A 51,582-nucleotide genomic window follows, 5' to 3' on the forward strand; every position below is an offset into this window, starting at 1 on the left:
GGAAAGTTATGTGAATAGTCAAGTGAATTACATAGCTTCCATCTACTTAGTGAATGTTCATGTCTAATTCTGTATCTAAGGATCATTGTGGTGCATGCGTATATTATAGACGAAGGACAGTTTTTATTTAAACATATTTAAGACTGGAAATTTAGGATAGAATGTTCTCTGCTTAATGGTCATTGCTTTTATTTTAAGACAGAAAGATTGAGCGGGTGGAGCTGTGCTGCATGCTGCCAGTTGGTGAACATGTTCCACATGCCCTGCTGCTCAGGCATTCCTGCTGCCTGGGACCTAGACGACGACCCAACCCTGATGCTGCTGCTTTTAATTATTGAGTGCAGTTCTGCCATAATGAGGTATGGTTTGCTGTGAGTGAGGCTCTTGCACTAAGATTCGTTTTTATTTACTACTTTGATGTGATGTGATGGTGTTTTGCATCATTGATTTTTTGTTGCGCTTGATTTCGTATTCTGAAATCAATTGTAACATATTCCTTTACCTCTATTGATGTGTTTATTTAAAATGTGGCATAGCATTGCCCAGTTCGTAAAATGATTATTTTTAAGAGGCATAAAGAAGCTATTTTTTCACCTGGTTCCTATCAATTTTATCTTCTGAATAATGTTTTGCATCTTAAAATATCAGTGGCCTTTGCTATTCTACACCAGCACATAGTCTGTATGTAATTGTAGTCCTTTGTATAGTTTTCAAGATAATTCAGTACAGTACCTGCTACTTATTTCTGAAGTTAACATTTTTCGTCTTTACTCCAAAGTGCAATTTGGTTCAAACTTGTGTACTTTTGGTGGTAACGCTGCCAGTGTATGTGTGGTTTTAATTGATTAGGCGACCCGTCTGCTGGGTAAGGGAAGTGCACTTCACCTAATCTCCACCCCCACTCACGGTAGTATGGATATATATCAAATCGGGATTGCTGCTTTACAACTCTGGTGTCAACTCATATTGTTTCTTTGCCTTTCTTAAGGAAATAGCTTCAGAATCAACAAGAAATGAAATGGGATCTGTAGTATTGATTTTTAACCCTGGTTTGTCTTGAAATAAATAATAGGTTTGGTCATCCAAGTTTGATTCCTCTCTAATTCTTTTGTTTTAGTGTACGCTTTGGTTGAAAACTAGAACGTGTAACCGCTCAACTAGTTTGTACGTGGATGCATAACTAATCCTCTGGAGAATCTACTGAGGTTAAGCCAATTCATGAACACTAATTCTTTTGGTTCAACAAGACCTTACTATAGTACTGTAAAAAGAAGGATAACCCTATAGCACACTTGCACAATGCGTTGTCAGGATTCCCGAGTCTTCTTATTTCTTCAGGCTGCATGTACGTCCTCATTTTTGTACCTTGTGGAGTGCTTGGACTTCAGATCATATGTTAGTTCGTAGTGACTATTCAGACCAGCACATTATGTTTTCGTACAGCCCTCTACTACCGAAGATCAATCTCCGCTTCTTCCTTGTGAACTCTGGCTGGCGTCTGACTGACACTGTCCACCCCGTGTTAAACAACTAGCAGATAAGTAGATAACTTTTGGTGAAAAGTTCAGATATTTTGGTGTCCATTTCCGTGTGAGCTAGCTGTACATTCAGATATGATTTTAGTTTAGGTTTGCCCTAAACATTAACTCGTGATGTGCAAGATTAACTAGTCCGAGCTGTTAAGATGCATGCATACACGGTGCTATTGTTGCCCATTTGCTCTTCATTGTAGATTAATAATTTTTTTTGAAATACAACATGTTTGCATGAATCTGCTGAATGAGATCAATCTCAGCTGATGGCTAATTCTTTTCTCGACTGAATTGTGTGCTGCAAATGTTTCTGGCATTTGTTATATTTCGGTGGACATGCTAGAATAGTTGGCAAGTGCGCGCACTACTAGGAAATGTACTACCGCCGGCGCACCAGAAACCCTTACCGCCGGCGTTTTCGTGTTCGCCGGCGACCTCCTCGCCGGTGGTAACCTCTTACCGCCAGCGTTTTTCAAATCGCCGGTGGTAAGTGACATTATCCCCGGCGCTTTTCTCAAATCGCTGGCGGTACTGGCTTAGCACCGGCGTCTTACCAACTCGCCGGCGGTAATAGGCTGCACCGCTGGCGATTCCAGTTTCGCCAGGGGTATAGTTTAGGAGCGCCGGTGGTATTGATCACAGGATTAAAAAAATAAAACTCGAAATGTAATGTATATACACCAGAATACAGACCAGAATACACAGTACATACACAAGAATACACACATCAAAGTATAACACAGATATTACTAGAAATACAGCCAGATACACAGATACACAGTTATATAGAAAGTCCCAAATGTTCACAACATGCATGCATTAATAAGACAAGTTTAGATAGTAGATAGTTGACCATATGGTTCAAACATCACGACTCGAAGTAGCACATGTTACACAAATACATATAAGTCCGGTGTCGATGACCTAGCTAAACAACAATGACATAAACTAGAGAGACGGTGGCGACAAGCATCATCACGATGAAAGGGGTCCTCCACATCTCCCTCCTCTGTCCCGCTCGAAAGTTGGCGTATCGAGTTTCCGCCTCCTCCAAAGTGGTGTACCCCTTGTAGCTGTTGCCGCTGAAACGGTGGACCTGCCTCCTACAGTCTTCCCAGTCCTCGTAGACTCCAGGAACCCTGCCGTGGTAGACGACATAGTACGTCATCTATGCAAACACAGAAAAAAGAAATGAAAGTTGTTAGTACATTAGTAGAGAGAGATATAACATAGAGTAGTGCAAAGAAAAAGCATGAAAATTACTTAAGTAATTTTATGACTAACATTTGCAAAGGACAAAAGTGTTTGAGTCAAGTCGGCTTCAAGTGGAAGGGACGGATGCCCTCAAGCGTGTTGAATGTTCTGTCGTCACATCCATCTTCTAATCGGCCTTCTATCTCGGCCTTAGAAAGTGCGGGACCATAGTGGAACAAGCCACCATTACCGCAGACATCCCTCCAGAGTATTGTGCAAATGGTTCGCTGGATGGCACGGAACTCGGCTCTCACGTTTTCATCGGTGGTGTCCGCCATGTTCACGAACATCCGCTGAAGACTGGATGGCAACAAGAGATCGTTCTGAGACCTTACAATCGACCTCATCTGTAGGATGGCAAACCAGGCCTCCATCCCATTGTCATGCGCCGATTGCTTGAGGCAGGGGAACTTGGTTATGTGGTTGCACACATAGCAACCTTTCACTTTCTTCTCATGCCTGATTTTGTCGATGCCAACCTCGGCTATGAAGCCGCTGAGGGCTTTATCAAGTGTAGACTTAAGGTCGGTGAAGTCCTTGTCCGGATCAAGCCCGGAGTCGAGGTAACTGACATGTGAATGATACGGGTGAAAGAGGAGGAGGGTGCAGTACTTGAATCTGCGCAAAATGGAAATAAACCATCATACTCGATCAACTATGAAGGAAATTCATGAAAGAATGTAATAGAGGGTACTCTAGTAACCAAATACTTACTCGCGGAAATATGGTATGGCAAAGCATTTCTTATCCTTGTTTAACACCAAGAAATCCTTGATGTACTTCGCCAGAAACGCTTGTTCGTTCTGGACGACAGTTGGAGTCATGTAGAAGGGGTCCATGATAGCGATGTCCGCTGTGTTCTCCATGGCGATATCGTGCGCCATGCTGAGCGATAGGAGGCGGACCAAGTTTCGGTCGAGTTGTTGCATGTTCAAGAGCCTGAAGATGTCTTCATATCGAATGAACATCAAGTCCGCAGGGTATGTGGTGACAAAGCCAAAGCCACTGGGCACCTTGGCCGTCAAAACCGGGTACGAGGGATTTCTATCTCGAAGAAGTAGGTCCTCCTTCATTAGAACAAGCATCATGCAAGCTCCTCATATCGGGCGTCACCTGCCGGACAATGTGTGCCGGCAGCATAGGCTGGCCTAGGTGATGCATCTTCCTCCACGGGGTCGGCAACTTGTCATTAACCACTTTCTTGCTTGCGGCAACATCTCCGGACTTCTTCCGCTTCCTGGCCTTCTTCTTACTGCAACTGGGAGTGGCGTTTTGTTTCATACCCTCCGTGGTCGCACCAAGGAGTGTCCTCGGGGTAAGCCCAACTCGGGGTGGAGCGGTGAAGGCGGTAGGGTCTTCCTGCTCGGGAGTTTCTTGTGAAAGGAACAACTTCTTCTTTAGCGTACGATCGGCGGGTGGCTTGTAAGGAGAAACCCCGTCGCCCTCCATCTCAGCGATGAACGTATCGATTGGAGCTTGATCGATGTCCAACGCGTTGCCGTGCTGACTCTCGGGCTGACTGTCGGGCTGGCTATCGGGCCCAAAAGGACCACCAGCCGGTGGAGGACTCGGGGCAGCCGTCGCATCCTGAGGAGTGACCATGCCATAGCTTGCCTCCGAACCTGAGGCGGCGGTGTTCAGCCGAATTAGGGCTTTCGGCCATAGAAGGATGTGATTCTTGAGGTCCCCGAGAGTGAGCGGGGTTTCCGTTTCCGGGGGTTGATAAGGAGGATGGAGGTCTTGGCATCCCGGTAACGACCGGTTCACGCGAACCCGGCTCACGCTATCATACATCCTGACGCAGTGGAAAATCCGCTGTGTTGGCAGGATGACACTGCCGCTCGCTACAGCCTTCAACTTGTTGTCCACATTCAGTAGCAAGGTGCAAGGAGTCGCGTTCTCCGTGAAAACATGTGTAGGTCGAGAGGGGCGACGACAAAGTAACTAATTTGTAGAGCTTGAGAGACTAAATTAATTACCGTGAGGGCGTCGAGCTCGGCTCGCGTTGAAGGACCGAGGCCAGGCGTGCAGTGACCGAGGGGCTAGTACCGTGGCCCCCAGGTCCGGCGAATCCTCTCTAGCGCCGACATTGCCGGCGGGTGGAGTCACCAAGTTGGGTGTGCATTGAGCGTGCCTAGTTGGAGGCCGGTTGTCCGAGTTGCTGGCGCCTAGGCTGATAACCGGCATCGGTCCCTTTTGGCCGCCGGCGAAGTAATTCTTCATCGACAACACAAGATCAGGGATGATTTCATTGACCCTGGTGGCCACCGCGTCATCGACCTTGCTAGCAACCTCGGCACTGACGCGTTGCTGAACCTCGGCACTGACTCGTTGCTAAACCTCGGCACTGACGCGTTGCTCCATGGTTGTTTCCAAGTCGGCCACCTTTTTCAGCAGAGCCTCGTGCTCCCGGTCCTTCTGCGCCTGCCGCGACTCCTTAGTGCTTGCGGGCACGTCCAAGCCATAGTCGGCAAGCTTGCGACCTCCTCCGGCGCCGGGGACACGGTGGGGCTTGTCCAAAAGCGGCCGCGCCTTCACGGTGTTCAGACCCCTGATAAAAGGCGTGTCCCACGGGTCTTTGCCCGTCAACGTCTGGGACGAGGAGCCAGCTGATTCGGCGGCTGCTTGTTCCGTCAACTGCCAGAAGTAACATGAACAATTTTAGAATGTAATGGACTTGGTGAGCAGTATCAAATTAATAAGCTGGTAAATTGCTTACCACTGCTTTCTCTAGTGCCATCACCTTCGCGTCGGCGACCAACTCAACTCCCACCACCACATCAGGTTTCGTGACACGTTTCCCACCCAATTCTCGATGGTATCGGGACCTGAGATATGCCCTAAGGAGTGGGTCTTTGTACTTGGCAAAAGGGGGCTCGAGGCCAGCATTTATGTAGGCCTGGTCCTCCTTGTCCCATACCGGCTGCTTGCCTTCGAAGCCACGGCAACCGAGATTGTGGTGACCGATGTTCTTATCCGCCAACTCCTTCCCCCAGGTCGATTGTCGTTTGGTGTACTCGAGCTCCTCGTTTTCCAAGAATTTATTATACTGCTCCAGCGTCATCCGCGGGAAGTGGCGCTGGATCTCTTCCCAAGTCTCATTGTCACCAAGCATCCCCCTCAGCATGGTTTTATAACCGCTGAGGTTCTTGGAGAACTTAGAGAGGGCTCGTCTGTTCACGATGTTATCCTTGGGATCCTCGTTCCTGTATTCCACAGGGAACTCATACCGTGCGTGCAGCCGCGCAAGGAGTTGGGCCTGCAGATGCTGCTTCTTCTTGGTTCGGAGTTTCGTCTCGTTGACATCGACGACGTCCCGAAGGATTGCTCCCAGTTGGAGGCCGTACCCCTTCGCCACGTGCTTGGGCTCAGTAGGAAGACCGGTCTTGGCGTCCACCGCGGTGATTATGTCGCGAGTGGTGCCGACCCTGTTTGGGCGCCGCTGCTTCCGTTTCCTCTTGGCCTCGGTAGTAGTATCCGAGCTACCCCCGGCAACGCCACTGTCGGTGGTCTCGTCGGCAGCGGCCCTCTCATCCTCACCATCGTTGTCCATCTCAGCATCCTCCTCCTCCGAGGACTCGTCATCGCTGCCTGGAAGTTCCTCCAGCTGATCCGAGACCATGAGCCTATAGTGCTCATCCAAATTCCGCTGAGAAGACCCGTCAACGTCTTCGTTGGGGTCTGCAGAAGACGACATCGCTAGCTAGAGAACAATAGCATCAAAAGTATAGTAAGTACTACTATAAGTGTTTGAGCCAGAGTAAGTACTATTTGTTCATATGCAATGAAACTGAATGAACCATAATGAATGAGCTTATGCAAGTACCATCACAACATATGTGTGTTATCTTTGTTATATACGGCATAATTCTGCTCAAATAAGTTCCTATTTCAGTTTCTAGGAGGTGTGCAGGATAGATTAACCTAGTCATGTGAAGGCTACTAAATAAGTTTCTACCAAATTTGACATATCAAAAGAGTAAACTGAGTCATACTGCGCGTAAATTTGAGCTATTTGACGTCTACCAAATCCCAAACTCCTCAATGTTTCAGCATGCACATCTCTCTAAGTGCTAGAAACAGAAGTGCAAATAACAAGACACATCTCATAGCAATAGTGACTCGGGAGGAGAGCTCACGTTCTTTTCAGAATTATTAGTGCCAGCCTCAAGTACAGCTCAAATACATATATTTGGGAGAAGGTTTATCGATACAGCAAAACATTAACACACCTTTGCATACTGATAAGGAAAGTGTAATGCTAAAGAATATCTAAAGAAAATCAGTTTATGCATCCAATAAATCCTCCGCTGCCAACACTCTAAATAACAAAATCTCATGTCCGGTGATTTGAAACCTAAGACTCCGCAGGACGAAACGTGTAATATATGTGGCACCAGATGTTCTAAAATCTAAATCTGCTAACCAAACCAAGAGACCTAGAGCACATGAGCACCAGATGTAATTGACCTATTTTTAATTTGACAAAACCAAACAACCTAGCTATACTAAATTCATTAGTGCACTGCCAATCTAGAAGCAAGACAATGCCATGCGAAAATTCGGCATGACCTTTGCTAAAAATGGTCATGCCGGAGTGCCCGAAATTCACCGGAACGGAAGTTAATCGACATTCCGGTGAAACATGGACACTCAATGTGTACCTGCAGAGAGATTTCACACAACTTTTCCAAACACATGCTCAGGTCTACCACCACCACATCAGGCTCAGGTCTACCACCATCAAAAGGAAATGATAGAGTTTGGACCATCCAAACACAAAATCTGCTTCATTTTCTGAACTTCTCCAACCAAATAGACAAACATAATAATATGGAAAGAAATTATCTAAGCAGCTCTGCAATTTTTTTCATGATTGAAAGCAATAGGTGCAATTTTTTTCATGATTGAAAGCAATTAGCTAAGCAGCTCTGCAGTTTCCTCCAATGTTGCTATTTATGCTTATAATGGTTTTTTTTGATCTGCAAGCCCAAGTAACAGAGTAGCATCAGGCATCATAACTTAACAGTTAGCAGAGCTAGGCATCGTACAAAAATGGTCAAGCATGGAGCCAGATGGAGCAGATGCAAAATCTGAATTCATCTTGAATAAATCCAGTATAGGCACAACCAGTACAGCACTGAATTGTTTGTTCATGGCTTAAACATTGATAAATTCCAACTTGAGTTCAGAACAGTATAGAGGCATTTGGTTAAGCAAATAAAAATCAAGGACAGTGAACACATGTTTTTGTTCACTCAAAATGCCAGGCACCGCCTATGTATGAGGAATCAATTCTACATCACAGTTTTTGAGCTATTTGGGCAAGAAATATCAACAGATGGAGATTATTCTCCATGATGAATGGACTAAATACTAGAAGAAGTAGCAAGCAGAAAACATGTGGCATACAAGGACATGCCATTTCCATGATTGCAACTACCAATAAAAATGACAGCAAGTGAATTATTTATCAAGCATTTGAATCAAAACAGGTTACTTTGTGCTAGCTACATCGCATAGGAAGAAAAAAAAACACATCAATTGAATTGGCTGTGTTAGCCTCGCATTCACACGCGTCAACGCAAGGACAAATGTGCTGCTGCACACAACAGTAAGATTATAAAGCTGATGATGTGGATGGTACGATTCATATCCAGCACATGCACACTACATACACACATCTAAGATATTGGCATCAGCAGAAAAACATGTCGCCAGGATTGCAAATTGCTGCATGCTTTCCTAGAGAAGTGACTTGAACGTGACCTGGCTACCCCATTTCATATCAAACCAATGGCACCTTGTTTCAATCTTCTGAATTTGAATTCAGTTCAAGACAAGGTATGCAGGCAGCAACAGCATTAAAAGTCACTTATTTGGCATAGCATTGTGTGCCTCAGTTTCGACTCAGTTCAAGCTAATTTATCGAAAACGAGGGCTTGCAAATGCCACTCCGGGAGGGTCGCATTTGATACCACCGGAAAGACCATGTACCTGAGAACTGCAAGCCCTGACCGGCCTCCACGGCGGACGCCCTCCTTCCTGCTCGAGTTAGAGGTGCACTGGCCGCAACTCCTCGTGCTGTGGCGCAGCAGGAATCGCCCAGCCGCGCGTCCGGGCAGAAGAGGAGGCCCCTTTGCTCTTCCTCGCCACTCCTGCTTTCCCGCTGGTGGGGGAGACGGCCGTCTGGCCACTCGTTGCAGCAGGCGAGGAGCGGCAGTGGGGGAGGCCGGCGGTGGCGGGTCGAGCTGCGGCAGGGGAGAGAGAGGGCGCTCGATCTGATGCGGGACAGCAGCTCCGACGTCGAGAAGAGGAGGGGAGGGGCCGGGGGCGAGCTCAACGGACGGCCGGCGCCGGCGGCTACGTGGGAGGTGGGCGGGCTGGAGCGCGCGTGGGAGCTCGGCGGCGGCGTGTGGGCGGCGGTACGGCGGTCGATTTGGGGGGAACGACGACAGACGCGCGGACCAAAACGACTAAGTCGTGGACACTTTACCCCCGGCGTTTTGTTGTAAACGCCGGCGGTAACGTTTGAGCCACTAACAGGTGGGCCCAAGTGCATTTACCACCGGCAAAATCGAGCAATTCGCCGGGGATAACAGGTGACACTGTATTAATTCCGTAAACCATTTTAGTTATACAGAATCGATTCGCTAGCGCAGTGGTTCCAGTCGCTTCTGCACAGCCGAAGCCCCCCGGGTTCGAATCCCTGTGGGTGCAAAAAAGGCACCCTTTTTTGCACTTTTCTTAAGACCTTTTTTTATTGTTTCTAGTTATTTAGATAAATTGTAAAGTCCTTTGGCAACTTTTTTTTCTTTTCTTAAGACCTTTTTTTATTGTTTCTAGTTATTTAGATAAATTGTAAAGTCCTTTGGCAACATCCGATAAAAAACCAAGACATAAAAAACCAAGACATAAATTTAGGATAAATTGCGAGACATAAATTGATGATTTTAATTCTTGAATGACTTCAAAGTCCTTTCGAGGATATCCGATAAAAAACCAAGGCATAAATTTAGGGTACACTTGAGAAGGACAAATGGTTGTTCGAGAGATAATTATTATAAATACACAAATGACTTCAAAGTCCCTTCCGCTTGGTCCTTGTGACCCCACCGGTATCGTCGCGACTCCTTGTGTACGGAGGAACACTTGACCTAGGTAGCGTCGTCCTTCTTCTTCTTAGTGTGTAGGTTCTATCGTCTTCATCGGGTTCTTCCATCATTGGGTCTCCGACGAGGCCGTCGAAGTCTTGCTCGTCGGCAACTCCATCCATTCCGACGAGGGCCCTTTTTCCTCTCCTTACGACAACACGGCTGGGCCTTGACGGGTCAGTTATGAAGAAGCATTGCTCGACGTGCTTAGCCAATACCCAAGGCTCATTTTGTGCGGTGGGGTTCTTGGTCTTGGATTTGGGGGGCAGCCGCATGGTGGTGACATACGCATCTTCTTTTGTGACGTCCGTAGCCCATCTGACACGAAACATCGGTAGCTTCTCCCCGACGTAGTCGAGCTCCCAGATTTCCTTGATCCTTCTGTAGTACCTTTTCTTCTCTTCACCCGTGTACGATTCCATCGTCACACCCGAGTTCTGATAGTCGCTTCTGTTGTCTCTCTCCTCTGTGGAGAATGTGTAACCATTGATGTCGTATTTCTGATAAGTCATGAGGTTGGGGGCGGGCCCACAAGACAAGGCCAATATCATTTTGTCTACGCCGCTTGCCATTGGTGGGGGATTGGCATCAATCTGGTCTTTGAACCAGCTCGCGAAAGAGGAGTTGTGCGCTCTAAATACCTCTTCTTCCGTCATTGGCTTGTCAGCCCTGCTCTTGATCATGTTTATGTGCTGATCCACCCAAGGCTCTACCTCGTTCATGTGCTGTAGTGCTACTAAGTGGGCCCTGTTAAAGTCTGTTCTCCTATCATCTTGATCCGCGTCGAGTTCCCTCCCCGCCGTTGTGGCCTACTCCCTCGAATCTGCCGAGGTGCTTGTTGGCGGGCAATCCAACCGGATGTGGGTCGTCCTCGTTTAAATAATTCTTGCAGAAAGAGATGCACTCCTCGGTGAGAAAGCCCTGGACGATGCTTCCATCCGGATGTGCCCTGTTACGAACGTATCCTTTGATGAAGCCGTTCATTCTTTCTAACGCCATCATGTTGTGAAGGAACGCGGGCCCAAGATCCTCGATATCGTCCACTATATGCACCAGCAGATGGACCATGATGTCAAAGAATGCGGGCGGGAAGTACATCTCCATCTCGCATAGGATGGTGACGATCTCTTCCTGCAACCTCCCGAGTTTCTTGACGGTTATCGACTTTCGAGTGATGACGTCGAAGACGTTACACAGGTCAGTCAACGTCGCACGAACGTGCGGTTCCATTATCCCTCGGATAGCAACCGGAAGTATCTGCGTCATCATGACATGACAGTCATGAGACTTCATCCCGCTGAAGATTTTTTTCGTCAGGTCCAGCCATCTGCGTATCAGCCCCGCGTAGCCTAGGGGAAATTTGACTTCTAGTAGGCACTTGAAGAATTGTTCGAGCTCATCAGGATTTAGAGTGAAGCAGGAGGGGCGAGGAGTTTCGCGCTGCTTGGCCACCCTTTTGCGTTTGCGACCATCTGTTTCCTCCTCCTCGGTTTCCTTGTCAACCTGGGCGAAATGAAGCTCTTTTCTGATATCAAGGGCCATCAGGTCGTGTCTTGCTTTCGACCCGTCTTTGGTCCTCTCCGGCATGTTGAGCACAGTGCCAAGCAAGCTCTCGCACACGTTCTTCGTGATATGCATGACATCAAGGCTATGAGGCGTACCGAGGATCTTCCAGTACGGCAAGTCCCAAAACACGGACCTCCTTTTCCATACCCCCAAGAGCGGCCCGGGTTCCTTTTTCTTTCGCTTGTCCCCTTTCTTCCGCTTCTGCATCTTTATCTTACCCGCCGGAGGGCAGTCTTTCCAGTTTTTCAACAGCTCATGTAGACGGTTTTTGAAGACCCGGGATCCTTACCCAGTTGTAAAAACGGCGTCTTTTCCATGCACCTCACACATGCCTTGTGTCCGTGGCACACCTGGCACGCGATATATCCGTATCCAAGATAGTCCTGCACCGTCGTCAACAGTGCGGCTTTCATACGGAAAGTTTCTTGTCCGTAGGCGTCCCAAGTTTTTATCCCTTCCTCCCACAGAGTGACTAGCTCCTCCTTCAATAGCTCCAGATACAGGTTGATATCGCTCCCTGGCTGCGTCGGCCCTTGGATTAGCATACTCATGTGTATGTACTTCTTCTTCAGGCATAGCCATGGAGGGAGGTTGTACATCCATACAAACACGGGCCAGGTGCTATGCTTGCTGCTTTGGTTCCCAAACGGATTGAGTCCGTCGGTGCTCGCACCCAACCTGATGTTCCTTGGTTCTTTCCCGAATTCTTCGTAATACTCATCGTCTAATGTTTTCCACTGGCTTGCATCCGAAGGGTGTGTTAGCACTGGGTTTTCAACCCGTTCCACATCACGCATCACCGCCTCCTTTCTTTCCGCGTGCCAGCGCATGAGCTTTGCTTCCTTGGGGTCCACGAAGTACCGCTGCAGACGGGGCGTGAGCGGGAAGTACCACACAACTTTTCGAGGAGATTTTCTTGTCCCTCTCTTGTATCGAGATTCGCCACACTGTGGGCATGTATCGAGATTGGCATGCTCGTTCCGATATATTACGCGATCACTGATGCATGCGTGGTATTTCTGGTGCGGTAAATCGAGAGGGCACACGATTTTCTTGGCCTCCTGTAGGCTACCGGCACACGTGTTATCTTTAGGAAAGTGGATCTTCAAGTATCCGAAGAGTTCGTCCACGCTTGTGTCCGTCCATTTGTGCTTTGCCTTCATCTCCATAATATCGAGAGCGTATCTCAGACGGCTCTCCTCCGTCCCACGAGCTGCATCGTACAACGGAGTTCTCGAGTCTACCTCGAGTTGATCCAGCTTAGCCTTCCGTCTACCAGCGATTTTGGGGTCGGTCGATGTGTTGCTGAGAAGAAGTTCTTGAACATGACGGTCCTGCACGGCCGCGGTTAGCGGGGTATTTCTACTCATGTCCTCGTCGGCCGCATGTTCTTCCCGGCCTTCTTGATCACCATCAACGTGTGCGCCATCCTCTTCAACCTCCTCTCCATTGTCGTGTGGGGCATCCTCTCCATCACCTTCGTTATCATCATCTCCACCATCATCACCTCCATCATCATCACCATCGATATCATCATCTCCATCATCACTCATCCACTGAGTATGCCCCTCCATGAAACTATACCTGAGCAGGTGTTGATTCACTATGCCTGAGAAGGGGTCAAACAACGATCCTAGCTTGCATCTTCGACAAGGACACATTATATCCTTTCGCTTTTTTCGATACATGTCGGCCGTCGCGCATTCCACGTATCTATCCACGACGCTTTCCCTCATCGCGATGACCATCGCCGCCTACAAGACAAGATAATTGATTACACCGCCGTCTCGGTTTTCACGGAAAAAATTCGGCATGACCTTTGCTAAATATTGTCATGCTGGAGTTCCAAAATTCGCCGGAACGGAAGTTAATCAACATTCCGGCAAAACATTGGCAACTCAATGTTCCTGCACGCGTAAACAAATGCAAAACAATGCATTTACATATATGGACCACCTTTTGCCACCACTAGTACTAGTGATATAACCGCGAATTTTCGCCAACACATGAACATTCCACTCATTAGTTATGTACCTATTAGTTGACGCGACGTCCAAAAGCACCGGAGAGACGCCACACGTTGACTTTAATGCTTGAGAGATCTAGAGATCTAAGAAATGGGGAGATCTAGCTAGATCTAGTGGAAAAGGTGGTGGGAGGAGATAGATCTAGATCTAGATTATGCAAATCATGCTAGAGGGGCTAGGTAGTGCATGATTTGCTCAAATACATTATATTTTATTGGTTGAAATAGCTAAAATGGGTGGGGGAATGAGCTAACTAGTGCTTGGGTTGATTTGCCATCACATATGAGTGTGTGTGGGTGGTGGTAGGTGGCTGGTCGTCCTAAATGGACATGCCCAGGTTACCGCCGGCGCCTATAACATAAAATGCCAGCGGTAGGGCACGTTACCGCCGGCATCTGCTGGCCGAAAACGCCGGCGGTAAGTTAAGGCCAGGTGGCCCACCCTGGCTCAGCAATACCGCCGGCATCTACTGCGCGCGTTCGCCGGCGGTAGAGCCCAGTATCCCTGGCGCTTCGGCCCCAATACGCCGGCGGTAAGGCTAGGCCCAAATGGGACCCCGGGGCCCATTGCACCCCCGGCGCCTCGATTTTATTTTCGCCGGCGGTAAAGGAGCTACCCCCGGTGCCGTCCTACCTGTTCACCGGCGGTACTGTTAGGCCCCCCTGGAAGGTATTACCGCCGGCATCTTCAGCTCGTATTTGCCGGCGGTAAGGAGTGCGGCTATAAGCCTTTCCCTAGTAGTGGCGGGATTTGTTCTGGTGTATTAGAAAACCTGACGATCTTGTTGCAGCCTGAAAACATGGAAGAGGAGGTTTCGGAAAGTTCTGTGCATTACCAAAACCTGATGCTCTCAAGTCTCAACTTAAATCTGAGTACATTGATATGAAAACTGCTGGTCTGAATTTTTATGATAAATGTATTTTTGCATGCATCAGGTTTGTGTGATATGCATCTCTGTTCATTATAAAGAGTTGGCTGGTTGTATGCATCAGGTTTTATGAACCATCTATTTGCAGAGTGCCAACAAAAAGATATATGTATGCATCCAGAAATTGTAAGAGAAATATCTTAATAAAATAAGTTAACTCACCCGTTCACTCATGTATAGAAAAGTTAGTGCTTAGGTACTGATAGTGATAGGTAATCTAGATCAATTGCATGGATAAGAAGATGGATCACAAGGAAAAACAACTTTTCCAGCTTTGCTGTAAACATTAACTCGTGATGTGGAGAATTAGCTAGTCTGAGCTAGGTGAGATGCATGAATACACCATGCTGCTATTGCTGCCCATTTGCTCTTGATTGCAGATTTATAAAATAAATTCAAAATACTATGCAGTATATGTTTATATGAATCTGCTGAATCATGTTTTGAGATCAATTTCGACTTATATCTATTTCATTCCAATTGTGAAAGTTTACCGCTATTTTAATGCATGAAGCGGTTAAGAATTGTTTGACAACAGCATTTTTTTGCCCAAGGATTATAAGTTCTGTTTATTTAATTCAATTTATGATATGAATTTCTCTGTTAGTTCTTTTTTTGTAGGATTTGAGTTGGTTTTGGTTCTGGACTTCTCTCTTGGATTCTGAAATTTTTAGGAACGCGATGTGAATAGTCAAGTGAATTATTTAGCTTCCATCTACTCAGTGAATGTTTGTGTCTAATTCTGAATTTTAGGATTGTTATGGTGCATTCTTATGTTATAGAGGAAGGAGAGTTTTAATTTAAATTGAATATTTAAGACTGGAAATTTAGGATATAATTTTCTCTGTTTAATGGTCATTGCTTTTATTTTAAGACAGAAAGATTGAGTAGCGGGAGGAGCTATGGTGCGTGATGACGGTTGGAGAACATGTTCCACATGCCTTGCTGCTCAGGCATTTCTGCTGCCTGGGACCAAGACGACGACCCAAGCCTGATGCTGCTGCATGTCTTTATTGAGTGCAGTTCTGCACTTTGATCTGCCATAGTGAGGTATGATTGCTGTGAATGAGGCTCCTGCACCAAGATTCGTTTTTTACTTACTACTTTGATGTGACGTGATGGTGTTCGGCATAATTGGTTATTTGTTGCGCTTGATTTCATATGCTGAAATCAATTGAAACATATGCTTTAACCTCTACTAGTCATTAACCCGTGCACCTGCACGGGCTAGTGATGTAGATAATCACATCTCAACATTCACAACATTTTGAACATAACATATATATTTTCGAGTTACTTATTAATTAGGCTCGTTATGTTGATGCACACTTGATTGTTTACAAATATATCATGATTTTTCTAAAAGAGAGGACACACAATTTAAAACAAATAAAGTTAAGAAATAAATTAAATCCATGTTCATAATTAAGTTTGTGATTACTTACCAGCTAGCTATCTCTAGCACATGGGAACTCTATATCTTGTCAAGATTGTGATGTAGATTGCGAAAGGATTAAAATGTTTAGAATAGTATATGCCAATCGAAGTATCCAATTATTTCATAGCCACATAGCTCTTATATCCTTAAGAGTTGTGTGATAAGCATAATCCTATTGTATGTGTATATATTTGATTTTGAGCCTATGTACATTTAAAGAGATCTTATTTCAAAACCATATAGTAAATTTCTATAGAATATATCAAAGATTGCACATAAGGTTCTCCTTACGTTCAAACAGAAAACAATATGGAGTACAACAAAAATGGATATTCACATCTTTATGAAATTGGTGAAGATACTAATAAGACAGTCTCAATGCATGTAATCTTCTTTTTTATGCGAACACAAATCCATAATAAATAGGTTTATTTACAACAAACTGTAAAAATGTGAACTCATAACTCGGTAAGTGTACAAAGAATGAAGTAATTAGGGCAGCATACCTGAACATGAACCCTGATCGGAAGAAAAAAAAGTTTGGTATATTCAAATCACATGATCGAATTTTACATTTCCAAGACAATGCTGATTGTAACTTTTACAAATAAAAAACATTGCAGGGAATCCTCTGCCAAGAACAAAACTGAGCGCTAGCAAGTCTACAAAATAACACAAAGAATCAATAATAATTCCAGGAATATAATTCCCATTATAACTGCATGTCCTAGATAGCATAACACGTACTTTTTTTTCCATCAAACATCATGTACATCTATGACCAATTCTAGCAAGTAGATGGACACTCGGCTGAATGTAACGGTTGGAAAATTTGAAGCCATATAACTTAATTTATTTTATGACAAAGGCTATAGGGCAAACTGTGTAAATTAAGAACTCCCTCGTTTTCAGGCAAAAACCATCAAGGAACATAGCTATAAGCATGAAACCCATTATTTAGTACTGCAAAAAATAGTAGCTTAATCTGCCATTTAGAGAGCAAAAAAATGTAATTTGACTTGTGCGTCAATGGTATCAGTTCCAGGGGATGTGTTGTGGTCAGCCTCGCCATGCATTGCATGTCGCTGGTATCAGGGCTGTTAAGAGTGACGGGAGGAGATCCACGAATGCAGATAATTGTTAAGTAACTATGCTCAGCTGCACAAACAGATCAACAAATACTTACAAAACAAATATATTATTGTCTCGGAATTCTTCTCAGAAAGAAGGAATGAAGCACCTTTCGCTCCTATTATTGCAAATATAGTTGTCGACATGCATCGAAGTCTCGCAACTGTTCCGTCCACTGGCTTCATGCTGACCACCACAACTTCACATTGGCACTTATTGTTTCGGACGTGGAGACACAGCTGGTAGGAGCCTCGCAGTCCATGCCTGCAACTCCATTCGCCACCGGACCTTGGCGGGGTGTGCTCATACCAGAAGAGATCCATAATGATGTTGGGAGCTGGTGGATACATGCTTGGTGTCGTGAAGAGGCAGCCTGGTACGTTCTGCCATGATGGCCGGCCACATGCAACCGACGATCGTCAAGAGGAACCCAGCGCTGCTCTTCATCATCTTCCTCCTTGCACCTCTCCATGCTGTCCTAAACTTTGTAGTTTCATCCATCCTTTAATTCATAAACACTATTCGATTTAGCTTCTCACTGATCCCATTTCTCTTCTACCTTTGAATATACTCGCCCTAAACTTAATCACACTCTAATCCATGTTGCTTGGTGCAAGCGTGCTACACAGGAGATCCTTTAAATCTCTGTAGCTTCCATGCCCAAGCTACACTGCAGTCCACGATGGTGAAGCAGCTGCATCGATGACATTTTGAATCAGATCAACACTTAGCCTAAAACACAATTCGATGTAAGTCAAGAAAACCTCACCAGCTTCATGTCGAGATCCAAAAAGAATTGTGATCGGGGAGGGATGGATAATTTCATACTACTATGCTAAAAGAAGTAAAGAACTCACAGTTTCCTCTTTAGGTTGCAAGCTGCCACCGTGAAGCCTCATACGCCGTGCCGGCCGGCGCTTGCGGCCGGCAATCACATAGCGCTACCTACGGTTATAAATCAGGTCTAGATCTGCTGAACATCCACGCCATATCATGCTTGATGTGCATGCGCCGCCAGGATTTAGGTTTCTATGGTGAAGGCTGTCGTGAGGGAGGAGGCAACGATTAGATGCGTTTTTTTCCGTGAAGAATCAGAAGTTATTTAGCTTTTTCAAAAATATAGGTGGCTTGTTAGATCCATAAAAACAAAGCGGATAGGCATTGGCAGGAAGAAAACTATCTTCAAACTACTCGCAGTACGATACCGGGACTTCCATAAAACTGCACGGTTCACGTGCCATCATGAGCGTATAATTTAGATTGGAAGATTAGATTTGTTAGAGGTGAGAGACGTGTCTATGTAACGGCCTATGCGACACTAAAATTTACAACTTTCTTAACAAATCTTAGCCATTAGTTTTAGATCTAATTGTCCTAATTATTCTAATGATGTGGATTAACGTGGAAGCTTTTACGGTGCCTCCAATTAGTAAATATAAGATTGTTGTATTCGTTTAAAATGCGGCATAGCATTGCCCAGTTTGTAAAATAATTATTTTTAAGAGGCATAAAGAAGCTGTTTTTTTTTTCACGCGGTTCCTACTGAATATGTTTTGCATCTTAAAATATCAGTGGCCTTTGCTATTATACACCAGTGCACCACCACATACTGACGGTTGGTTATGGTGTATGTGCTGCGTGTTGTGAAACATTCTAGTTTGATTGATTCAACATTTAATCCTGGCATTTCTCTTGTGTTTTGGTTATTTTCTTTTCTTCAAAGCCATGATGTTCACAATAACTCCACATAGGTGAACATGTAGATGTATGAGTGCTGCTGATTTGCATGGGTTAAGTCGGCCATTCTCTTTTTTACTTTGGCAATTTTACTGTATTAGCTGGTACTCCTTTTTTTAATATCATTAGTTGCCAAATGGGAAGCTTCAGCTGGCTTCTGAAAGCCGATTTGATCCTCTGAGACATGTTTATCTACATGAAATCGCTTGTTGGACGCTACCATATTAACTCTGGAAAATACGCTTACTAGATTATCTTAACTAGTGCCCCGTTTCTGCTTGTTAGTAGTGTCAGACCCTCTGGTATCTCGACCTTTTACTATTTCCAGAAAAGAAACATCGATATTTACAGTTATAATTTTATATATTTGACATGGTGCGAAATATTCGTAACATGTGGATGTCCAATTGCTGCCATGTTTACAGTAAAAGTTCTGTACGAGTTTCTTGCCCCTTGTCAAGTAGGTAGCTGAAACAGTTACATTGGAAAGTTCTACTCCGTCCATAAAAAGATGCCAAAGATTTGTCCAAATTTAAATGTATCTACACACTAAAGAGTGTCTAGATACATCCAAATTTAGTCAAATTTCCGATATCTATTTATGGTCGGAGGTAGTACATTTACATGCACTAATGATCATCTAGTCATGTATGCATGTATTTTTGCCAGTCATCTACGACAGATTCTTTATAGAAGTGTCCTGATAGTAGGATATATTTATCATAGTGCAGGGACTGAGCACACTCAGATAAAGCTGCCCTGTTTACATTTTTGAAATGATATGATTAGCACTATTGGAAAAGCATAAACTGGTTTCTCTTCATAAGCAAGATAATAATGTGTGGGCAGCTTTAGCGGCCAGAATTGCAGAAGGTTAAATTTATGACCTGCTCTATTTTTGCGATTCATTTGTACAGAAATTTATGACCATTAATATCTCTTTATTTGGTAACTGATTATGAGCTGCGAAATCTGAATTGTGGTATATAAAAGTAAATATAAAGTTGGATTCGACCAGTAGCACTCGCGACTGGGCAAAATATGAAGCCGGTCTATTGCCTAGTAGGTGTCAGCAGCAGTTATGTTTTAATTAATGATAATCTTCATTGTGTAGTGTAGTGTTTCTCACACAGTTATACTAGTATTGCGAAGCTGGCTTGAGAGCTTGAGAGGGTGTGCAGCAGGGGACAGTAAAGATACACGTAGATTTGTTTTTAAAGCTTGATGTTATTTCTATGTGAAATAAGAAAATCATATATATGTTTGAATCCAACATAATTTGTTTATTTTGCACAAGAAGCAGTACCATCTAAAACAAGGGACATCACGAGCCAATCAAGCTACCTACCATTTGTTAGAACAGTTTTTTTTTTGATGAGGACCGAATTTTTGGGAGTGATGGATTTGACCAGTTTGGGAGCCAATCAAGCTTCCCGTGTAGTCCAGGAGACCAATCAGCATAAGTCCAAGTACTACATGAGAGGATTGGGCGTCTGGTTTATTTCCAAAAGCATCAAAGTTTGTCTTTTTTTTTCTGTTTGACTTGTGTGCATCTGTAAATGGATTGTTTCTTAACACTATAAGTTATGTGAAAGATCCCAATTATGGTGCCAGGTCATCATTTATTTTTACCCAGCTTGCATCTAGTTTGTTGTTGTGATGCCATTAAGGTAACGCTCTGTTCGGATGTAATGAATTGGAGGGCTGGAATTGAATTGTTCCCAATACCAAATCAACCTTAGCTCGGCCTCAATGTTGCCTCCCACCGCTGTTCCGCCTCCGGCCGCCATTCGGCCTCCCGCTTCGGGATTTAGGATTAGGGGGTCTGGAAGAGGGGGGATGAGATAGGGAGAACGAGGGTGCAGACTTCCGCTGGAGTACCAAGTAAGTCCGTCGGAGAGCTGAGTTAGGGAGGGAGGGAGGGAGAGAGGCCTACCTGCGCCATGGCGCCTCCTCTGAGCTAGCAGTTGAGCTTGCTTCTATTTTCTAGGGACGAAGAGGTGTGTACCGTTTCAGGAGATGGCCAAATTCCGAGCGATACCGAGCAGGAGGCCTCCGTATTGCAGGAGGGCACAAACACACGCATTAGTTTCTAGCTTGGTATTTGCATCAGTTTCCGGCTCTCAATATCGAGCACATCCAAACGGTGGAATTGGGCCTCTGAAATCCAAAATGTCCAATTCCTGGCCCGGATGCATACATCAAAACAGGGTATAACTGAAATACTGAAATATTTATATTGTATCTGTATGAACAATGTTTAACCGTCCTTCAGGAGATCAATCCATTCATAATTCTAATGAAGAAACCAAAGATATGTGTGATAAATGATTGTGCCTTGACCATATCAGTATTTCAGTTTCTCTTACCTTTTCTTGTCACATGTTTTGTTTTTCGACACATGAAAAGAATCTTGATGTGTTTGACAAATGCTATTACAGCTTAGGGCGTCTTTGAAGGCAAGGATGGGGTGCATGAATAACGACTTGCTCCACCTGAACAACGCTACTGATGCTACTGGTGACCGGCCACCACTCCGAGCTGCTGCTGCTGGTGAGGTCTCTTCCCTTTTCATGTATTATTCGCTTCTTTTTTATCTCTGTTGAATATATAGGCAGTGCATCAAAGCATAAGCATATGTGGATGTAAGTTTGTTTCAATCAGTAAAAAAGTTGTGGTGTGCATATGCAGGGACAAAGACGGCGGGAGGAGCTGCACCTCTTGCTGGTAGGGTGCGCCCACAGCCATGCTCTTGCTCGCAGCGGTCCCGGACCAAGACCACCGCGGCCGACACGCTGTGAGGACCCTTGCCCTGGCCTAGCGGCAGGATGGCCCAAGACTGCTGCTCCTTTTCCTTGGCGTGTTGGTATAAGTCATTCATTCTTAGGTCTTTTTCTAATGTTGTTCTCTGTGATGATCAATCCAAAATTCAGGGGTCTTCCTGTTAGTGAGATGCATACCATTTTTTTTGCAAAGCATCAAGTGGATCAGATCTTGGTTTGTACTAGATGATCATGTCCTGATTCTACCTGGTCACTGTTTATTTGTGTTACCATGTGCAAACACTAGTACAACAGCCACAGCCAGAAGTTTTTGGTTCCTGATTTGGTATTGCACCTAATGGATCCAGTTCTGGGCCCAATTCCCTTAAATTTGTATTGGATATGAACAATATTTTTACTCTGAATTATTTTGAAAATTTTGGTTTTATCTCCCAATGCTTCCCTTTCATTACATTTGTAATTTAGGATCACTTGTCTTTTCTTATGTTTTCATGTGAGCTCACGTATTTTCTATCTCCTTTTCCTAAAAAATGTTGCTTGTCCTAATAGGTCCGATCTTCGGAGGATCCCGACGAAAGCGCATCATCAACAGTGGAACACTGACTTCTTCTTAGTAGTGCCGCCGATCAGCCTGGAGCAAGAACTCTTGTTAGTGGTGTCGAGGAGATCGACACGTCGCCAGAAGATCCGATAGTTCACCTCTCTCCCCGTACCTGGACGTGGAATCTCGGGGCGAGATTCCTTGTTAGTGGTTTAATAAAACCTTCTCCCTCCTTTCATTTAAACAAAACCCTAACCCCTATCCTACCCGGGCCTCCCTCCTCTCTCTCTCTCTCTCTCTCTCTCTCTCTCTCTTTTCTGGCCTGCTTCCTCTCACCTCGGCGGCCCACCATCTTCCTCCCAGCAGCCCACCAGTCTGGCCCATTTCTTGGCCTGTACCCCTTCGTTCCCTTCTTTTCATGGTTGTCGTCTAACTCCCAGAGAGAGAGCACGAGCCTCTCGTGCTTTTTCCCCGCGGTCGCTGTCGATGCCCACCACCGCGCCAACCACCCCACTCCGCCTTTTCCCCTCCTTTAATCCCCACCGAGGCTGCGCCCTAGAAACCCTAGCGCCCTCCTCTTCCTCCCTCGCGCTGCCGCCCCCATCTTCTCTCACTTCTCCTTCTTCTCTGTGGAGGAACCGAGGAACGAACAACACTGCCACCACCGTCCTCACCATGGCTCCGACGCTACAGACCTCCCCTTGTCTATCCGAGACCACCACCAGAACCGCCTTGCTCTCATCTTTCTCCACAACCAAGGAATCGGCCTGGGGCTCTGTAAATCGACGGTGAAATCGCCGATTCCGCCTCCAACTCCGGCGAGTAATTCGTCAATTCCGGCCGCCCTCGTCCTCCTCCGGCCAAACCGAGCACACCTCCGGCTTCCCCATGTTCAGGCTCACCCTCGACGCTCTCGCTCTCGTCCTCTTTCGCTCGCAGCCGTCAAGTCCTTCTCCAACCAGGGCCGTCCGCCATGGCCGCCATGCTCTAGCTCCGCCTCCATCTGCTTCTTCTTGTCGGGCGACCCAGAACCATCACCATCCGAACCAGCAGCCCAGTGGTAAGCAGGTTGAATCATAACCCATGAGATCCCTGGATCAAATCCCCACGCTGGCCAACTAAATCCTTCCTTTTTCTTCTTTTGTTCAGATCCCGTGGAGAGAGATACTTCTTTTTATACGGAGCCTTCTTAGAGCATGTCTAACAGGCCCCATATTTCGCTGCCCCGTATAAGTCTCTTATTTCGCCCCGTATCGAAAAACTGCTCCATTTCGAGCCATTCCGTCTAGCAGACCCCGTATTTCGCCCCGTATTTTCAAAAATAAAAACCCCGGGAAGTTCATCTTCATTGATCATACTACGGATCATACATACATTCCGATCATACTAGGGATCATACTACATCTAACTACGGATCAACCTACGTCTAGTCGTCAAGGATGACGTAGGGGATGAAGGCGATCCTCGCCGCCTCCTCCTGCGCCTGCCGCGCCTCCCGCGCCTGCCGCGCCTCGAACTCCTGGACGGCGGCGATGGCCGCCGCCTGCTCCTCTGCCTCCGCCCGAGCTTTCTCGGCAGCATCCGCCTCGGATTCGGCCACCGCACGGCGGAAGGCCGCCTCCTCCTCTGCCGCCTCCTCTTCCTCCTCGCCGCCTCCGCTTCCTCCGCGCCGTGCCGCCGATGGTGGCCCTCCATGCCGCCATCGCCGCGCGGTCGCGCCGCATCGCGCGCGCCACTTCTCGAACGCTTCGCCGCTCATCGGCTTGAGCGCGGCGGGTCATGCCGTACCACCGCACACCCGCGGCGTACTCCCGGAGCGGCTCCGGCACGTACAGCGCGCCGGCGTACTTGCAGGCCGCGCGACGGCTCCCGGCGGCGGAAAGCTTGCACTTGAGCCGCCACGCTTCCTCTACGGTGTCCGGCGAGCGGGATCGCTTCGATCCGCTCGCCGGCGAGGCGCTACTGCGGCGGCGGGAGTCCATCCTGGCTTGGGGGTGGAATGCGGCGCGGAGGAGCGGCTAATTGCTCGCCGGAGCAGGAGGAGGAGGCGGTGGCGCACGGCGGAGCTAGGGCTGCGAGTGAGGGGTTAACCCCTCACTCGCACCTGCGTCCACTATATGTACGGGGCGACGGGGCCGATTTCCTGGGCCCCGTATTCCGCCGAAACGGGGCGGCCCGAATACGGGGCCTGCTAGACGGCCCAAACCGCGCCTGCCCCGTATGTCGCCGGAATTTTACGGGGTGGGCGGGTTATACGGGGCCTGTTAGACATGCTCTTAGGGTGTGTTTGGTAGAGTGGGTGAACTCAGAGTTTCCCATCTCATCACAGCTTTTTTCAGTTTTTATTGTTTGTTAGACCGGCTCGGTCCAAGTGAGCACTGCCCACCTCATACCAAAGAGGCCTCTCAGCCCTGCCCAGTTGGGAAGCTCAAATCGAGCTTCTCAACTCGACCGAGCTGAGTCCATCCCGCAAAACGCCTCGCGCGACCCGCGATCGGCCCCGCGTGCGACGCAGCTGCCCACCCCGCCCGTGCAAGTCTGGCATTTCCCCCCTCAGCTCATCTCTCCAGCGCCCCCATCTCTGCGACGCGCGACCCGCGACGGCACGACCTCCGCCTCTCCATCGCCGCCGACAACCCCATCGAGCGCGCCTCCGCCTTCCTCGCCCTCCCCAGCCTTCCTCGCATGTCCGGCGGGCGCCCTGGCGCGCCTCCCGGGTCGGTGGCCGCCATGGCGTGACTCCTCTGCCGGCGGACGACCTGGAGCGATTTCTCTGCCACGGGGACGAGGCGCCATGGTCGCGCCCAAGCTCTGCCCGCGCCCGAGCTCTACTCCGCGCTCGCGTACCTCAACTTGACGCCGACCTCGCCTCGGCCCGCGCCCGAAGCTCCCCGCCTCGGTTGCCCCCGCCTCGACGCCGGCCGGCGGAGCTCCTCGCCACGCGCCACGGATCCCTCCCCAACTTTGACACATCCTCGCGCGGCGGCAGGAGCACGGCGGCGGCAGCCTCGCGCCGGCGCCGGCGAAGGCGAGATCCTCCTCAAAGATAGGCGGCATGTCGCGCCGGCGCGCCACCGCCGGTGCCCCGCAGCCCGCCGCCGGTGCCCCGCAGCCCGCCGCCGGCAACAAGCTGGGCGTGGTGGAGATGAGGGAGCCGATTGCTTTTTTTTGTTTTATTTAGGGTCCTTTGTGTAACAGTTAGGACCTATCTGTAATTTATTATTTTTTGGGCCAAGCTCAACCCATACATGCCAACCAAACAAAGTATCAGTTCAGCTCCCCTCAACACATACAGGCTACCAAACACATCACAAAATCTCAGGCAAGTTTGTATGAGGTCAGATATCTGAAGTGAGAAAGAGAATCTGAGGTGGCACAGGCTACCAAACACACCCTTAGTATCAACATCAGCAAGCAGCCTAGCTGGTTCGTTCCCTTGACAGCCCATGGAGATCCTGAGTTCAATTTCCACTGGTGGCAAATTAAGCCCAGCTCTTTCTTGCTCTGTTTTGCCAGATCTGCTAGATCTTGTGCTGAATGGGCCTCAGCCCAGATCCTCCGACGAAGCCCGCCTCCCCGTGCGCGAAGCTTCTATCCGCCGCCGCTTGCAGGCCATGTCCCGGCCCAGGTTTTCCCCGATGCAGAACCAGGCCAGATCGGCCCATCACCCCTCTCTGGTTATTCCTTGCCCTTTTCTTTTTACAGGAAATGTTCAAACTTGCAAAAATCATATCTTGCAAACCGTAACTCGAAATAAAATGTGTTCTATATGAAAATTGATCAGAAAAATGCAAGGATCATGAATATGTCATCCATTCATCTGTTAGCATCTCGCATCATGACGCGTCGTGATAGTTTTGCATGTTCACCTAACATATATGCGGAGTATTTTGGATTTCCAACTATGGTTTTCCCCGCTCCGTTTAATATTGAAATAGCGCACCCCTGCCATGTTATGCCATGTTAATCAACACTTAACTTTGTCGGTAGAAATGCAACTCCAACCTAATTTGATTGTCTGGGGTTCCGACTCCGATTAAATTGGATAAGTGCATCGCATCACCCTTGCCATGTCATGCATGCATACCATATCATGAGCATGCCGATTCTTCTGCCGTAGTAGTAAGATTTGCATCCGTTGTGTGTTCCAGCATTTGCTTCTTCCCGGATAGGATCACGAAGTGGTGCGGTGAGATACGCCAAGTTCTCCGGATGTTCTTCAACAAGCTTTAACAGGCAAGCATTTTCCCCTATACTCCTGTCCCTGCAGGAGTCGCTCACCTATTTTATTTTGCCTTCTCCCTCATGCTATCCTTAAGTTGCGTTCTTGTCACGTGTCCTTTCCACTTGTTACCTCAAGCAGCCCATATTGCCACCACCACCTCCTACAGCTATTGTTTTGTTATCGTGTCTGCCTTGCGAGTCGTAGTGCATGCTAGTGCTGTCTTATCTTGTTACTGTTGTTGTTATCTTATCGGGTTATATGTTGGGAATAATCATGGTTACTTTAGTTGTTGATAATTGTTTAGCGGAGGCATCGGTGGGTCAGCTGCTTGTTTTGTGATGGCTCACTTGTGTTTCCTAAATATCTTAGGACCCCGAGTTCTTGTTATCTGTTCCGAGACTGAGCGCTCTAACCACACGTGGGTATGCTTACCGGGTCTCCCCTCGACCACTGCCGGAATCTACAGCCTTGTCCAGTGGCCACAACTAGTTTGGATGTTTGTTTTGTTTCTCCCGGGCGTGCAAGCTTGTTTCTTTGTGGTCAGATGATATGATGTTACTCTTGGGGAAGCCATGTTGCCTTGTAACCCCATTGTCTCTTGCACGCTCGTAGGATGCGGTACGTATTGCTGAAGATGGATTCACCCTGCGGGCACTGTTTCCATCCGAAAGCCGTAGACGCAAACAGCTAAGTCCGCGTCGGAGTTTCGATCGGGCTCCGAAACGGGTTAACTTAGTTAGGTGGCTTCCTGGACATTGTTGTAGTGAAGGAGAGTGCGTGTCGTGATATCCACCTGTCGTAAGTGGGTTGAGCGTGCGTGCACTTTTGGGCACCCCTGCTGGGTTACAATCTTATCGATAAGCCGCGTCCGCGGTTATGGACGACTTGGAGCTGTATGACTCGATCATAGACAACTTACACCTGTTGTTTCACTACTAATAACTTGCATAGTAAGTTAGAACAACTTAAATAATAACTGGTTAAAACTTGTCAACAGTGTGAGTGCCTTTGCTAGTACTTCTTTGCGAAGGGAGAACACATCGGCTGTGTTACGTTTGCAGAGTATAGAACTGTTAGTTTATGCGCTCTCTCACCTTCTCTGATTAGACGAATGTTGTAGAGTGTCTCTATAGGTTTTTAGTGCTTGCGCGTTGCCGCTTAACCCCACCATATTGCCTATGACGTTCCTCTTGCGTCCTCTAAGTCCCCTGCGTGCCTCAAGTACAAAGGACGACTGGTTGACGAATGCTTATACGTCTTGAAGTCTTGTTAAGTACGAACCCGTACTTATTGCTGCTTCTACGGGATATAACCGGGCAGGTATGGAGATATGTTCGAAGAAGATGACGCTAGCAAGGTTACCCTTCCGGCTTGGCCTGGGCAGGATTATGGACGCCACTGGTTATCTTCAGGACTCTTAGTCCAATTTGTATCTTGTTCGTACTCGGACATATTCGATCTTCTGTATGATTCGGATCTTTGTATTGTATATTTGTATCTTGACTCGTTGGAGTCGTTGTTATAATATATGTATCTTGTGGGATCTATTGTAAACATGTTGTACTGTTACTACTCGTAGTAATTCCTCTGGCATCACGTGTGCTTTGTCGCGCACGTCGTGTCGGAGGGCGTGTCGGAATCGATATCGTGCGGATTTCGGTGGGTTCGCTGGGATCCTCAGGATACCGGTTCCGGGGCGTCACATGAGTGAGCAGCAGACTCCCCAAGGATGGATCAGTACGAGGTGTTCGCACAGATTGGGAAATGAGCATGGATAAGTACGAGGTGTTGGAACATATTGGTGATGGAGCATTTGACTCTGGTCTATTAATGAGGCACGAGGTGGGGAAGAAGTGAGTCTCAAACTCTGAATAGCACCGCCCCTTTCACTTACCTACTGAGATCAGTTTTATTTCAGTCTTTTTGGTGGTAAGGACCTCCGTGTCCCGTGCAGGTATTTGCTGAAGAAGATCCAGCTAGAGCCACAAACTGACCGCAGTCACCGGTCTTCCTTGAAGGAGGTAAATCCTCTTCCGCTTCATCTTGACATGCTACACTTAGACTTTGGGACCTAGTTATGGTTATAGCGGGAACCCTTTTGTTCATCGAAACCAGGTTATTTATGTCATTTTGCGTACAAAATATGGCATGCTGGTTGTAGCGCTGGTGGCTCCCCTTTGGTGAGCACTTGCCAATGAGTCATGGTGTTGATCTGTTGAGGTTTCTTTGTAGCTGTGATTTGGTCACCTAGCTACTTGGTTAGTGTTGTACAATGCTTTTGCTGGTTTTAGGCAATTTTATTTAGCTTATATAAACCCAAGTAATTTATCTATATTGATCCCTTTTTTAAGGATTAGTAATTGAGTGGTTGAATTTCAATTGTAAGTACATGAGGTATAGTTAGTTAAAGGGGTATTGGTTCAAATATGTTTAGTTTTGTTTGGCGCCTTAGTATTTTAGCTATAGGCTCAAAGCTGGGTTCATATTTTCTCCAAATTTGAAACTTGCTAAGGCTTTTATTTTTCTTTACAAACTATAAGTGGACATTTGTAATGTGCAATGGTATGAGTGAGTTACCTGGCAAAATAAATTTTCAAGTGTCCTAAAGCGCCTTCTTTTTGCTAATGTACTCATGTATTGTGTTTGTGGTTGCTCAGCAAGACTTATTCCATTTTTCTTCTGGATGCATTACTTTCTGAATCGATTCTTATACCATCCATACTTGCAGATAGTGTGCATATCAGGAGGCTGCCCTGTAAATTTGGAATAGCATATAATACCTTGATCCACTTTTAAAGGAAGAAGATGCAATTGGTTTCAGTTCTAAACGATTTGACATGTTCCTACCGTGAAAAACACCTTAGCATAGTCAAGTGAATACCCTACTCCGGCCGTCCCAAAAATGGATTCACTTATTTTGGGACAGAGGGAAAAGGTTGATATTCAGCAGGCTCGGTAATACTCACGGAGTGTTATATACTCAGAGTGTTTAAATAAATCACTTGGATCCGTTTGAGATTGAAGCAGCGGAGGGAAAAATCCCTCTTTGTTTTAAATGCACACTTTATTGCCGCCTTCAAGTTTAGATTCAGTTGATTTCTACTATTCACATTCCTGTAGCATTTAACCGGTAGAACATGATGCTCAGTTGCTTATTTACTTTTGATCAATTCGCCTGCCTGCTGCAATCTTATACTTCTGCAGTTTGTAGAAAAATCTGATTTTTTATTCCATGGTGTTTTGACATGTTGTTTATTTTGTGAATGTACTTCGATACAATGATATGCACATCTTATTCATGTTTTACAAGTCCAAGTCACAATAAAGCTCTAGGTTCCTACTATGTGAAATATAAATTTTCCAAGAACTAGCTTCGCTCTGTAGGATTTGATCAGCCCATGGCATCATGATTTTTTATGTTTGCTTGCAGTAAAAAAGTTGTGTAATCTCGTAATCTTGTAATTGCAGGCAGGAGGAGATGGTGGTGGTGTCCTTAATCGCCGCAAAGTTCCTGCACTGTCTGCTGCGTCCTCCGTGAGGTCGCTTTGCCGCGTGCCGGCGCAACATCTGGTCTCCATCCTTGCGGTCTTTGCCGACGTCCTCGCCGGAAATAAGGCCACGCCAGTCGCCACCGCACAGCTGGTAAGACTTCTCATCCTTCGTCTAAAACGTGTGTTACATGATGATGCTCCACGGGTGAAGAAAATAAGTTCTCGGCGCTGTTTTTACTACTTCATGATTGAATTCTGCTAGTTGTGGTCCGTAGATCATGCTGTTTGCATGGCTTGGTTCAGATCATTCTGAGTAGAGGCTTACACAAAATTTTGTGTTCAAGGTTGGATAGTAGTTCGGATGTAGATGCTTATCTGATGCTAGCGGCTAGGTAGTAGGCTGTGCTTCTTAACATGCCGTGTGAATATTCACAGTTGGTGCATTTGTTAGCCTTCTTAAATTGAGCGACTTTGTTAAAATAGATTCTCTTTTAATCATTCATGTAACTGTAGTCACCCCTTCTGTTGTTACAAATATAGCCACCAATTCATTCGATTAGAAGAACAGAAAGAAATCTTCGAAGAGCTCTAAGCTCCAAGAGGGTTCCGGCGGCCTGTCCTTGCTCCACCGTTTCGTGAATTTGTGGTCGTTGGATCAGGAATAGTTAAATCTTAGCCATCCATTTAGTCGGTTCAGCAGCCAGAGTTAACCCTATCCACACCGCATCAGGCTCCATGGCGTCCGTGGCCGGGAAAAATCCATTGCCCCAGCACTCTGCTCCTCTTCTCTGGCCACATCCGTGCCGTCCCTCTAGCAGCAGAGGTCTCTCCACCCCCTCCCCCCCTTCACTACCTCTTGCCACAACCATCCCGCCCCTCGAGCGCCAGGAGTCCGGCGAGATCCGCGGGGAGCTGCCGGCGGCGAACGAGGTTCTTGGGGATTCGCACACGTCCGGCGACGTCTGCGGGGAGCCGCAGGGAGGCAATGAGTTCCGGCGAAAGAAGAGCCTCAGGAAGGTACTGAGATCACTCTACATTTCTCCCGCTTTCTTAAATTCCACCGTTTATGGCTGAAAACTCAGGAAGCAACATCCTAGTGACAAATCGACATGAAGATGCACGATTGGAACTAGGTCCTTATGTGAGAATAATTGAAAAGTATGCCACACCTTCACAATCCAGTTGCTTTGCACCATGCTTTGCATCAAACCCTTTGCCCTTGCGAAGAATAATCAGCAGGATTGGGCTCCCCATCAAAGCTAGGGTTGCAGGAACCAATTGGATAGCTTCAATATCTTCCCAAAGAAAGAAGAATTTCGTTTTGTGATTAAAAACATTCGTGTAGAACCCAATAACTCTTGAAGATAAAAAAAAACGATCCTGCAAGGCAACAAAAGCTAAGCACTCAAGCAGTAACATCAGAAAACAGAAGTTTTTATCAAATATTGGTGTAAATACAGACCCACGGTAGCATGGAGAATATAACGTAATAAGATAGGATGTTAGTACTAAGGTTGTGGCCTGAAGCTGAAATGGTATTAAGCTGCGGTAGTGTTTGGTATGAACTGAAACTTCTCCATAATCCTTGTATTCTTGGAAGCCCCATTTTCTGTCTGTATTTAGAGCAAACATGGCAAATCATGTTTTCAATGCATGCCTTTGAAGTTTTGTTGTGTTCTTGTAATTATTCATGCCTTTTTAGTGTGTTCCCGTTGCAAGTATTATCTTAATTTCACTGAAATTCCTTGTCTGCAGGTTACGATCATGCAACCGGAAGGAATATCTCCAACCGTGGGGAGTAACGGATCACTTTCTCATGCAACTGATAGCTTAATAGTAAGGATGATCGTTTTGAACAGGTAGTGCCTTATTTAATGCTGAAGTTTGAAACCTTTTGTTACCGTGTTTGAATATAATTTGACAAACTTGTGAGATACCTCAAGGCTATGTTTTGATACATTTGGGCATGAGTTACTGTTGTGGTATATGTTTAGTACTTTAGTTGGTTTTTTAATTTAATTTTCTTGATTGGAATGGATGGTCTTTAATTTCTAGTGGTTGATACCCTGTTAGACTGTGTCATGCGATACTTCAGTTATTTCTACATATTTAATAGAATAATAATAGCTGCTGCAAGTGTGTATCTTGCTATGCAACTATTCTTTCATAAATCATCCATATTTTATCAAAAGATAGATAGTCAGTACTCAAAATTGTGCAGGCAGAACATGTCTGCTGCAATGGAGGTGTTCATACTACCGCGACATCATGACCATCAACGCGCCTGCTACCCGGATGATCCGGATGTGGAAGAGCTCCCCGCGATGGCAGCATTCGAGGTGGAGGAGACCAATGCCTACTCCGTCACGGAGGCGGCGGCGCACGAGGCCGTCGCCGAGGAGAGCGACCTTCTCTTCACGGAGTCGCTACTCCGTCAAGCGTAGTCGACGGCGACGATCATGGTTGATGCCTTCGTGCTCATGGCGCATGACGAAGCGGACCTGGCGGAGGCCCAGGCCAGGATCGCCGCAGATCTCGCTGGACACCCACGATCAAACCCACTTACAGGTTGTGCTAGAGTCGACACCAGGTCTCAGCGCCACCCCTTCTTAAAAGAAGGTCTCAGCGCCGCCCCCAACTTCTCCCCGAACGGCACTGCTCCATCGCCATACGGCTCAGGCAAGTGCACTTGGAAAGGTGCCGTCCCTCCTCTGTGTCGCTGACGTCTGCCCCAGCCGCTGCCTCCTCGATTAGTTCCTGTCCCTCAGTTCCCTCTTGCGCCACCACACGAGTTTGTCCCTAAAGAGGTCGCGTTGACATTCCTGGCCAGGAGCATGTTTGTGTGTGGTGATTGTTCTACCTTCCCACTGCAGGAAGCTGCAGCTTTGCCTCCCACCAATGGCTGCTTCACGTGAGGTTCCTTTCCTCCCGAGATGTGAGTAGATAGATACCCACAATGGAGGAAGGGAGAAGAATGATCACGAGTTTGTGAGAAACTCTTGGTCTGTTGTGTACGGGAGGTATTCAATCATGTATAACCTAACAAAGGTGTTGGATGAGTGCAGTGCAGATGTACTTCCATTTAGGCGCAATGTGGATGGCGATGCCATGCTTAATTCTGGTCCATTAGTGGTTTCCAGGAGTGGAGATGAACATGATTTGAGAAGGAGCTTCAGATGCTCATTCCGTACTTGGCTGATGACCCAGGTTACAGTAAGTACTTATGGTCTCTTTCATATTCGTCATAATCAGAATTATTTAACAAACTCAATAGAGGATTCAGTTTGTGACATTGTAATTGGATTGTTTTTGGATACTATTTTGTACCAGCACCTGACAGTCGCATTTCTAGAACACCTGTATATGCTTGAATTATGAAACCATAACAAACTTGAATTACACTTGGTGTGGATCTCTCTTTGCTGATAATTGTACTATCCTTCACCAATTTTAAATAAGTGACAGCGATCATGCAAAAGTACCCAACCAAATTATTCCCCATAGGGCTCATAGATGGCTGGCGAGTGTGTACTTATTAATGTTGTTCATCAGATCCTTGACATTTTCTGTGTCCTGTTCCTCGCCATCTGCAAGTGTAGGACCAAGGGAAAATCATGGAATTGTGTGAAACAAATATCTGTTGATGACAGACTCTATGTTTACCTGAAGAGTTAAGGTAGGTGTGCACTTCTGTTGCAGTAGGAGCAATAAGGAACGGTGGATAGAGAGCTTAGACTGAGCAAGATATCTAAAGGTAAACAGTACTAGGTAGGTCTGCACTTATGTTGCAGTAGGAGCAATAAGGAACAGTGGATAGAGAGCTTAGACTGATCATGATATCTAAAGGTAAACATTACGTAGATCAGTAGCTTAATTACATAGATATTTTGTGTAGTCCAATACATAAGGCTGTTCTGAATGGCACTCAGCGATTAATCATAGAACCAGATGCACAACAAGATGCATCTTTCATCTCTTCATGCTGTTATATTGGATATGGCTTTCCGACATTCATTCTTATTGCATTGTTAGAGTACAAGAAAAAAATTAGGTAGATGGGAAAGAGTAGAGCTGTATGGATATTCAGTACATAATTGAATCTTAGATGGTACGTTCTAGAGTTACAAAATCGTATGAGATGTTTCTTTACACAGGCTAAACAGTTCAACGTATATACACTTGCGTTGCTTCGCCTATACGAACAAAAAAATCCTTTATTTGGCTAAGTCCATTCTACCGCATCTGTTGATACTTCCATTGAACCAACTTCACGCATTTTTCCGAAGGATCTGGTTTCGCTTGGGGTAATAATTGAGTAAACTAGGAGAAAAATCTCACATTTACTACCCGAGACGAAAATGTACCGAAGTATTGCAGATTAATTTGGAGAATCGCACATATCAAGGAGTTAATAGTGTTCCACTTATAAACTAGGATTAGGTGCATATTTGGCTCTAATGCATCTTGATGATCTGGTGTACTCATTAAGTATGAAGCTTTAAAACTTATTACCACTGAAACTCGGCCTGACTGTTCTAATAAAAATCTTTAAAACTTAACAGTTTCATTGAATCCACTTACTACCACTGAAAAAAAATCCATGCTCTCAGTTAACAGAACTTGGAATGCAGTGGGAAGGAAACCTCCCTACTGATTCCGTCATCAAATTATTCCTTACTGACTATTGCAAAATATACTATGAATCACTAGCTTCAAGTTATTCCTTACTGACTATTGCAAAATATGCTACGAATCACTAGCTGCAGTTACAAGTATTTTTTTTGTCAGACTTTTCATTGCTGCCAACCATGTAAGCCTTTACGATTTCACTTTTATGCCATATTCTTTTCTGGTACATAATTACTATCCATCTATTTATGTGTGACTATAATGTAGTTGAATAGTGAGGTTATGCATTTAGACTGTTTTCATATAACAACGGGCAGTTTATTTCATGTATGTTCCGCAAGGAATCAATAGAAGAAATGACCATGTTATTATTTTGGGTAAAACTATTTGAAGTTACAAAGAACTTAAGAGTAAGTGGAGCTTTGCCCCATGGCCGTTCTGTGAATCAAGTTGTCTCGAGATTCTTTGTTCTACTATTCCTTGAGTAATTTTTCTCAGCGGAATCTATATACTAATAAGTCAAAATTTCTTTTCTATATAAGTTCAGCGTAAGTCATGAAATGTAGGTCTTGAAATTTGACAGTATTTAAGTGATGGTATAAAACATAGAATGTCTTGGAAATTTGACAACACAAACGACAGTAGCAAACACGGCGCGGCAAGACGCGCCAGGTCCATCTAGTAGTATACAACTTGTTATGTCTTCTGACTCTGATGATTTCTTACTCTTCAGAAATTTGCTATGCTATTGTTTTTGTGAGTGTAATTGGATCCGTTGAAATGCACTTTGATTTTCTTGTTTTAACAAGTGCATGCCACAAGAAAGCTCGAGGCTCCAAGTATGTGAAATTCAACATTTTGAGTACCTTTGCTCTGTAGAATTTTATCAGCACATGGCATCATACTTTTATGTATACTGAAGTAAAGAAAGTTGTATAATCTTGTAATTAGAGGAGAAAAAAGTTCTAAACTACTGGTTATGTAAATAATCAAGCTAGCATTTGGGAAGCAAGTTCTCGCACTCATACGGATTGTAAAATAGCTTGATTTCTCATCCCATGGTGATTTGACGTGCTGTTTATTTTGTGAGTGTACTCTGATCAATTGAAATGCACTTCAATTTTCATATTTTAAAAAGTATCAGTCACAAAAAGCTCCAGGCTAGCTCCTAGTATCTGAAAATAACTTATCCAAAAACTAATTTTGCTGTGTAGGATTTCATCTGCCCATGACATCACGGTTCTTATGCTGCATCAAGAAAAGTTTTTTAATACTGTAATCTTGTAATTGCAGGCAGGAGAAGATGGTGTCAGCCGTGTCATCCGTTACCTTCTCTGCTGCGGGCCGGCTCCATCCCAGCGGTCTCTGCCAGAAACAAGGCTGCGTCCTCCGCTGACCCGCAGCCGGTAAGACTTCTCATCCCATGAATGGATTCTGGGAGCTGTCGTTAGTAGATTCAAAATGATGTTGCAAATAGGAAAACATCTAGAATGTAACATGCCTGTGAATATTTCTTCTCAATTCATGAACCAGAACCCTACACTGTCGGGCCACCTGGACTACATATACTTAGCTCCCCTGTTCTTTGCATTTGACTCCGGGTTTTTGGTAAATTTTCTGGTGCTACCCCTATCTCCTCTCTATGCTCTGGGATACATCGGTGATATACCCGATGAATGTGTATGTTGCCAAGTTCATAGCTTCAAACTTGGCTATCATGTTCCCTCTCTTACTTGCCACTTTAAATACATATTAGCAAACTTATGCTGAAACTACACACCTATAGATGGTCTGATAAGTAGACAACATTCATATTTCTTCAATGTGGTAATCAACATGATTTGTGATAGATTGTATTTGTTGTGAAGCAGCGGAGACTGTTCATGTACTATATATTTACCTATTGATAGTTAAGGTATATCCAATATACCCATTTGAGCTTGTTTGCCAGAGTAGTACTCGGTTACATATTTGCAACAAATAAGGTGTAGTTGAGAGTTGTTCATATGTAGGATCATGTTGTATTATCTAGTTCACATCCCAATTCAAAGGAGTTGCTTATTGTATCCTCAGTTTAAACATCTGATACTTATTATCTTCTTGTTTTGTGATTTTCAGGTAAAGAAGAAAAGGCCAAGACGATCTGAAGCAACTAGTTTAGGTACTTGTAATGTTTCTGGCCGCTTTGGAGTTTGGCATGTCATGGAAAGCTGGTCTTGGCGGTGCCGCCGCTGGTGATGTGCTGCCAGCTTTGGTACTTGTAGTGTCGTCTTTGTAATGCTCCTGGCCAGGGAGTGGTGGTGATACTGAGTAGCTGGTCATACTTTCGAGTCTTTTGGGTTTTTTGTATTTAAAATGATATGATTTGTGCTGTGTGCACATTACTGTTTGTTGTGTGTTGTGACTGATAAAAAAAGATGCAAAATTTTGAGTGACGAATACTAATGTTTGTTACTAATTTGTCGTCCAGAATCTAGTTTTGCTCGTAGCAAGAGGAAAACGATTGAGTTATGTGATGGCCCGGTAATAGAAAATATATGCAACAGGGTGGCGCATGTCAAATGTCTAGTGCTAGCGGTAAATTAAGCTGATGTAGTCTGGTAAAGCTGCTACGAGTGCGCGCCGCATGATTTGCTTGATTAGCTGACCAAGCAACAGAGCATCATTGTCTCAGTTGACGGCACAAGTCACGAGTTGATAGTGTGCTGATTCTAAAAGGATACTGCGTTTGTTTTAGCCCATTCTACATGTGTAGTTAAATAAAAACAAGTCACCAAAAGGTACAATATCGAGCTGGCTGGTTAAGCTCCTATGGACTGACTAATTCCTAATTACCTAGCTGGCTATCCGCTAAAAGAAATTACCCAGTTGGCTCATTGATGTAGCAAGCAATTTAGAGGCGAGGAAAGAACGCCATGTAACGAGCTCAACATGCATTAAGCTACGTGCCAAATGCATTACAGCCTAGGGGTCTCCTCATGCAGAGCGCTGGACAACCCATTTAACTACCTCTTTCTTTAGAGAACGGAGTCGTTCACTCTGCATGCATCCCACAGGATTTACCACCTTTATAGAGCTGAGTCCTACCCCGTAATCATAGGTCATTATCACCACGAACTTGATTGATTTGGTTCTGCAAGGTCATGCATGTGCTGTCCATATCACTGATCCGTGTCAGGGTAAATCTCACCCACTCATCTAGCTCCCCACAGTCAACGAGGGAAGGTGATCAAGAGAGAAACAGAATTAGCACAGACCCATCGTCTCCTTCTTCCCGCTCGCCCCCCCCCCCCTCTCAAAATTGAAACATCCACAAGTCGACTCTATAAGTAAGAAGCTCTGGTCACACACCGCGTGTGGATTGCGCGTGTGACTATGACTTAGACTTAGACTCTTGCTCGGAGAGGAGAGGAGAGGGCATGAAACGCTGGCTAGATCGCGCGGTCGGCCGGCCAGAAGAAGTAGAGCCATGGCCGGCAGCCCAACGACGATTCGTGATGGCAAGCGACCTGCAGCAGGTAATCATCCATCCTCCTCCTTCGTCTTCCCTGGATCCTCCTCCTTCGTCTTCCCTGATCCTCCTTCTGATTTACAATTTTCCAGACGAAGCAGTCGTGGATCCTCCTCCTTCGTATTCCCTGGATAGCACACTTAGGCCTCGCTGTTAGGTGTGGCAAGATCTGAAAGGTTCGTAAATTTAACCGCAAATTTTGTGTTAGCTAGGATGTGATTTGAACTCCTTTTATATCCTACCTTAATCCATCGGAACTACTCTGTCCGTTCCTGCATCCGCGCCCGGATGTGAACGGGCCATGGTCGAGGGATGCGGCGAAATGGGACCATGGTGCGACGGAGCAGATGCGGCGGCGACGATTGGTCCGATACTACGGCTGGGAGGCGGCGACGGCAGTCGTGCATAAACACCTCGTCGGAGGCGGCACTCGGGAGCCATGGGCTGGTGGAATACCGGTTAACCAAAGGTCAAAGGGGATTGAACCTAAAAAACCATTTGCATATCACGGTTAACCCAAAGGCCCATTGGGCTCTTTTTTAGGTTAGGTTAACCTAACCATTGGTTAAACGGGAACCAAGTCCCATCTATATGAACAGCATTTAGATCGTCAAGTTGGAGATGCCCTTACTTCCTGCATCCGCGCCCATGTCCTGATTCTACCTGGTCACTGTTTAATTGTGTTACCATGTGCAAACACTAGTACAACAGCCACAGCCAGAAGTTTTTGGTTCCTGATTTGGTATTGCACCTAGTGGATCCAGTTCTGGGCCCAATTCCCTTAAATTTGTATTGCATATGAACAATATTTTTACTCTGAATTATTTTGAAAATTTTGGTTTTATCTCCCAATGCTTCCCTTTCATTACATTTGTAATTTAGGATCACTTGTCTTTTCTTATGTTTTCATGTGAGTTCACGTATTTTTTATCTCCTTTTCCTAAAAAATGTTGCTTGTAGCCATTTTGCTTTGGTATCTCTAAAAATACTTTTTTTTTTCACTATTTACCAAAAAAATGAGTTATGCGGGTACTTCAATGCACATGCTATTCCACATTATTCACCATGGCTTGACAGAAGTACTGATATTTATATCTTTTTAATCCTCAGGACTGAAAACAGAAAGAAATTATCCTGTTGTGAGTGAGCAGCAGACTCCCCAAGGATGGATGAGTACGAGGTGTTCGCACAAATTAGGAAATGAGCATGGATAAGTACGAGGTGTTGGAACATATTGGTGATGGAGCATTTGACTCTCGTCTATTAGTGAGGCACGAGGTGGGGAAGAAGTGAGTCTCAAAATCTGAATAGCACTGCCCCTTTCACTTACCTACTGAGATCAGTTTTATTTCAGCCTTTTTGGTGGTAAGGACCTGTTGAAATATTGGGCCCACTTTTTAGTGGCCCAAATTAGATTTCAGTTTTTCCTATAAATCTCAAAGCCCACATAGTGGCAGCCTTGTGAGTTTGAGCCCAAGTTGATGGCAGCTCACTAGGGAGTGTCAAGAGGTGGGAAGTTTAGTCCCACATGGAAAGTTGGGAGGAAGTTAGACCACCTTATAAGGTGGGTTGTTCCACCACTAGTAAGTGAGTGAGAATAGGAGTGCTACACGCGCGCGCTCCTCCTCCTCCTCGCTCGCTCGTCTCGACTCGACACGACAACCGACTCGAAACGTTCGTGCGACGTGGGTGTGGCCCACGTTGCCTAGGGTTTCCCGAGCCTATATAATCTCCTGCCCGGCTACCGCAGAAAATCATCTAATACACGAGTTAGGGTTTCCACCTCTCTCTGCTTGTGCCGCCATCGTAGCCTACTCCATCCCGCGCGCCGACGTGCATCGGCGAACGGGAGAGCAGGTCTCCGGAACCGCTCGTCCTTGTGATCCTGTACGGGAGAGGGCGAATTAGGTTTTTGGGAAGCGCTCTGCGCGACTGCTCAAGCTCTTCATCATGGGTCGCCTTCCGTCCAAGTCGGGCGGTGCTGCCTACCGTCGTCTTCAACGCCGTCTACTTCGACCCGTCGTCCCCGTCGTCAACAACGTTGTCATCAACAACGTTACTGCCGCGACATCATCTGCTACACCGCCACCTCCACCAGATCGGTACGTGCGACATATCTCGATCTGTTTAGCGATGGATGTTGTACTGTTTGCTCTGCTACTGCTCATGTTGATCACTACATCTAGTATGTTCGAGTTTCACATGTTAGTAGTTACTGTCGTCATGCTTAATATTCTGGAATTAATCATGGAAATTGTGCCTAATTATCCAACAATCTAAAAACCTAATTGTAGGCAATTTCCTGAGTTAACAATGGCTGGTTTTGCTGATGCACTGAGGCCGGATAAGTTTACCGGTGTGCACTTTAAGAGGTGGCAGTATAAGGCCATGCTCTGGCTTACTCATCTGAAAGTGTTCGAAGTTACTGATGGTTTACCTGAAGGAACTATATCTGACCAAGATCAGAACAAGTTCAAGGAAAACAATAATCTCTTCGTCGGATGCGTTCTAAGTATTCTTGCTGATCGTCTGTGTGATGTGTACATGCACATAACAGATGGTAAAGAGCTCTGGGATGCACTGAATGCTAAGTTCGGTGCAACCGATGCAGGCAGTGAACTATACATCATGGAGAGCTTCCATGACATCAGGATGGTTAACAATCGTTCTGTAGTCGAACAAGCTCATGAGATACAGTGCATTGCGAAAGAGCTTGAACTCCTTAAGTGTGCCTTACCTGACAAGTTTGTGGCTGGATGCATCATCGCTAAGTTGCCCCCTTCATGGAGGAACTTTGCCACAACTCTCAAACACAAGAGACAGGAGATATCAGTTGAAAATCTGATAGCATCTCTTGATGTTGAGGAGAAAGCTCGGGCTAAGGATAATACTGAGAAAGGAGAGGGTCAGTCTAGCGCCAACATGGTGCGTAAGAAACCCTACAAAGAAGAACAAAGGGAATAACAAGCCCTCCTTCAATAAGCCTATGAAGACTACAACCTTCAAGAAGAAGAAGATGATAAACAAAGCAGATCTGAGCTGCTTTACATGTGGAGAGACTGGCCACTTTTCTAAGGACTGTCCAGAGAGGGCAGACCGCAAGAAAAAGGCGAGGCAAGTCAACACGGTGACCGCTAGCAATGCTGATGGGTACGGTAATCTCTTTACTGTTCTTTCGGTATTTCAATCTTCAAGTTGGTGGATTGATACAGGTGCTAATGTTCATGTGTGTGCTGACATATCCATGTTCACTTCTTACCAGGTCGCCCGGGATTCTTCCGTCTTGATGGGGAATGGGTCACATGCTTCTGTTCGTGGTGTTGGCACGGTAGATCTGAAGTTCACTTCGGGGAAGATCGTGCAGCTGAGGAACGTGCAGCATGTCCCTACTATGAACAAGAATCTCGTTAGCGGCTCCCTTCTATGCAGAGATGGGTTTAAGGTTGTTTTAGAGTCGAATAAAGTAGTTGTTTCCAAGTTTGGACAATTTATTGGTAAAGGCTATGAGTGCGGAGGCTTGTTCCGCTTTTCGCTTCGATTTCAGTAATAAGTCTGTGAACCATATATGTGGCAATGTTAGTGATGATACCAGTGTTTGGCATTCTCGTTTATGTCACATTAATTTTGGTTTAATGTCTCGGCTATCCAGTTTAAGTTTAATTCCGAATTTCACCATTGCCAAAGGTTCTAAGTGCCATAGTTGTGTGCAATCAAAGCAACCTCGGAAGCCTCACAAGGCGGCCGAGGAGAGAAACCTGGCACCTCTAGAACTCATACATTCTGATCTATGCGAGATGAATGGTGTGTTGACAAAAGGTGGAAAGAGATATTTCATGACATTGATTGATGATGCGACTAGATTTTGCTATGTTTATTTGTTGCGAACTAAAGATGAAGCTTTAGACTACTTTAAAATTTATAAGGCTGAAGTTGAAAATCAACTAGAGAGAAAAATCAAGCGTCTTAGGTCGGATCGTGGTGGCGAATATTTTCCCAAAATCTTTGATGAATTCTGTGAGGAACATGGCATTATTCATGAGAGGACGCCTCCCTATTCACCCCAATCAAATGGGGTTGCCGAGAGGAAAAACCGCACGCTGACTGACTTGGTGAATTCCATGTTAGCCACTGCTGGTTTATCAAAGGCATGGTGGGGGGAGGCTTTGTTGACTTCATGTCATGTCCTGAATAGAGTTCCTAACAAGAATAAAGATAAAACCCCTTACGAGGAGTGGGCTGGGAGAAAACCATCACTTTCGTATTTGCGCACATGGGGATGTTTGGCGAAAGTCAATATTCCAATTACTAAGAAGCGCAAACTTGGACCAAAGACAGTGGATTGTATCTTTCTAGGTTATGCTCCTCGGAGTGTAGGATATAGATTTTTAGTAGTTCAATCCGAGGTGCCTGATATGCATGTTGATACTATTATGGAATCTCGTGATGCAACATTCTTTGAGAATATGTTTCCTATGAAAGATATGCACAGCATTGCTAGAATTTCTACTGAGATAATTCCTAAGTCCAGTACATCTAATAAGTATTTTGAACAATCACATGAGAATGTTACTGAGAAGGATGACAATGAAGCTCCTAAACGGAGCAAGAGACGAAGGATTGAAAAATCCTTTGGTGATGATTTCATTGTGTACCTTGTGGATGATACTCCCACGTCCATTGCAGAGGCATATGCATCTCCAGATGCAGATGACTGGAAAGAAGCTGTCCATAACGAGATGGACTCGATCCTTTCTAATGGAACTTGGGAGCTATCAGAACGACCCCATGGATGCAAGCCTGTGGGCTGCAAATGGGTGTTCAAGAAGAAGCTAAGACCTGATGGTACTATTGAAAAGTACAAGGCGCGGCTTGTAGCGAAAGGCTACACACAGAGAGAAGGCGAAGATTACTTCGACACCTATTCACCTGTCGCTAGACTTACCACCATTCGAGTACTACTATCCATGGCTGCCTCCTATGGTCTTATCGTTCATCAAATGGACGTAAAGACAGCTTTCCTTAATGGAGAGTTGGAAGAGGAAGTCTATATGGATCAGCCTGATGGGTTTGTAGTAAAAGGTGAAGAAAGAAAGGTGTGCAAGTTGCTGAAATCTTTATATGGCCTGAAACAAGCACCTAAGCAATGGCATGAGAAGTTTGACAGAACTTTAACTTCTGTAGGCTTTGTTGTCAATGAGGCTGACAAGTGTGTTTACTATCGCCATGGTGGGGGCGAAGGTGTTATACTATGTTTGTATGTGGATGATATTCTGATCTTTGGTACAAACATGAGAGTAATACACGAGGTCAAGTATTTCTTGTCAAAGAGTTTTGATATGAAAGATCTGGGAGAAGCTGATGTGATTCTGAACATCAAGCTGATTAAGAACGAGAGTGGGATTACTCTAACGCAATCCCATTATGTTGAGAAGATTTTGAGCCGGTTCGGCTATATTGATAGCAAGTCTTCTCCAACACCTTATGATCCCAGTGTGACACTACGCAAGAACCGGAGGATTGCCATAGATCAATTGAGATATTCTCAGATCGTTGGCTCACTCATGTACTTAGCGAGCGCGACTAGACCCGACATCTCTTTTGCTGTTAGCAAGTTGAGTAGGTTCATGTCAAACCCGGGTACTGATCATTGGCATGCACTTGATAGGGTCATGCGCTACCTATGTGGTACAATGAGTTATGGGATTCACTATTCAGGGCACCCAGCTGTGCTTGAAGGATATAGTGATTCGAATTGGATCTCAGATGTAGCTGATCTGTACGCCACAAGTGGGTATGTATTTACCTTTGGAGGTGGCGCAATATCATGGAGATCTTGCAAGCAAACCATATTGACGAGGTCAACTATGGAAGCAGAACTTACTGCTTTAGACACAACCACTGTTGAATCAGAATGGTTGCGTGAGCTCTTGATGGACTTGCCTGTGGTTGAAAAACCTGTTCCGGCAATCCTTTTGAATTGTGACAATCAAACTGTAATTGTCAAAGTGAACAATTCTAAGGATAATGCGAAGTCATCAAGACACGTCAAGAGACGTTTGAAGTCTGTCAGGAAATTGCGAAACTCCGGAGTAATAACTGTTACATATATTCAAACAGACAAAAACCTGGCAGATCCCTTTACAAAGGGACTATCACGTAATGTGATAGAAAGTGCATCGAGGAAGATGGGTTTGAGACCCGTTGATGTTACACCATAGTGGTAACCCAACCTTTGTGATCGGAGATCCCGTGAATTAGGACCTGGGAAGAACAAACTAGTGGTTTAATTGAGGAGAGTATTATGTAACCCTCTCTATGTGAAGATGCACAACTCTCAATTGCTGTAAGGCAGGTTGGCAACAAGCCTTAATGTGTTTATGTTGGCTATATTAGCAAAGATGCTGTCCTACAGAGCATTCTTGAAATAACACACCTATATGAGTCCGATTGTTAAACGTCGCAATCTATGAGATTTTGGGTGATCTCTAGTAAACTCATGAAGAGACCACGAAGTACGACGCATATGCTTCACCCGCGGGGTAGGCTACTGGCAGCCATGTACTGGTCATGAATTTGAGTGAAACCTTGTTCACGCAAAACTTGCAATTCAAGGCTTAGTCCATTGTTCAAGTGTGAATGGATGTAGCTTAAGGTTCTAGGCGGAAGTTCAACTTAACAGTCTCCGCTCAAACACTGGTATATAAACAAGCAGCGAGTATTGGTAAATCTCTAAATGGGGATTTGAGATCTGGTGGGGGATTGTTGAAATATTGGGCCCACTTTTTAGTGGCCCAAATTAGATTTCAGTTTTTCCTATAAATCTCAAAGCCCACATAGTGGCAGCCTTGTGAGTTTGAGCCCAAGTTGATGGCAGCTCACTAGGGAGTGTCAAGAGGTGGGAAGTTTAGTCCCACATGGAAAGTTGGGAGGAAGTTAGACCACCTTATAAGGTGGGTTGTTCCCCCACTAGTAAGTTAGTGAGAATAGGAGTGCTACACACGCGCGCTCCTCCTCCTCCTCGCTCGTCTCGTCTCGACTCGACTCGACTCGACACGACACGTCACGACGCGCGCGCCGCGCTCGTGGTGAGTGGATTGAGCCTCGAGCCGAGACTTTCCTTACTTTTTGCAGCTCAGGAAAACGAACAGAGTCCTAGACGGACGCGTCGCAGTTAGTCGGTTCGGGTCGCTCCCGGATCGTGGGCTATCTGTAACCGACTCGAAACGTTCGTGCGACGTGGGTGTGGCCCACGTTGCCTAGGGTTTCCCGAGCCTATATAATCTCCTGCCCGGCTACCGCAGAAAATCATCTAATACACGAGTTAGGGTTTCCACCTCTCTCTGCTTGCGCCGCCATCGTAGCCTACTCCATCCCGCGCGCCGACGTGCATCGGCGAACGGGAGAGCAGGTCTCCGGAACCGCTCGTCTTTGTGATCCTGTACGGGAGAGGGCGAATTAGGTTTTTGGGAAGCGCTCTGCGCGACTGCTCAAGCTCTTCATCACGGGTCACCTTCTGTCCAAGTCGGGCGGTGCTGCCTACCGTCGTCTTCAACGCCGTCTACTTCGACCCGTCGTCCCCGTCGTCAACAACATTGTCATCAACAACGTTACTGCCGCGACATCATCTGCTACACCGCCACCTCCACCAGATCGGTACGTGCGACATATCTCGATCTGTTTAGCGATGGATGTTGTACTGTTTGCTCTGCTGCTGTTCATGTTGATCACTACATCTAGTATGTTCGAGTTTCACATGTTAGTAGTTACTGTCGTCATGCTTAATATTCTGGAATTAATCATGGAAATTGTGCCTAATTATCCAACAGGACCTCCGTGTCTCGTGCAGGTATTTGCTGAAGAAGATCCAGCTAGCGCCACAAACTGACTGCAGTCACCGGTCTGCCTTGAAGGAGGTAAATCCTCTTCCGCTTCATCTTGACATGCTACACTTGGGACCTAGTTATGGTTATAGCGGGAACCCTTTTGTTCATCGAAACCAGGTTATTTATGTCATTTTGCGTACAAAATATGGCATGCTGGTTGTAGCGGTGGTGGCTCCCCTTTGGTGAGAACTTGCCAATGAGCCATGGTGTTGATCTGTTGAGGTTTCTTTGTAGCTGTGATTTGGTCACCTAGCTACTTGTTTAGTGTTGTGCAATGCTTTTGCTGGTTTTAGGCAATTTTATTTAGCTTATATAAACCCAAGTAATTTATTTATATTGATCCCTTTTTTAAGAATTAGTAATTGAGTGGTTGAATTTCAATTGTAAGTACATGAGGTATAGTTAGTTAAAGGGGTATTGGTTCAAATATTTTTAGTTTTGTTTGGTGCCTTAGTATTTTAGCTATAGGCTCAAAGCTGGGTTCATATTTTCCCCAAATTTGAAACTTGCTAAGGCTTTTATTTTTCTTTACAAACTATAAGTGGACATTTGTAATGTGCAATGATATGAGTGAGTTACCTGGCAAAATAAATTTTCAAGTGTCCTAAGGGTGACTTCTTTTAGGCTTATGCTTATGCATAAGCCGGCTTATAGAAAATGGTGGAGAGAAACTACAGTGGGAAGAAGCTACTAGAAACTGATCCCTTCTATTCTTTTGGGCTTCTGAAATTTGGCTTATTTTATTTGTTGAGTTGTGAAATGTCTCTAACGCCCCTAAATTAGATATGTATCATAAATAAGTAGTTATAGTATATTTAGGCTAGTCTATAGTGTAAAGTGAGCTAGAAATTAATTAAAAAAATATAATATTTAAATATATTTGAACAATTATATAATGACAAGAAATATCATGTAAAATGGTCACATGAGCTTATAATTTTTTAAACATGGAAATTGCTCTTAGAAATGTAAACACATAGAAACTAATTTTGTTTAATCCATCGAGCATATCAACATGGTTAATCACTATCCACTAATGTATGCTGTACTTCCTTTCTGGATACATTAATCTTCTGAATTTATCCAACGTCAACAACATGTGTATGCGGTACTTTCTGAATATTCATCTCGAAGTACTGGAGCACCAGATCGATTTGTTATCTAACTGCTACGTACGCATGTCTGCACTACATCAATCCATCAACTAGTCTATCAATCGATCCTGGTGGGTGTCCGCCGCGTGTTGTAAATAGAGGGAGAGTCGGCCTCGTTCCTGCAAAGAGAGCGGGAGGAAAAGGGAGGAAGAGAGGGCTGCTTGGGGAGAGGGCTGCCTGGAGGGAGGATGGCGGGGCGGAAGGCCGCCGGAGCCGCGCATGGACGGAGGAGGAGGTTAGGCAGGCGCCGCGGAAGCCCTGCTCAACCTATCGAGCGGGGAGATAGGAGCGACGGAGAACCAGCAGGGAAAGCGGCGAGGTATGCACTGCAGGGACGGCGGATCCGGCGGCGGGTTCAGCGGTGGTGATCTGCGGCTGCGGCAACGAGGAATCGAAGCTCAGGTTCTTGAGCGCGATGCGGGAGGTACAGACGGAGATGCGAATCGGAACAAAATATCTGGTTTCTCTTTTTCGTTTTGCACTTCTCCAAACATTGTCCCCGGGAATGGCATTATGTTGTAAATAGAACTAACGGAAAGGGTAGCTCTCAATACCGAGTCTGTTCTTAGCGCAGAAGCTCGGGAAACTCTCCAGAAACCACTCGAGAGCAGTTTCTCGGTATAGTCAGGAAATGGGCTTCGCGGTGGCCAGAAGCTGGCCTGAAGCTGGAGAGTTCTTTTGGGCTTCAGCGGTTGTGGACCTCGAAGCTGCTTCAGAAGTCCAAAAGAAGTCACCGTAAAGCGCTTTTTTTTTTGCTAATGTACTCATGTGTTGTGTTTGTGGTTGCTCAGCAAGACTTATTCCATTTTTCTTCTGGATGCATTACTTTCTGAATCGATTCTTATACCATCCACAGATAGTGTGCATATCAGGAGGTTGCCCTGTAAATTTGGAATAGCATATAATACCTTGATCCAGCTTTTAAAGTAAGAAGATGCAATTGGTTTCAGTTCTAAACGATTTGACATGTTCCTACCGTGAAAAACACCTTTAAATAGTCAAGTGAATACCCTACTCCGGCCGTCCCAAAAATTGATTCACTTATTTTGGGACAGAGGGAAAAGGTTGATATTCAGCAGGCTCGGTAATACTCCACGGAGTGTTATATACTCAGAGTGTTTAAATAAATCACTTGGATCTGTTTGAGATAGAAGCAACCGAGGGAAAAATCCCTCTTTGTTTTAAATGCACACTTTATTACCGCCTTCAGGTTTAGATTCAGTTGATTTCTACTGCTCACATTCATGTAGCATTTAACTGGTAGAACATGCTCAGTTGCTTATTTACTTTTGATCAATTCGCCTGCCTGCTGCAATCTTATACTTCTGCAGTTTGTAGAAAAATCTGATTTTTTATTCCATGGTGTTTTGACATGTTGTTTATTTTGTGAATGTACTTCGATACAATGATATCTTCTTGTTCATGTTTTACAAGTCCAAGTCACAATAAAGCTCTAGGCTCCTACTACGTGAAATATAAATTTTCCAAGAACTACCTTCGCTCTGTAGGATTTGATCAGCCCATAGCATCATGTTTTTTTTATGTTTGCTTGCAGTAAAAAGGTTGTGTAATCTCGTAATCTTGTAATTGCAGGCAGGAGGAGATGGTGGTGGTGTCCTTAATCGGCGCAAAGTTCCTGCACCGTCTGTTGCGTCCTCCGTGAGATGGCGTTGCCGCGTGCCGGCGCAACATCTGGTCTCCATTCTTGCTGTCTTCGCCGACGTCCTCGCCGGAAATAAGGCCACACCAGTCACCGCCGCACAGCCAGTAAGACTTCTCATCCTTCGTCTAAAACGTGTGTTACATGATGATGCTCCACAGGTGAAGAAAGTAAGTTATCGGCGCTGTTTTTACTACTTCATGATTGGATTCTGCTAGTTGTGGTCCGTAGATCATGCTGTTTGCATGGCTTGGTTCAGATCATTCTGAGTAGAGGCTTACACAAAATTTTGTGTTCAAGGTTGGATAGTAGTTCGGATGTAGATTCTTATCTGATGCTAGCGGCTAGATAGTAGGCTGTAGCTTCTTAACATGCCGTGTGAAGATTCACAGTTGGTGCATTTGTTAGCCTTCTTAAATTGAGCGACTTTGTTAAAATAGATTCTCTTTTAATCATTCATGTAACTGTAGTCACCCCTTCTGTTGTTACAAATATAGCCACCAATTCATTCGATTAGAAGAATAGAAAGAAATAGTATACAACTTGTTATGTCTTCTGACTCTGATGATTTCTTACTCTTTAGAAATTTGACATGCTATTGTTTTTGTTAGTGTAATTGGATCCGTTGAAATGCACTTTTATTTTCTTGTTTTAACAAATTCATGCCACAAGAAAGCTCGAGGCTCCAAGAATGTGAAATTCAACATTTTGAGTACCTTTGCTCTGTAGAATTTTATCAGCAGCACATAGCATCATACTTTTATGTATACTGAAGTAAAGAAAGTTGTGTAATCTTGTAATTAGAGGAGAAAAAAGTTCTAAACTACTGGTTATGTAAATAATCAGGCTAGCATTTGGGAAGCAAGTTCTCGCACTCATACGGATTGTAAAATAGCTCGATTTCTCATCCCATGGTGATTTGATGTGCTGTTTATTTTGTGAGTGTACTCCGATCAATTTTGTAATACTGGATTGTAAAATAAGCTAATACGGAAGTTCTCGCACTCATACGGATTGTAAAATGCACTTCAATTTTCATATTTTAACAAGTATCAGTCACAAAAAGCTCCAGGCTAGCTCCTAGTATCTGAAAATAACTTATCCAAAAACTAATTTTGCTGTGTAGGATTTTATCTGCCCATGACATCACGGTTCTTATGCTGCATCAAGAAAAGTTTTGTAATACTGTAATCTTGTAATTGCAGGCAGGAGAAGATGTGTCAGCCGTGTCATCCGTTACCTTCTCTGCCGCGGGCCGCCTCCATCCCAGCGGTCTCTGCCAGAAACAAGGCTGCGTCCTCCGCTGACCTGCAGCCGGTAAGACTTCTCATCCCATGAATGGATTCTGGAAGCTGTCGTTAGTAGATTCAAAATGATGTTGCAAATAGGAAAACATCTAGAATGTAACATGCCTGTGAATGTTTCTTCTCAATTCATGAACCAGAACCCTACACTGTCGGGCCACCTGGACTACATATACTTAGCTCCCCTGTTCTTTGCATTTGACTCTGGGTTTTTGGTAAGTTTTCTGGTGCTACCCCTATCTCCTCTCTATGCTCTGTGATACATGGGTGATATACCCGATGAATGTGTATGTTGCTAGGTTCATAGCTTCAAATTTGGCTATCATGTTCCCTCTCTTACTTGCCACGTTAAATACATATTAGCAAACTTATGCTGAAACTACACACCTATCGATGGTCTGATAAGTAGACAACATTCATATTTCTTCGAAGTGGTAGTCAACATGATTTGTGATAGATTGTATTTGTTGTGAAGCAGCGGAGACTGTTCATGTACTATATATTTACCTATTGATAGTTAAGATATATCCAATATACACATTTGAGCTTGTTTGCCAGAATTGTACTCGGTTAGATATTTGCAACAATAAGGTGTAGTTGAGAGTTGTTCATATGTAGAATCGTGTTGTATTATCTAGTTCACATCCCAATTCAAAGGAGTTGCTTATTGTATCCTCATTTTAAACATCTGATACTTATTGTCTTCTTGTTTTGTGATTTTCAGGTAAAGAAGAAAAGGCCAAGAGATCTGAAGCAACTAGTTTAGGTCCTTGTAATGTTTCTGGCTGCTTTGGAGTTTGGCATGTCATGGAAAGCTGGTCTTGGCGGTGCCGCCGCTGGCTGCCAACTTTGGTACTTGTAGTGTCGTCTTTGTAATGCTCCTGGCCAGGGAGTGGTGGTGATACTAAGTAGCTGGTCATACTTTCGAGTCTTGTGGATTTTTTGTATTTAAAATGATATGATTTGTGCTGTGTGCACATTATTGTTTGTTCTGTGTTATGAATGATCAAAAAAGATGCGAAATTTTGAGTGACGAATACTAATGTTTGTTACTAATTTGTCGTCCACAATCTAGTTTTGCTCGTAGCAAGAGGAAAACGATTGAGTTATGTGATGGCCGGGTAATAACAAATACTATGCAACAGGGTGGTGCATGTCAAATGTCTAGTGCTAGCGGTAAATTAAGCTGATGTAGTCTGGTAAAGCTGCTACGAGTGTTGCGTTTGTTTTAGCCCATTCTACATGTGTAGTTAAATAAAAACAAGTCACCAAAAGGTACAATATCGATGAACAACAAGCTAGCATGGTTAAGCACCTATGAAGCTGACTAATTCGGTACAATATCGACCGATGAGCAACAAACTAGCATGGTTAAGCACCTATGGAGCTGACTAATTCGGTACAATATCAACCGATGAGCAACAAACTAGCATGGTTAAGTGATGTCTACGGGTGCTTCTATTCTTGTAGACAGTGTTGGGCCTCCAAGAGCAGAGGTTTGTAGAACAGCAGCAAGTTTCCCTTAAGTGGATCACCCAAGGTTTATCGAACTCAGGGAGGAAGAGGTCAAATATATCCCTCTCATGCAACCCTGCAACCACAAAGCAAGAAGTCTCTTGTGTCCCCAACACACC

The 51,582-nt window shown here is 45.2% G+C and overlaps 1 protein-coding gene and 3 long non-coding RNA genes across 17 annotated transcripts; 3 read left to right on the plus strand and 1 right to left on the minus strand.

Moving 5' to 3' along the window:
• Window positions 1-2,298: 2,298 nt before the first annotated feature.
• LOC127314166 (uncharacterized) lies at window positions 2,299-9,246 on the minus strand. Its single transcript, XR_007859450.2, has 2 exons — window positions 8,784-9,246; window positions 2,299-2,700 (listed from the first exon to the last, which is right to left on the minus strand). It is a non-coding gene; the product is annotated as an uncharacterized lncRNA (long non-coding RNA).
• Window positions 9,247-15,207: 5,961 nt separating this feature from the next.
• Window positions 15,208-45,884, plus strand: LOC139833098 (uncharacterized). Of its 3 annotated transcripts, none has more exons than XR_011748174.1 (5): window positions 15,208-15,511; window positions 21,209-21,325; window positions 21,459-21,633; window positions 39,058-39,236; window positions 45,794-45,884. It is a non-coding gene; the product is annotated as an uncharacterized lncRNA (long non-coding RNA). The 3 variants fall into 3 exon arrangements; XR_011748173.1 differs by having other exon boundaries at window positions 15,211-15,511; window positions 21,209-21,320; window positions 45,794-45,883; XR_011748175.1 differs by having other exon boundaries at window positions 15,211-15,511; window positions 21,214-21,320; window positions 45,794-45,883.
• On the plus strand, window positions 22,604-23,439 carry LOC127314163 (uncharacterized). Its single transcript, XR_007859448.2, has 2 exons — window positions 22,604-23,151; window positions 23,241-23,439. It is a non-coding gene; the product is annotated as an uncharacterized lncRNA (long non-coding RNA).
• Window positions 25,106-36,871, plus strand: LOC127314161 (uncharacterized). 12 transcript variants are annotated; one of them, XR_011749488.1, is made up of 10 exons: window positions 25,106-25,517; window positions 25,608-25,768; window positions 26,243-26,327; window positions 27,637-28,169; window positions 28,271-28,337; window positions 29,785-29,958; window positions 31,563-31,666; window positions 32,029-32,855; window positions 32,948-33,020; window positions 35,730-35,746. XR_011749488.1 is itself a non-coding variant. In XM_071824524.1 (10 exons), the coding sequence occupies exons 4-10, from the start codon at window positions 28,081-28,083 to the stop codon at window positions 36,556-36,558; spliced, it is 699 nt and encodes a 232-aa protein (XP_071680625.1). In that variant the 5' UTR covers window positions 25,106-25,517; window positions 25,608-25,768; window positions 26,243-26,327; window positions 27,637-28,080; the 3' UTR covers window positions 36,559-36,871. The 12 variants fall into 12 exon arrangements, 7 of the variants coding, with proteins under 7 accessions (XP_071680625.1, XP_071680624.1, XP_071680626.1 ...); XR_011749489.1 differs by lacking the exon at window positions 35,730-35,746 and having other exon boundaries at window positions 32,029-32,490; window positions 32,685-32,742; window positions 32,873-34,968; XM_071824524.1 differs by lacking the exon at window positions 32,029-32,855 and adding an exon at window positions 36,555-36,871 and having other exon boundaries at window positions 32,873-33,020; window positions 35,730-35,842.
• Window positions 45,885-51,582: the final 5,698 nt, after the last annotated feature.

This window comes from Lolium perenne, chromosome 7 (genome assembly GCF_019359855.2).
Source record: "Lolium perenne isolate Kyuss_39 chromosome 7, Kyuss_2.0, whole genome shotgun sequence".
NCBI classification, from domain to species: Eukaryota; Viridiplantae; Streptophyta; class Magnoliopsida; order Poales; family Poaceae; genus Lolium; species Lolium perenne.

What these genes read in the sequence shown, in the direction of transcription:
- LOC127314161 (XM_071824522.1), top strand. Translation starts at nt 28,081, where the DNA reads ATGAGCATGGATAAGTACGAGGTGTTGGAACATATTGGTGATGGAGCA. An exon ending in AGGCACGAGGTGGGGAAGAA is followed by an intron (nt 28,170 to 28,270) that starts GTGAGTCTCAAA and finishes TGTCCCGTGCAG; the next exon opens with GTATTTGCTGAAGAAGATCC. An exon ending in CAGTCGCCACCGCACAGCTG is followed by an intron (nt 29,959 to 31,562) that starts GTAAGACTTCTC and finishes CCTTGTCTGCAG; the next exon opens with GTTACGATCATGCAACCGGA.